Here is a 72089-nt window from a genome sequence, read left to right as displayed (position 1 = left end):
AGTACTTGCATAGTTACGCTATTTCTCTACATAGTTGCCACTCCGATTTAGACATTTGTCGTCAACTTTCCAATACCCTCGTCATAGAACCGAGCCGCCTGTGTTTTCAGCCATGTTTCTACGCTGATCTGCAGTTCGATGTCTGTTCCAAAATGTCCTAGCCAGTGTTTCATGTGAGCAAAGAGGTGAAAATCGGATGGAGCCAAGTCCGGGCTGTATGGTGGGTGATCAAACACTTCCCAACGAAAATGCTGCAGGAGCTTCTTTGTTACAGCTGCAGTGTGTGGCCGAGCATTGTCATGGAGAAAGACAATGCCTGATGCCTGATGAGAGTCACGCAGTATGAGGCTGCAGTGATGATCAGCCACGTTCCATGAATTCCACCAAGAGAGCTCCATTACGATCCCAGAACACAGTAGCCATACACTTTTTGTTGGAGAAGGTTCGCTTGAAATTCTTTGGTTTACTGGGAGAATGAGAATGCATCCGCTGTTTGAATTGTTCTTTTGTTTCTAAATGGATCCATGTCTCATCCCCTGTGACAGTTTTGTTCAAAAAATCTTCTTCATTGTGGTAGCGCTGGAGAAACGTTAGAGAGGCGTCCATTCTCATTGTTTTGTGATGGTCGGACAGCATCTTGGGAACCCATCTGGCACACAGTTTGCGGTATTGAAATCTCTCACTCACAATGGTGTAGAAAGCTGACCTTGAAATTTCAGAAAACGAATCGCTCCATTCAGAAATTGTGAATCAACGATTTTCTCGAATTGCCTCATCCACTCGCTCAACGGGATCATCGGTTGACACTCGCTTCCTGCCCTGACCGCCTGCATCATGAACATCTGTACGTCCTGCTTTAAAGTTCCTGCACCATTGTCACACTTTGCTGTCACTCATTGAGGTTTCACCATACACATATTCGTCGATAAATTTCAGCTGCATTACACCCCTCAGCCTGAAGAAATCGCATTACCACACGCATTTCACACTTGGCGGGAGATGCTATTGTTGTAGATATGTTTATGTGCTAGCTGCGTGTTCAGATTTAAACGAAGTGATGCGGCGTGACTGAAGGCCATACTAGAGTATGGCTCAAACTACTTTTTGTCTAGATGTGCATATCTGTTATATTTTTCATGAATATTACATTTAAATATCACTAAAATTACTTGTTAATAAAGATATTATCTTATTCCCATGATGTCTGTTTTATGTGTATGCCTATCGCTTAATAGAGTACAACAAGAAATAACCACCAGCAGGCAGTGAATGTAAATTACACAGAATTTTAATAATTAAAAAATACGAGGGTTATTGGATTAAATGCAGATGTAGTAGAAATTAATGAGGTTCAGTGGGAAGAGGAAAACGACTTTAACCAGATGATGTTAAAATAATTAACTCAGCCTCAAATAAGGGGCAGGCAGGCAGGTGTGTTTGTTTTGTAATGAACAAGAGGTTAGGGAAGAGAGTAGACTATTTCAAAAAGCATAACGATAGAATCACTGTAATCAGGATAAAATCAAAACCCAAGCCGATAATGATTGTTAATAACTATGTGCTTGCAAGTACCCATTATGATGATGAGGTAGAGTGTGTATACAAAGAAATTGACAAAGCATTTAAACACGTAAAAGGTGATGAAAATTTAATAATTGTTGGAGATTGGAATGCAAGAATCTGCAAATGCAAGGAAGGAAATATTGTGGGTGAATATGAGCTGGGCAAAAGAAATTAAAGAGTTTTTGACAAACTGGTTTGTCAAACTCTGATCTGTATTCAGGGTTTTCATCAGAATCTGTGCCAAAATCAGCATTAGCAGTAGAACCATTTAAAAATACATCATCATTCAATATAAACCACAATGATTCGATGCTGATCATGAATATTTTGTGAAAAATGCTAATGCTGATGAAGCAGTATTGAATGTAGTACAAGTATCTCCCACCTCAAGCACCAGAAGGTTGTATGTAACATCGCTTTCATGTTCCCAACCAAGCATGTGACATGAGCAGTCAAGGAATAGCACCAATTATACCCTTAAAATACAATATATATATACAAGAGTTATTACCACTTGATTTTGATAAAATGAATGAAATTTTGTCAACGGTTGATTAGAAAATGTGAACATCATCTTGATTTCCTAAGTAATCTTCTAATTACTGATGAATCCTGTTTTACAAGAAATGTCTGTAAATTTGAAACACACACTTCAACAAAAAAAAATTCCTTTCAGTCTGCTACAAGTCATTTCCAATGCGCTTTTTTTTATCACCAAACTTCAATGGAGATTGGTTGAAACAGAACAATAAAATGGTCACTTGTTCTGATCTCTTGTTACTGGACGTTTTCCTTTGGGGTTGGATGAAGTCATTAGTCTATACTGCTTGTATTGGCATACAAGAATTGAGACATCGTATGATAGCAACTGCAGCTACTACTATTAGGAATAATAATGATGCTATTAGACATTCCTAGCTAGCATGGATTCGCTGAGCTGAAATATGGATTGAACAGAATGTTGGCCACATTGGGCAACTGCTTTGAAGAAATGTTTGAAGATTTATCCAGTACAGTTTTGATATTTAATAATTTTTTTAGAAGAAGTTAAAAAGTATGTAATCTTTTAAATTTAATTTATTACTTTTCCATCTAGTGCTGTAGCGGTAGGAGGGAAAGTATTGTAATTGGTCCAATTTGGGCATATGTGGTTTTCACCGGATAGAAACTTTCCATATTTTCTATCATTCCTAAGCGCATGTGTGTGTTCGGTGTGTCACTCCTCATATCTCCAGAATTACTGGACCAAATTTGATTGTACTTGGTCAGATTACTTCTGTGCATGGGGCATTGATGCCATTAAATTTTCAACTTCATTATCTTGAGATTTTACCTAATTAAGGTCTTATTTTTCTTAGGTGCATTTGTTAACAATTAAAAAATAATATTTGCTAAAACCATTTTTTTCAAAATTTCACCCCTATCCCAAAAAATGCTCTAAATTAGTGTCTTAAGTGGGTACACTAGATCCATAGTACCTCCTGTCACCACAAGGAGCGTTAGTGTAGCACTGATATACAGCTAGCTATATTCGTATACTCTGTAGTTAGAATTATTAAAGTAAATAAACAAAAAAATATTATATTTAAATAAAATTAAAAATATTTTAAATTAAGTTTGTGTGTGTGTATGAATCGTGCATCATAAAAAAGGCATGTGATTTGAAACTCCTACAACTGTGTGTTAGCTTTTTTTATTCATTTTTTTCCTATTGATATGCTTTTTATTTGTTTTCATTTACATTTTGTTGTTCAAACATTGATGAAAATTGTTCTGTTTAAAATCTTATCAATTTTCTGATCCAGTTTGGGCATCTTGTTTTTTTAAAGTTCCAAAATTAATTGTGTTTAATTTTAATAGATGTTATTTATATTAATTTTCTTTCTTAGAAGTAAATTCTCTACAAAGTTAATTAAAATTTTTTATTTGTTTATTTGTAAATTATAAAAATTGTATTCCAAACTAAAAAAGTTTTTAGAGTCATCTGAGAGACTGCTGTGCAATTTGGAATCATATTTATTTACCTCAGTGAGGTTCATTAGTATAACCACCGTTCTTAAGTTTTACCAGTTCTTGTAATTTTCTACTTATTATTGACAATTGATCCATCTTAAAAATGAAATTCAAGCTTTATAATTAATGGAACAAAATGTACAAATTTCAACGGTAACGATTTTAATTACAGCGCTTGTCACGCTAAATCACAATGTTTACTTAATGTTAAAACAAAATGTAAATATAACAGCATTCATTGTTTCATAGGTATATAAAAAGCTCCATTCATCATCTCATCACTGCTGCTAACATGAAATTTCTGGAAAGCTAAGATTCATACAGCTAACTGAGACTGTGATTAAACATTCGAATATAAAAAGAATTCTGTTGTGAGCTCCATGAGCTTCACTAGGCATTCTTGTAAGGATATGCATATGAGCCATATGTAGTTCACTTGGCCTCTGATTCAAAGAATTTGTGTGCTTAAGGGCCATGTCACATGGGCTCATAGACAAAATATAATGTGAGCCCACACATTGTAGTCTGTATTTTAATGTTCGCCTGCTCTTTTCTTCTTGTCCTTTTCAGTAAGAAAGCTTGCATCAATATCAAATATAACTTCATTCAGATCACCATAAAACATTAAACCCAGAATATTCATCAAGGAATTGCAAGAGACATGTCATTAAATCTTTTTTATATAGTTTTTTTTATTTTATTAAGATTATTATTTTTTTTTTTTTTACAGATAATGAACGGGCCTGCAAATAATTATTTTAACAATGAAGCTCTGCCTCTTAGTAAAAATATTAAATTAGACAATGAACCAGATAATATAGGAGACATGATATGCATTTTTTTACCACATCACAGGACAGGGACCAATACATCATTTGAGCATGTAAGTTTTTAATTTTTTTTTGTATATTTAAAATTTTTTTTATATTTGGCTGTCCGAGGATCATGAAGCAATATGTTGCATTCATTTCTCATATTTCTGTGTTTTCTTTCCTGATTTTCCATCAATTTTTCAGTCTTTTACTTTGTTTTTGCCTTCTCTCTTCTGACCAAATGTTGTTTCTTTCTCCTTCTCTTTGAAATCTATGAAATCTTTTGGTGGTTTTCTGAACGTTCTATATTCCTTGATCTCCTTCAGATATCTTCATTTCATTTAGAAATACAGAAATGCATTTAATATTACTATAAATTGAATATTATTATAAACGATCAATATAGATAACTTAAATAACTAATGTATTCACCAAAGGATAACTTGCTCTCAGAATATATACCTAAGTCTCTAATAGTAGATACTTTTTGTATTTTAGTATTATTCAGTAAATAATTATGTCAACATTTGCAAACCTTCTAAATTGAATATGAAAACAATCTTTTTAAGTTACAAGAAATACCATTAAAGTTGCATCATTTTTGCACAGAGGTAGAGTTAATTTGAAGTAATTGAGTGTAAACTAGATTTGTAATAGATTTAAACAATTTCATATCATTTGCAAATAAAACAAAAATGTGAATACCATACAATTAATTTATAAATACTAGAAAAATTGGAGATACCAAATGTTGTTATGTTGTCATACTTCAGACCTAACGTAAAATGCTTAGAGATAAAATTATCAACAGGGAATTAACACAGGAAATTCAGCTTGGTATGAAGTGCATGCATTCAAGACAACAATTTATTATTAAATCCACACACAGCAAGCTTTCTAATAAGTAATTTTATATTAACTATATCAAATGTACAATAAAAATCTTTATAAATTGCTTCAAGATAATAACCATCATTTAGTGCATCAGCAGTATCTTCCATACATGCACATAAGTTCATTCATGTAATTTACTTTCCAAAAAACAATGTTGTTCAGAACTATAAATTACTGTATGTAAGGTCTAATTTTCATGCAAACTAACTTATCTAAGAGTTTGGCAAAAGATTGCATTTGCTGGTAGGATGATAATTATTGATATCTCAATGTCACAACTAGGAAAAACACCAGTATTTAAATAACGATTAAAGAGCTTAGTTAAAAACTGTATGAAAAAACCAGAGCATTTCTTAAATAAAAGAGGATGTATATTTTCTGGGCCCGTCAAAGAATTATTATCACATTGACAGTTGACCTCTTCACCATCATTCTTAGTTAAAATAATTTAACTGAAGCGATCATTACAGTTGAATGTAATTTCAGTCTAGGAAAAATCATTATTAGTGTAGACAGTCCCAAATGTTTGTGCAAAATGTTCTACAATGTCATCGCTCTCATTGACATACTGTTTTCAGACCGAATATGATATTGATAAGATAAGTAGATCTATATTGTTTTTTAGCTTATAGAGCTTTTCCTTAGTAATTGTGATAATAAGTTCACTAGAGAAACGCTTCAGAAAATTAATTTTTTTCATAAGTACTTTTTGATACATATGTATCAACAGTATTAATATGTAGTTTCAATTCCTCTGCAAAAATGTCTATATCATGATCAATATTAAATCCCAGTCAGCATGGCATTTTTTCATATGCTACAAAATTCAATTTCCATGTTCCACGCAGAAGCTTTTCAAGCTTATAAAAAATGTTGTAAAAGTGAATGGTGATTTGTAAAAAATGAATAATAAATATTATTTAGAATCAAACTCTTATTTAGTAAATGTTGAATCTTACAAAATTAATATTTTTATAATGTAGTATGTATTTATTATATATAAGATTAAGATTCAAAATAGGTAATGTTATTTCTAAAGGTAAATGAGATTTATCACGATAAAAAATGTCACCATAATTAATATTAACACTAATGTCAATAAGATTAGTAAAACCTAAATCAAGAGAATTTCTGCAAAAGTTTAACAGCTTATTTGATTGTAAAATATTGCAATTTGTGAAATATTATGACGTGAATAGGAGTATTTTTAAATTTGGATAACGTTTAGCAAAAGAAATATTTTCTAGGTTTTCCCATACAAAACCTGGCACATTAAAGCACTTAGTAGTATTGAACTATGGCTGCACTGTTAATGTATGTGGTAAGTAAATTAGAAATAACGATTTTCTCTTTGTAATAAAAATTATACAGCGTATTTATTTTGTAGCATTCATTTTCTGTTTTGTGTTACAGCAAAAAGATTTAGTGCAACTGAAAGAGGAACCGCTTGATATTAATGGTGATGTACCAAAAGATCCTTTAGCAATTGAAGAGACCGACTTTTTTAAATCAGAAGATTTAAAAGTTGAAAATGAAGAGGTAAGGATGTGGAAACAATTACAGTGGAAACCAATTATCCAGATGGACCTTTGCAAGGCTAAATCTGGATAATTTAAAAAGGTTTTATCATATATTTTGGACTAATCATTCTAATGTTTAATGGTTAACACACAAAATAAAAACAACAAACTAAAGAGAAAAAAATATGTATTTCAATCAAATTAAAAAGTAATTTGGAACATGCATACAATACAGAATCAAACTAGAAATTTGCTTTTATAATTGGTTTAATTCAGACGTGTGTTTTTGTTAAATTAATTGCCAAAAAGTCAGTTAAAAAACTCAGTAAAATAAAGATTGCTAAAAAGTTCCTGTTGAATTAAAGATTTATTTGGAAAGTATTTCAATTTTTTCTAATAATGTATTGTTTTTTTTTTTTAATTCCTTTGCATTTAAGTAATCCAGATAGTAGTAGGAAATCTGGAAAATTTGCATTATTGTGCATGTTAATATGTAAATTTTGTATTACAAACAGTTCATTTCTTAACTCATACAGAGTGCATGATGAAGTTCTCATGCAATTTTCATAACCTATTCTACTCATGAAAATAATTGAAAAAAAATCATATAAACATATGTCCTAAAATGCTTCATTTGCGAAATACGGCTAGTGAAATATTTCACTCAGATTTCAGCTACCATGGTGAAATGAGGTCATACTGAAATTTTAGAACATTAATTAAGGGATAGAATTAGTGATTTCTTTTGAAATCATCTGAAAAATCAAATAAAATCGGTTCTAGAATTGTATCTTCAGTAGCTTTTGAGAAATCTACAGTGAAAATCAATAAATTCTGGTAAAAAAAAACTTTTTTTTTATGTTTGACATACAATAACTTTGTTAAATAGTTAGTTAACACAAAAAACTTTGAAACAAAACTTGTAGAGAATTTAATTCTAAAAAACATGATGTAAGATAACTTATATATGCTTCCCACAGGCAGGAAATGTCAGGAAATATAAAATTAGTCAGGAATACTCAAGAATTTTTAGAAAAATATCAGGAAAAAATTTCAGAGAATTGGATTTTTGTTACCAAATTAAGATTGTGTTAATTATCTATTGATAATTAACACAATCTTAATTTTATTTAAATTTTAATTTAATTTTTAGTTATGTCAAAATATATTTGATATACTTTCCTGGCATTGGGAAGTGGTGATCCCATCGCCCAGCACATTGCAACTACATGCTTCAAGCAACCATTAACATGTTCTGTTCTCTTACTTTCATACCCCAATTATCCTTTATATTAAAGGTGGAATATTCCAAATTGCAGTTAATTTTTTCACCAGTGAAATTTTAACAAAAAGTTATTGAAAAATTTATATGTTGTTTTCTTGAATTTCTCCCAAACCACCCTGAAATTTGTTTGTGTTTTGGTTATTAATTGCTTATAAATTTTATCTTAAAAGACTATTTAATCAACAGTGGTTAGATATAAACTTACACCTAGAATTCAGTCGGTTGAGAAGAGGTAGACATATGTATCATGCTTTCTGCAATGTGTGTAAAAAACATCTTCGGACTGGGCAATATGGGCCAAAAGGCATTGTCTTCGCACAATAAAGAAAAGCAGCATAATGAAATAATTAAGATAAGGAATTCCAGCCTTCACTGAAAACATTTTTATCTCCCAGTGGTACTTCAACCCGGTGGACTAAAACTTTGATCAACTGTTGTGAGAACAGTGGTCGTGATACATCTGTGTGTCCTGTGTCTGGATCTTCTGATCAGAGTTACAGCATTTCAGCAGCAAATTATATATTTGAATCTTAGATTTCATATACACAAAATGACAACAAAGTTACTTTTTTTTCTTAAAAAGACTATGTTTCTAAGGCCTAGATTATGTGGGTTCTCAATGTTGTACAAAATAAGTTATCCTTAAATTCGTGTGAAAGATATTTGTATTTCCTGATATTTGTACAGCATCAAAATTTTAGCTTGGAGCTACTAAATACTCTTATGTCATTAATTGGCACCAAACTGTGATTGCATTCTGCAAATAGGTACACATTCGTGCATCGATCTGTCGTGTTCAGCATTCTTACTGTCGTAAACGGCATGTTTCCAAAAACATTTTTGGAAGCGATCACAGACTGGTTGTTATCTTGGTTGATAGTAAGGATTTGCCTCAGATGGGTGGTTGGGTAAGCAGACTGGATCGGATACAAAGATACAATTAGCAATTTCAGTTGAAGTGGTGATGCGATCCACCAACTTTCCAATTTTGCACACCTGATATTTGACAGTGCAAGTGAATATAATAGCAGGTGCCTTGACTTTCCAGATGGTAGAAGAACAGAAATTGGTGGAACAAAGAATGCAGAAGTGCATTAAAGGATCGTTGCAGGGCTTTATGTAATTTCAATCGTGGCCTATGATAGAAGTGCTTTGCGCCTACCACAGTGTGAAAGCTGTGCGCTATCGAATGTTGCAGTGTGCTAAATAGAAATCATGGCTAAATTATGTCAATACCATTTTTCGGACAACTCAATCATTGTTGTTTGGAGAAAAGTATAGGCCATGTGTGGGTCAGGACAGTCACCACTGTTGAACTGAAAAGCAATGGCATCCTCGTTATAGCATCAATTGATGTGGTGACATTTTTAATTACTCTTTTAGGTCAGTTTCACTTAACATCATCATACTGTCCTGAGTTTATGAGGTATAAGTTGCAGGTAAAAAGTGTGCCTTTTATTATCGGAGAATCGCATAATGAGTTAAATGTCCTTTTTCTTTTCAATACCTGAGGTATGCCTTGAATAATTTTCATGATACTTCCACTGCAAATGGTAATATCTTGTTTAGTATAACTTATCTAACCTCCTGTTTACTATTTGTCTATTTACAATAAAATATTCCCTGACCAGGTGTTTCCCACTTCTTGATCAGAAGCATTGGTGATTCCTGTACTAAAACCTGGTAAAGATAAATTTTGTTTTTCAGGTTGCCATCTTATATCCTTGACCAGTACCCTGTGCAAGTTGATGAACAATAAACCAACATCTAGTCTGGTACCTTGAGATAAACACCCTAATTGCCCTTGAACAATGTAGTTTCCGGCAAGGTAGCTATCGATCATTTAGTTGCCCAGGAATCTGTTATTCAAAACATCTTTCTACTTTGCCATCACCTGGTTGCTGTATTTTTTGATGTCCAAAAGAAGTATGACATGGCTTGGAGGAGAGGAATCCTAAATACATTGTGTGAATGAAGTATACAAGGAAATCTTGAATTTAACAGTGGTTTCATCAGTAGTCAGCCCTTTTGAGTTGAAATATGATATCCGAAAGTTTCACACTAGAAAACTGAATACTACAGGGAAGTGTCCGAAGTGTTACTTTTATTTGCCGTAGCTATAAATATTAAAACAAAAAGTATGAAAACTAGTCATGTGTTCTTTATTTGTTGATGATTTTTCAGTTTACATAGCATCTAGAACTTTTTATCTATTAGCGAGAGACTTTCTTTTCCTCTTTAGCCTCTGGGAATTACTGTACAGGTATTACTTCAGAGGATATGTATGAGGGTAAATGAAGTGGGTAGTCTCAGTTTGACCATTCCTGAGTTGTGCGGTTAATTGAAACCCAACCACCAAAGAACACTGGCATCCATGATCTAGTATTCAAATCTGTATAAAAGTAACTGCCTTTACTAGGGCTTGAATGCTGGAGCTGTCCCAAATCAGCTGAATTTGGAAGACATGATCATCACTAGACCAACACAATGGGTACTAGTGAGAGACTGCTCTTAAAATAAAATAACCCATTTAGAATCGTGGCGTAAAATGACTGGATTTGCGTTTTCTCTGGAGAAGATGAAATACATCTGCTTTTCATTTTGAGGAAAAATACTGACTCTCAACTGTTTGCATGGTGAACCAGTTGAAATATGTACAGAGGTTAGATTTTTAGGAATGTGGTTTGACCAATGACTAATGCGTGTAATATATTTAAAGGAGCTTTAAAAAAATGATAGACATGCAGAGAGAGTTTTATTTAATAGTCAATGGGGAGTTGATTGAGTATGCATGTTGCGCTTCTACTGTGTTCTAGTCCATTCCTGCTTGGAGTACGGCAGTGTTGCTTATTCATACACTTGATCCACCGCTGTTAGAATGCTAGATGTAGTTTATCATTCATTCATCTGTCTTGCTACAGGTGCATTTTATTCAAACCCTGTGGAAAATGGTGAGATGCCTTTGGAAGACAAACCAAATGATCTGCACTTACGTAGCAATGAAGTCATCTAACTTTTGATGCAGTGTTCTCTAACACACACATCTGAATCAATACGAGGAACAGTCGAGATCTACTGCTGGTTTTATTTTACTTTTGGGTTTTTAATATTTATTTACATACTATATGAATTTCCTAACAGGGAATGAAAATTACACTTTGTTGTTTGCCCTTATATCAGCTGAATTACCAACAGAATCAGACAAATTCATATTTCTATCATAACTTTCCTCTGAATCACTCTAATTTTTTGTCCTTTCATTTATATCTGGTTTGTCAAATTTTGATCCGTATTCAGAGTTTTCATCAGAATCGGTGCCAAATTAGTATTATCACTAAAATCATTTAAAAATAAATCACTTAATACGCAAGGTGATTACAAATTGCACAGCAATCTCTTGGAAGATGATTATATCGCCAAAAATATGAAAAAAGTTCATAAAAACATAGGAGGTCACAAAACTGTTCATTTGTGAGATTTGCCTCACAAACATTTTGTTGTACTTTCTGCTTGCTTTGTGAAATTAAACTGTACAAAAATTTTTGTGCTTCCTTATGGTGTTTGATGTAAGAAATTAGGTAATAGTAATACCTCTCTTTCACTTAGTTTTTAAAAAGAATGCGGTAAAACATGAAACATTTTTATGAGAAAGTACACTTGTTTTAGGTTTGGAATAAAATAACTTTGTTAATTTACCAATAAATAAAGAAAGATTTCTAGTTAACTTTGCAGAGAATTTGCGTCTGAGAAAATTTATGTAAATAATGTCTATTAAATTTAAATACAAATCTGAAAAGTTCAACTTTAATTAGAAACAAAACACACAGTCTTGATTGGGAAAGTGATTTGATGTTAAATAGAACAATTTTCAGCAATGTTTGGACAACATAATGTAAATGAAAACAAATCGAAAACTTATCAATAACAGAAAAAAGAATAAAAAATAGATTTCAAAAAATAAAAACCACATATTTTTTGGTTTTTTTTCTAAAAATTATTGAAAATGGTTACTTGCTAAATTTGCCAACGTTTCTTCAAAGCAGTTGTTTAATGTGACCGCCATTCTGTTCAACGCATAGTTCAGCTCAACAAATCCATACTAGTCGGGCATGTTTAATATCATCATCATTATTACTCCCAATAGTAGCTCCTGCTTCTATCTCTATACACAGAGCTCAAGTCGATTTGAAGTAACTGAATATCAGCTAGATTTGTAATAGGCTTAAACAATTTCATATCATCCGCAAATAATAAAAAAATTGCAAATAGCTTATAATTAAATTTGTTAAATATTTTTCTTATGTGTGTGGTGTGGTGGGCGTTCTCCCACTCCCTTGTTTATGTGTGTTGCTCGCTCAGTGTAGTTGAGTTGGATTCATGTAGTGGACATAACATCATTGGTTATAATCACAGTTTCTTTTGTGTAATGGTGTACAATAGTGTCAGTCTATACAATCAAAATGTCAATCGGTGTCAGTTTCATTCAAAATGTGTATTTTATTATACAGTCCACTTAACCGACTTATAACCAGCATCCAAGACTAAACTCATTTATAAATAGTAGGAAATTTGTTGAACCCAAATGCATGCCTTGTCTTACTCCAGATCTAACATAAATAGGCTTAGAAATAAAATTATCAATTTTAACTCAGAGAATTCTGTTTGTACAAAATGAATGTATCTAAGACAATAATTTATTATTAAATCCACACGCTGCAAGTTTTCTAATTAATTTTATATTAACTATATCAAACGCATAATGAAAATCTTTATAGATTGCATGAATATAAGATCATTTAGCGCATCAACAATATCTTCCATATGTGCACATAAATTCTATTTGCGTAGATTTACTTTGTAAAAAACCATTTCTTTTAGAACTATAAATTTCTGTACGCAAGATCTAATTTTCATACAAACTTAACTTATCTAAGAGTTTGGCAAAAACATTGCATTTGCTGATAGGACAATAATTATTGATATCTGAATGTCACCACCAATAAATAACTATTATTTGGAATCAAACTTTCTTTTAGTAAATCCTGAATCTTACAAAATTAATATTTTTATTGTCTGGCATGTATTTATCCGATGTAAGAGTAGAATTCAAAATCTTAGGTAATGTTATCTCTAAAGGAAAATGATATTTATCATGATAAAAAATTTCATCATAAGTAATATTAACACTAATGTCAGTAAGATTAAATCAAGAGAATTACCGCGACAGTTTAACAGCTTATTTGATTGTAAAAGATAACAATTTGTAGAAAAATTTGAGGTGAATAGCAGTATTTTTAAATTTGGATAACATTAAGCAAAAGAAACATTTTCTAGGTTTTCCTATACAAAACCTGACACATTAGTCACCTAATAATAGTAATAATTTAACTATGGCTGCACTGTTAATATATGTGGTAAGTGAATTGGAAATACAATTTATCTTTATAACATAAATTATCCAAAAATCATAAACATAATTACTTTGTAGCATTCATTTTTTGTTTTTGTGTTGCAGCAAAAAGATTTAGTACAACTTAAAGAGGAACCGCTTGATGTTATTAACGATGATATTCCAAAAGATCCTTTAGCAATTGAAGAGACCAATTTAGTTAAATCAGAAAATTTAAAAGTTGAAAATGACGAGGTAAGGGTTTAGATTTTTCATACAGTGGAACCCAATTATCCAGATGGACCTTTGCAAGGCAAAATCTGGATAATTTAGAAAGGTTTTATCATATATATTGGACTAATCATTCTATTTTTTAAAGGGTAACATTCTAAGTAAAAAAAAAAATAAAATATTTCAGTAAATTTAAAAAGAAACGTACATATTACAAATATACACATTACATAATTAAAAAGAACATACATACATAAATAAATGTAGAATCAAACTAGAATAGAATAGGTTTTGAAAGTTCCAGCAGAATCGTGTGTGTGCGCAATTGCATGCATGTTTCTATTATTAATTTATTTTGTGATGTGTGATTTTTATATAATGGTATTATTAAGTTTATCAGAATAAAAAAAAAAAAATTATTAACTGTATATAATTTTCACATTTTTCAAGGAATCTGAGATCTCATTGAATAATGAAGTTTCAACACCGTTTAATTTTAATATGAAAACGAATGAACTTCAAATAAATGATAAGCATTTACACACGGTGAACACAGAAGAACAGATCAGATTTGATCCAGGTCATGTAAGTGTTTAAGAAATTTTTTTTTTTAATTCTATTTAGTTCTGTTTAATTAATTCATACTTAACTAAGGTGTGTGAATAATAAATGGTCAATGTGTGAGAGCAAAAGTGTTGTTTTGAAACTTCAGTGATAACTAAAATGTGTGCATTTTTATCTTGTTCATCGAATTAACATTTTAATAAGCTTTGGGTGATTTGTTGTTAATTGCATTTGGTTATTGTATTTGAATATTTATTAAAAATTTGTTAAGCAATTTAAAACAGACCCCGATACATACTAAACATCTTCAGTTAGTGACAGAGACTTAGAGTCTCTGTCACTAACTGAAATGTTTGGATGATTTCCAATTTGTGAAACCAAGCTTCAGTCTCCATTAACACGTCCGTTCAGTGCTAATGGGGTATCAAGAGACCGATCAATGTGGCTCTTCTTTTTTTGTGAATTTAAAAAATGCTTTCAATGCTGAAAGAACCTTTCAGTATTGAAAGGTTCTTTCAGACCATTATCTATGCTAATATTGGTTTTTTTAAATTTAGTAATGATTTTTTGGCCAGAAAATGACGAAATATTTAAGACACCGTAGTGAAGTTGCCCGCCACAGAATACAGACCTAACATCATCCTTTCTTCTGTTATATAGTCTGCTATTATTTGTAAATAATATTTATTGCATTGAAATAATTTATATTCTTTATCAAAATAATAAGCCTGTTTATTAAATATAAATTATTGTTATATTTTCATTTGTTTTATTCATACTGCACAATCTACAGTAATAAAAGCATATTAGATATGAATTTTATAGACAAAACTGAGTGTAAATTGTTATACTGGGTGAGATGTAAATTAAAAACACAAATATCAGAATTGATTGTTATTAATTTTATTATAATCAAACAGTATTAATATTTTATCAAATGCAATTATAATACAGTACAGTACTGAAAAAACAGTCCAAAGGAATAACATAAACAGTAGTAAATATAATACAATACTAAAATGGAAATAATAACAATAAGAAATTTTAATTAAATGTAAACTAGCCAATTAGGCTAGTTTACATATAGTAGATTTCAAATAAGGAGATTTCAAAACAAAAAAGCTAATTGCGAAGGACACAACGAACAATAACATTGGGATTCTCTGTGGTTTTCTATCAGATTCATTCTTTTTTATTTTCTGTGGAATATGAATTTGGGTCTTGCCAATCCCTCTAAAACTGCTGTTTCTGGCTTTATTTTCTGTGGTTAATGTAAATTAATTTTTCATTAAAACGTCCCAAAATTTTAACAATGTCATTTTCTTGTTAGGCCTATATGTTTTATACAGTAGATATGCGTTATTCATAATCATATGAATAGCAACTTTTGCATACCATCACAAAGTTTTTCTTTCCAGGGACTAGTAAGCCACGAGTTGATCTGCTTGATCAATTCTCTCCATACTTTGTTATATTTTGCGATAGCCTTGGGCTTAGCTTTTTGTTTTCCAGATCTGATTTTGACTGTTGTTGTTTGTGTACTGTGTTGAAAAGAAATCATTATTATCTGGCATTGTCAAACCACTTAAATACACAGATAGCTTTTTTGGTGTAACCTTGCTCAGTTTCTCTCCTTGAAATTTTTTTATTAATATGAACTGGATTTCCTTAAGGTTTGGTTTCAGGGTCCCCGTTATTTAAAGTTTTCTTCTCAACAATTCATCAGAGGTACACTATTATAAAAATTATTCGTTTATACACTGTGCCCTACATCTAAATAATCCTGAAGCAGGTGTTTTACTCTACCTTTTCTACATGGCCCTTATCACCTGTTATCTTTGATACCTGAATTCATTAGGAAATTAAACACTTCTTCTGATTACAAGATTTTTTCTTGTGCGGTAATGGACAGGTTTCTTTTATTTATTCCTGAAGGGCCTGGGAGCTCAGAATCGTCATCATATTTCTAAAAAAAGAAGTTGAAATAATCAGGAATGTTAACAAGGAAATAATCTTATATATTTTTATAAGAAATGATTACAAAAAATGATTTTATAAAAAAAAGCATTTTATGAATTCAAAGAAAAATATGTAAAAGTGATAAATCAATTAACATAAAGGAATATTTTCAAAGAAATTGAAATCATGTGCATGCTTATGTGATATAAAAATAAGAACTATTCTCATTATGTGACAGATTTTTTTAAATTTAATTTTTTATTAGTTTCAAAACAGTGTATATGTGATTATGTGGAGTTATGTATTAAAATTGTTTAGTATTAATACTAAAATAAACATTGAAAAAATACAATCAGGAGATGAACTTACCCTTTTTGATGTTATTGCTGGGGTGATTTTCAATGAAGAGCTTATTATACTCAATATTCCTATGCTCTACTTATATTAAATTCTAATAGAAAAAATTTAAAAAAGTAAAATAAAGTAAAAACTATAACAAAAATGGTTAGAAAATTTAAAGATTTGTAAAAAACCTTATTTAAGAAAGGAATTGTAAACTAAGCCGTGAATACGCAAGTCAAACCTTCCTTGAGGTAATAATGAATTAATTGTTGCTGATAAGTATTGGTGTTTGTTCAGCCCTGTAGCTGAACCCATGATGATGTCAGTGAGAACGTCTCGCTGACGTTCCAAGGTTAAAAGGACTGATTCCAAGGAACACGGATAACATATCTGTGTTCCTTGGAATATGAATAATCTTGGATGTAGGAGACTGCGTCAAGGCGTTGAACATGCGTAACCAAGTGAAACGCCACTGACCAAAACACATACTAAACTTTTTATTAAGGGGTCCACATCTTAACTGATTATAATTGGATTGGAGTCAGCATGTCTGCACATGCATATTCAGCTGAAAGAGAATACTGAACAAATCTTGGAGATATCCTGTAATTTGAGCCTACATTTAAGAAATTACAATGACTAAATATAAACCATTAGTTTTGGATACCTTTAGACCAGAAAATGTACATGTACATATGTATGGAAAATGTACATATTTAAAAATATGTGGGTTTGTAAATCTGATCAACATGGATATAGAAGTAATAAATATATTTATGTGCTGTTATAATTTGCTAAATAGTTTTGCTAGTTTTCTTTAAATAAGGATATGATAATAATTTCAGCCAAGTGTATAAACATACTACAAGAGATGTAAAGTTCCTTATTTTAATGATGATTAATATTCAAAACCATGTTGATTATGAATATAGTATATTTAGTTGCTTATAGTTTATTAGTGGCTTTTTACAAGATATAACACTTACTGTTGTAATTGATATATTACATTAATTCATAATTATCTTTTAATTGTTAGTTATTTTTAATTTTTACAGGTTACTATTGATGAAGAAATCATCAAGGGAAGTACCAAGAAATTAAATTTTGAAATTAAATGACTTTTGACAAAAGTTACAAATATTTGTAACTTTAATATTAATATTTGTAACTTTTGTCAAAAGTCATTTAATTTCAAAAGCGGTTTAAAGAGACATCTTATTATTCATTCAAAAGAGAAAAATTATGTTTGTAACATTTGTCTGAAGTCATTTAATCTAAGTTCTGCATTAAAAGTACATTTAAATATTCATACTAAGGAGAAAAATTATGTTTGTAACTTCTGTCAAAAGATTTTTAACTGTTATTCTAATCTAAAGGTGCATATTAATTTACACACCAAGGAGAAAAATTATATTTGTAACATTTGTCAGAAGTCTTATTTTCAAAAATCTGCTTTAAAGTTACATTTAATTACTCATACTAAGGAGAAAAATTATAATTGTAATTTTTGTCATAAGTCATTTTATCAAAGTTCTGCTTTAAAATCACATTTAAATATTCATACAAAAGAGAAAGATTATGTTTGTAATTTCTGCCAAAAGGTTTTTAACTGTTATTCTAATTTAAAGGTTCATATTAATTTACACACCAAAGAGAAAAATCATGTTTGTTGTAACCTCTGTCAAAAGTCATATAATCGTAAATATGATTTAGAAAGACATTTTAAGACTCATAAAAACGAGAAAAATTATGTTTGTAACTTTTGTCAGAAATCTTTTAATGAAAATTATACTTTAAAAGTACATTTAAATATTCATACTAAGGAGGATAATTTTATTTGTAACTTTTGTCAAAAATCATTTAATTGTAAAAACCATTTAAAGAGACATCTTAATATCCATTCAAAAGAAAAAAGTTACATTTGTAACTTTTGTCAGAAGTCCTTTAATCAAAGTTCTACTTTGAAATCACATTTGAATATTCATACAAAAGAAACAGAATATGTTTGTAATTTCTGCCAAAAGGTTTTTAATCATCGTTCAAGTTTAAGGTTGCATATTAATTTACACATCAAAGAGAGAAATTATGTATGTAAATTTTGTCAAAAGTCTTTTAGTCGCATCTATGATTTAAAAAAACACATTAATATCCACACTAAAGAAAAAAATTAATGTTTGTAATCTTTTTAAAAAATCTTTTAACGAGAGTTACATCGTAAAAAGACATCTTAATGATATCATATTAGAAAATCGTGACCTTTAAAAAAGTGTAAAATATGCATAAACTAAAACAAGTATAATCAAATTTATATAATGTTTTTAATTTAACGTTATCTCATTTTTGTATATATTACAACTTGGCAAGGAGGTTTGTACGCCTTGTACGCCTCGAAGACAATTTAAAAAAAAAATATATTAAAAAAGTAATAAAAATGTGCAATTAATTTTATATGTAATTGATATATATATTTATTGAGTAAAAATAATACTATTAAGTTTTTTGACCAACACAAAAAGTTAAGGAAAACTGATCAGTCAAGGTATCGCTAAACGTGATAATGGTTTATTTTTCTAAGTTAATGACATCTGTTCATTGCTAATTTTTCAATATTACAGCATATGACAGTAATGTAATAGTTTTCCAGTCATACTATGTTTGTTGATGTTTTGTTTTTCTAAGTATATAGTTGAAAATAAGGTGTTTTATGTTCTCTTGTTTTCAGGCTTTGTTACATTGTGTATTTAAAAAATGTATATTCATGTATTTTTGCATTTAACATCATTGTTCATATGTTGATTCAGCTGATATTTTAAGTATCATTAAGTTATGGTAATTTCATAATTTCTCTTTATGTTTTAAGGTTATGATTTTAACATAAGTTCATTTGTTTTATTTCCAATTAAAGTCCAATTTCTTTTGGCAAATACTAGCTGTGTGTTTTTTGTTAACTTTACCCAACACAAATTCTTTTTTTTTACTGATGAATTAATTCACCACAGAAGCTTACAAAGAAGGTTGTGCATGGGAATATGAAAGTGGAAATTTGTAATGTATGAAATGTAATAAAGGCAAAACAATCTACTCCTTGTAACTTAAATTTATTGTTTCTACCACATTTAATAGTCTTGTTACCTTGTTTTTTTTGTTTTTTTTTTATTTTAATGGCTCTAATAATTCCAAATAAATTTAATTTTAGAAAAGGCATTGGAAATTGATTGTTCAGTTAAAACATTTATTCTCATTTCTACCCGCAGAATCATTTGAATTTGCAAGAATTGCATAATTCTTGCATTTCACCATTCTATCTCAGATAATTAATTCTACACAAACTATTTGTTCCGCACAAGATCTTCCCTTTCTAAACCACCCTGATATATAAGTTACTAAAAGAAAAGAAATTTCTCTGTATTTATTTAAATAATATTTTCTCCTTTTTTGGGTAGAGGATGAATTAGGAGGACAGACTGCCATTTTTGTGTGACTTTTTTTCTGTCTTGTAAATGTTTTCAAATAATTTTTCTAATAGATCATACTTTATAAGCTGCACAGTTATTGAATCCTCACCTGAAGCTGTTTATATGTGCCAGTGAAAGGAAAAGTGATGAAAGTCATGCTTACATGGTTTTGAGATATACAGTCCTTTATAAGAAATGATACTATAAATAAAAAAATTATTTTGGAATATTGTTATTTATTTTAAATATTTCCAAACTAATGGTTTTATCTTGTTAATTTTTTTAAATTTGAATTTTCTTTAATGTAAAACTAAGTTGCACCACATGTACTTGTGGTGCAACACATGTACGTGTAACAACACTGCAGGAAAAATAACTTACATATTAAATTTTAGAATAATGTACTATAATCAAATAAAGTTAACGTAAACAAATATAAAATACTTCTAATCAGTAATTAAACATAAAAGGGGACCTTCTGCTGTATCCCAGCCCTAATCTGCCATGAACTGGTGGTATGAAATGTAAACTTTTTTTTTTGCTTGCTGATGGGACGATGTTAAGTTCTAAGTTAGTGCTATCTTTAATGTTTCAGTTTTAATGGCAACAATCGCTAAACATGATTGTAAATGTTTAACGATGCAGGAACCTATTTTCTTGAGACCCTCTTGAGGCTACTTGTTCATCTCAGACATACGAGGTGTGATCAAAAAATACGGTGAATAAATTTTTATAGCGGCAACTGCCGACGCTACATCCATATGTTGTAATTTGTCCAATAGCTTGATCAACTGAGACAGGCAGGGACAAGTTGTAACATTCGAGCTTGCCAGTCAGCTGCCAGAGCCGCTAGAGTGAGGTTGTGTTTATCGTGTCAGTCACGCAACATGGATTTTGAACAACGCATTAACATTAAGTTTTGTTTTAAGTTGCAAAAGAGTGCCAAAGAAGCTTACGAAATGTTAAGAGTCAGTGTACAGCGATAATGTGGTAACTTTGAAAACTGTGTACAAGTGGTATGACCGATTTAAAAACGGAAATGAGTCTGTTGAAGACGAGCAGCGTGCAGGACGTCCAGTAACCTCAAAAACAGTTGAAAATGTGCAAAAAGTGGAAACAATGGTTCGTTCAAACAGGCAAATGACTATTCGAGAGCTATCAGAAGACCTTAACATCTCGTACAGATCCGTTCAAAGCATTTTAACTAATGAATTGCAAATGAGACAAGCGAGTGCAAAATTTGTTCCCAGACTTCTGAGTGATGAACAGAAGGAAACTCATGTGTCAATTTGCACGGAGTTGAAGGGTCATCTTCATGCAGATCTGGACTTCATGGCCAAAATTGTAACTGGAGATGAAAGTTGGGTCTATGGCTACGACCCTGAGACCAAAATGCAGAGTTCCCAGTGGAAAACCAGTTCATCTCCTTGCCCTAAAAATGCACATCAGTCAAAATTCAACATCAAGGTCATGCTCGTTGTTTTTTCGATGGTGAGGGCATAGTGCGATCAGAGTTCGTTCCAAGGGGAACAACTGTAAACTCTGAATTTTATAAGGGTGTACTGCAACGTTTACGAAACGACATACGAAGAAAGCGACCAGAAAAATGGACCAATGGCTTCCTTCTTCACCACGACAACGTGCCGTGTCACTCAGTGGCGTATAAGCCACTGAGCATATTACAAGTGTAATATGTTCTTTGTGTACATAATGCATCAACTGAATTTTCAGTGTCTGGCTGGAATTGTCTATTTGAATTATGAGCTCTCGTATAGTGTGATGGAAAACAAGGAAAAAAAGAAGCATTGTGACCAGCCATCAGATATTTGAAATGCTTCTAAAAAATGTTTTTTACAAAAATTTATATTGTCATGGAGATTCCGTTTAGTACCTCTACTACCATCTCTTAGACAATGCATTTTTGGCACAGTTTGACGACAAATTTCAGTAATGTAAGCAGTTTGAGCTTGAAAATTTCTCATTTTGTAAAATGCATTGAACATGGAATTTCTCTGCACTTCAGTAATTTTCTCACCATACTTTAATTTATGCAGGCATGGTGAATTAAAAAATATTTTATCACAATAATTTTCCTTTAAGTAAAATACTCTTTATCAGAATTACATTTTCGCTTACGCTGTTATTTGACATTTATATCGCTTTGCTGCTTTTGGATCTTCACATTCAGATAATCTACATTATCTGTAACAAAAATTGTTAACATAAAGGCTGTTAGAATTTTTATTTAAATAAATAAATTTTAGTAAAATTAAAATACAGTAGTTTGGGTATAAAGGTTAATTTATAAGATTGACACATTAGCACTTGATTTATTCCATAATAAAGACAGTACACAGATGCTCAAAATATTTTAAAGCTGTTACTAGCTCAAAATACTGGTGTAATAAAAAAATATTTTAAAATTAATAGTTTTAGCATGTTATTGAAACTTTTTTCTTTTAAACTCTTATCATATCTTCATTGACACAAACGGGTGGGGCCAATTTGTCCTAGTCTACAGAAATATAGCCTACTTTTATGGTTATAATAATATTACTGTAAAACTATTATCTTTATTAATATACTGTTCATTATGAGAATCTGTTTTGCAGTTTATTTTGCTATTTGAAGTGCAGTTGCGTAGTAATTTAACCTATTTTGTTTGACATTAGCCAGGAAAATCTTTGAGGTCGACTGCATTAACGCATTCACAAGTTAAATAATTATTTTAGAGCTACAAACTTTTTACTCACATTGTAAAACAAAACATATTGGATTGTAAAGCAAAGTGCTTACAGTTTGTGAATAAGTTAGTGTCAAAATATTTTATTAAAAACTTACCTGAATTGTTATTTTCTGATTATTTATATTCTGAGCCAGAATCTTGAAGAATAGAAGGTTCAGACTCGCTACTGTCCATAAGATCTAATACTATATGTTTATCAGTTTAGGCAGGATGGGCGAGTGGGGTTTGTTGTACTATCTGACTAGATGACATCATCCGATTACTATCACACATCTGTATATAAAATGCAAACACAACAGACAGTACAGAACAGTGACTAGTAGTCACTACTAGTTACAGTAGTTTGTGAGGAAAAAACTTTCAGCTCATGTGTTAATAAAATACCAATTATATGTTCAGATTTTATAATCTGTACAATTTAATACATCAAAATAATAAATAAAAAATGGGGATTAGATATTTTATCTCTTACAAGTTGTGTAATACATACTTTGTTCAGCTAAAGTGCTTACTGTTATAGGTCTTCCTTGTTATTGTTATGAATAGCTGCTCATCTATAGTACTCAAATACATTATGTTGCTATTTAGTTTATTTTACAGTAGAATAATGACGTGCACAAAACAGTTTGATTGAAAACAAACAATTTCACGTATAATTGAAATATTAATTATATAATAGTATATTTATTCATTCTAAAATGCTTGTGCTTATCATATTTCTCTATAATCACTCTTATTTTCTACATTTTCAATTTTGGTGGTATTTTTCTTTACCATGTCTCTTTTCATGAGTTATCTTTAAAGTTTTATTGTACAGGTGATTCAAACAAACGGGAAATTTACAAATTAAATGTTAATGAAAATTTTTTTTTAGAAAATGAATTTTATTTCATGTAATTGTACAAATGTTGCCATTTTAGGATACATACATTTTAGTTTATTTTTTTAAGATGACATCTTCCAGGTGACCTCCTCTTCTACGTAAACACTCACGAAGTCTCTTCGTTAAATTGTTCGTGGTTTGACGTAACATCTGAACTGGAATTTGCCTTCAGTTCTTCTGTTGTAGCAGATCTACTGTGGAACACTTTGCTTTTAAGGTGACCCCACAAAAAGTAATCGCAAGCTGAGAGATCAGGCGATCTGGGAGGCCATCTAATGTCACCGTTTCGTGAAGTGACACGTCCAAACAATCGGCGTACAGCTGCCATCGATATTCATGCAGTATGTGATGTTGCTCCGTCTTGTTGAAACAAGGCTGTGTTAAGAATCGGTAGAAGTCTCTTTTGTTGTTCCACAACAAAGGTTTCAAGCATGGCTATGTAACGAGCCGACGTCACTGTAATCGCAAGACCGTTGTCATCCTCAAAAAAATAAGGGCCTATAACACTGTAAGATGACATAGCACACCACACGGTCGCTTTCTGGCTGTGCAACGGACGCTGGTGTAGCTGCGTAGGATTTTCTTGTGCCCGGTATCTGAAATTTTGCTTGTTAACAAATCCACTGAGGTGGAAATGCGCTTCGTCTGACATCCACAGTTCATGAACAAACTCTTGGTTATCATTTATTTTCTGAAGCATTACATTACAGAATTGTGCTCGCACAACTGCATCGTTCGGTTTCAGTTCCTGAATGATCTGCAACTTGTATGAATGTAATTGCAAGTCCTTCACTAACATTCTTCGAACACTTGAACTGTGCAATTGTAAAGATGCTGAGAGACGACGGATTCACCGACTTCGTGTGACAGCATCTTGCAAAGCTTGAACATTCTGTGGTGAACGGACGGTTTACTCACGGCCTGGAGGTTTCTTTTTCATTGCCGAACCGGTTTCCTCAAAATTAGATATCCATGTTTTTATTGCATGTGCTGATGGAACACGGTCGTGCCATCCCAGATTAAAATGGCGGTGAAATTCTCTACGCGCTCCCTCCACACTATCATTGTTTTTGTAAAACGCTTTGATAGCAAATGCACATTGCGCACCACTCCAAGGATCCATGACAACTAAATGGCAGGTTAGGTTAGAGAGGCTGGCGCCACTTATCAAGTGGTACCAATTGCCCACGGCTACCAATACAACTTTCAAAATTCCCGTTTCTTTGAATCACCTGTATATATAAACGTTTGAGCTGACGGTGGTTCTGGGGTCTCGGGTATGTGAAATGCAAAGATATGTCGAAAGTTTCCTGAAATCGAATTATGGTACCCATTACAATAGGTAACTTTCTTATGAAATCTACCTTAAAAATAATTCTGTTACTTCATTATATTTCTGTTGCCATGGTGACAGAAATGTAATGAATTAAAAGTACCAATTTTTTTCTTAAATTATTATCTTTAATTCACAACTTCATGCCCAAGGGTGCTAGAGCCTCGATCTATGGTTAACTGATACTTAGGGAAGATCATGAACAGCTTCACTTTTAATGTGTTTGTCTGTTATCATATCTCCCCTTTTATCTAAGGATGGTGTGCTTGACATTGATTCTATATTCTTTTTTAAATATAACAAAGAATATATTCTTTGTTTTCACCCTTTCTCTTTTGTTTTCTAAGCCAGGAATACTCTTAATGTTTTAAAAAATTTCCTGCAGTTTTTTTTAATTTTCCTACAAGGTGAATCTACTTTAATAATAATCATAGATTTTCTACTTTACTACACCCTTACATCAACCAGTTTTACTTTGCTGTTATTTTCATTTTATTAATTATATTTCTAAAGAGCTGATATAGTTTCCTACCTCCATTTTTATACCTTTTATAGCATGCTGTATCTTTTATTAGCCAAGGTTTTTGACAAAATGTTACATTTCTACCTAAAAGTTTCTCTTTTAATTTCGTTTTAAACTGATCAATTAATTTTTAGTTGAATCAACATTTGTATTTAGTTCTGTATACATGATTTGATTGTATTTTCACTTCTTGTTATTCTATTTTAGTCTTTTTGTATTCTATTTCTTAGTCACTTTTTTTTATCTTCTAAAAACTGGTAGTCTACAGTTTCTTATAATTAAATTATGGTCAGAATCAATATCTGCTCTTGGGTACACTTTACAATCTTAGGGATTTAGTTTCAAAATCCCTGCATAACCCTTGCTACATCTCTTGATTCAAAAATGTTTTTCTTTTATGATTTTTAAAAATGCTACTCAAAAACATTAGTTTATTTTAATACAAAATTCTGAAGACTTAAATCCTCATTTATTTCTCTGATCTAGCCCATACTCCCCAAGCATTTTCTCTTGTACTTTTTCTGCTATAACATTCTAATCTAGTAATATTAAATTACCATCCAATGAAGTGCCTTATACATATTTAATTAGCTCATCTACCTTTTACTGGATCCTTTAAGCATAATTCCTGGTGCTCATTTGGTTCAGGAGCAAGGAAATAAAGCTTACTCTTGGGGTGTTGTGTACAGAGTCCTTGGACATGAATGAGCATAGGAAGGAAGTCCTTTTATCATCAGCTTTTTTGGCTCAGAATAGTGTTGTGATGGATAACCCACACCGGGTTGGTATAGTGGTGAACGCGTCTTCCCAAATCAGCTGATTTGGAAGACGAGAGTTCCAGCGTTCGTCCTAGTAAAGCCAGTTATTTTTACACGGATTTGAATACTAGATCGTGGATACCGATGTTCTTTGGTGGTTGGGTTTCAATTAACCACACATCTCAGGAATGGTCAAACTGAGAATGTACAAGACTAGACTTCATTACACTCATACATATCATCCTCTGAAGAATTATCTAAACGGTAGTTACCGGAGGTTAAACAGGAAAAAAGAGTGTTGTGATGGACAAAGGTCATGTCCTCCACATTTTGTTAAATGATAAGCTTCCTGATGATACTTAGGCTGGTAAGACTTTGTATCACCAACATGTCTAGCGAGAAATCGCTGAGTTCCATACTGAAGTACAGTCTCTTGAGATTACTGTGGCGGAGGTTTGTAAGGTGTTCTGTGGCGTTCTGTTGTGCAGGATCAGAGAAAAAAGGTTCCCTGGGTTGTCGGATTTTGGGTTTGCTCCCTCGACCTGGCAAGGGGCACTGACTGACATGACAGAAATATTGCGCACTCAGTTGAATGATTTACTGCTAGATGATGATGTGGAGGTGAGTGTCAGTACTATCTGCGTGAGGTCGCTTCTTTTCATTTGGGTGTAGCTTCTTTGAATATTACTGAGCCTTTGGTGAGGCAGGTTGTTTGCAATTTTGCAAGTCATAAGGCTACTGGTTATGCCAGGATCACTGTGGAACTCCTTGTTCCACAGTGGGTGTAAGTGTAGATGTAATGATGAAGGTTCTGAATAGAATGTTTTTTGCTGGTTATTTTCCGGTTTGTTGGTTGTATAAGAGGTGTTATTAAGCTTCACTTTAAAGGTGGTGACAAGGATCCTATTGTGAGTTTGTCGTACAGACCTCTTACGCTTCTTCCAGTGCTTGGTAAGGTGTTTGAGTAGGTGCTGTATGTGGAAGGTTGGTTTCGCGAAATCTCTTGATGGAAGACCAGTATGGCTTTCGACCGGGGAAAGATACAGAGAATGCAGTTTTAAAAGCGATTGACATCATTACCAACTCCGATTCTCCGTATGTCCTGGATATATTCGGGGCATTTAACAACTTGTGGTGGCCTTGTATAAATCATAACGGTGGGCGTGTTCACGTGACGAGATCGGGGTGCTACAAAACTACTTTTGTAACTGATATGTATTGCTTTGTGATTGTGACACTGAGGCAAGTAAGATGCTGTCAACAGGATGTCCCCAAGGAAGTATGCTGGACCCTCTGCTTTGGGTTGAGGAGTTTGACTCTCTCATGCGGTTGAGGTTGCCCAGTGGATGTCGTGTCATTAACGCTTATGCCGATGATGGTCTTCTACTGATTAAAGGAGACTCACGGAACGGGATCGAATTCCGGACAACTCAAGCATGTAGAGTTCTAGAGGTATGGAGCAATCAACACAAAATTGTATTTAGCCCAGAGAAGATTACCATGATGCTGCTGAAGGGCCGTTTGGTTCATTTGGGAGGCCGTAAAAGTTCATGTACTGTGATGCATGTATACAGAATTATAAGATTCCCCCTGTCACTACCAATGCTGTATATTATATATAATGTATATTGGATCTGAAAGGATTAAGACAAGACATGTCGATTTTTGATAATTTTATTAATGGTGCTACATATCTTGTTTAGAAACTCACATTTCCTGCCCTACAGAAGACCATAAAACATCGTCTAATGTGATGCATACATATAGAATATCAAGATTTCCACTGTTCCTACTTGTCCACCAGATGGCAAAAAAAATATTTTTATCAATTTTCAAACCAATTTTTTGGGTCTAAAAAGTTTTTCCATCATCTTAGTACAATCGCAAAAAGCAGCTGTGTTGATTGCAACAAGATTTATTTGAATCAGATTAAAAGGAAGAAAGTTACACGTGAACAAACACAAAAAAAATATAGAGGTCAAATACATAACCTTCTTTTTTGAAATCTGTTAATAATGAATAATATATGAAAAATGTTAAAATGATTCAAAAACTTATATTTTAATCAATAATTTAAAAATAAATCTTTTAAAAATTATTCAAAGAAATTTCGGTTTTTAAGGAAGGAAAAAATTTTTAAATGGCATATTTACTTCCTTGTACAAAGTAAAGGAAGTATTGCGATGGCAAAAAATTGTGGTTTTCAGATTTTCACAGAAATATCCATCCCTGAATCCATATTGAGTAGTTTTGACATGACGTCTGTACGTACATATGTATGTATCTCGCATAACTCAAAAACAATTAGCCATAGGATGTTGAAATTTTGGATTTAGGACTATTGTAGCATCTAGTTATGCACCTCCCATTTTGATTGCAATCATGGTGTATTTTTCTTAACTGCAATAATAAGCCCTCATGAAAGTTTTTCAATGATATATCATAAGTAGTTTATATTTTCATTGGTTCCAGAGTTATAGCCAAATAAAATTTTAATTAATAAAATATTCGGATCTTACAAGGGCAAGGCACATCAGTTTGAATTCGACTTCATCTCCTTTTTTTTTAAATTTAAATATATTGATTTATTAATAATTATTAACCTCCAGTTGTAAAAAAATTGTTACAATAAATAATTATTCAATAATAAAAAAAATAAAAAAATATCAGAAGTTATTAATGAAATGAAACTTCATGTACTTTTCATTCTTTTTAAGCGTGTATATGTAATTTAATAGGCATACTAGGAAGTCATGTGCTGTCCTCATCAGATATTTTTTAAATAAGCATATAGGCATGTACTGACTTTAATAAAAAGTTGAGTTGTAGTTGAAAATTTTGAGAACATAGACCCTGAAGAAACTATCTTCCCCACCCACTGCAGATACTGACCCAAACTTAGCCCAAGACTTACCCCATTATCACTTGTCTGATGTGCCAAATTTCATCAAAACCTGTTTAACCAATCAAACGTTATTAAGCTTCAAACATGTAAACATATGTGAATACTTGAAGCAACTGCTTTTGTTCAGTGCTGCTTGGGGACTCCTAGGGTCAAGGGACCCACATGGCTGCATAGCTCACTTTGCTCCCCATTCCCAATTTTCCAGGGGAACTGGCATCCTGGACACCCACAGCTTGCTTCAGTCACCATTCCCTTCTACCCAGACAACTCTGCCCCGTTATTTTATTGCCATGGTGGCGGAAGTATAATAATGAAGTAAAAGGATTAATCTAATTTTCCTTAATGAATATCTTTAATTCACAACTTCATATTCCTTGAGGGCGAAGAAATAATGAAAATTTTAAATATATTAACCTCTATGGGTGCTAGGACCTTGGCTTAAAACCTTCCTGGAATAACACAAATGTGTTCTGCAAATCTGAAAGTAGTCGGTTGGTGGTTCTCATGTGATGCAACAAAAACACAAACACACAAATTTTATATGTATGTACACACACACATACATTTGCAAATAACTGTGATGTGTTAGATCGAGAATATATCTGATGTATACATAAGTTATCCTTCAAACTACTAACAAATACCGATTAAAATTTTGAAAATCAGATGATTGTTTGCAGAGATATGAGAGCACCCATTGCATCTCCTAAATCCGTGCCCCAGAGACACCTGATTGTTACCAGTTGATAGTGATGATTGGGCTACCCACCCACAAGGTGGGTGGCTGGCATACTTCATCGCTAGCCTCATACCCAGTCCCCATGGGAAACCCATTATTTTTAAACAATTTTTTTTAATTTATTTAATGTAAATTTTATTTTTATTATTTTTATAATATTATCCGATTCATTAAAGTTTGTGCTTTAACCAGCAAATCTTCACTGCTATATATTTTTTTCAAGATGAAATATATCTAAAACCTTCTCAGGTATTCCAAGAAACATGGCTAAAAATTTGGTTGAAATTAATCAAGTAGTTTTTTTTGTTTAACCCGAACAAACTAAAACCTTCATCCTCTTTACACAATAGTGTAGATAAAATCTTAATTATTTTATTTACTTTATTTATTTTCATAGCTTTTTCAACACTTAGCATTGAAACTGCTACGGAAAGAGTTGATCATCTTTACATATATATATATATATATATATATAAATCGTTAGAATTTTCCTGAATTGCTACAATTGTTTGATTTTTACATACCTGGTCATTTAAGAGGTAATAATTATTATTTTTACTTGCCCAGGGTTGTAATTTGCCGTTCAAATACTAGTTTTCAATCATACTTTTCTAATCAACAAAGCGTATGATTTGATATTTATAATTAATTTATATTTTGTTGATTTAAAATCGACAAATGTTTTGGGGTGTGAAGATTTACTTTATACTGTTACTTAACATTATTTATTTTATTGTTATAGTTTAATTTTTTCAATGGGTTTTTTCCCACACATTAAGAAAAAATTGATTTTAATAATGTTTCATAATGAACAGTATTTAGATTTAAATAATACGCAACATAAATTTACATTAAAAATATTCAATTTAATTTTTCAGATTCAATAATCTCTAGTAAAAGTCAAATCAGAATTAAAGAAGTTTCTAAAGATGATTCCAAGTCCTTCAAAACATAACATTAAGGTGTGTTACAATAATATTGTTGAAGTAATTGTTGATGATGATGTTGAAATATTGGAAAGGAATACGAATGAAATCAAAAGGATAATGACAAATTTTAAATTATATTATTTATTTTATAAGAGAAAAAGTAAAGAAATGTTGATAATATTATTGGATTATTTTGATGTTAAAAATATATTTGATATTTCCAATAATTTACCATAGATTATTACTGCTGCTATAAGGGTTGATATGGATATCAAAATGATACAACGATTGATTGACAGAGGTGGAAATATTAATCATACAGATGTAAAACATGTTTCACCATTATTGCAATCTATAAAAAGTAAAAGAAATGTAAATTTCATAAAAGAAATATTAGAAATGGGTGCATATGTTAATGAAATATGTGATCATGCAGGAAACTCAATATTACAAATAGCAGTAAGTAATTTTTGTTACGGTGATGATATCAAAGTTATTAAATTGTTGACAGATTCAGGTGCAGATGTCAATGCTGAGAATTTTTGTCGTGAACTACCTTTATTGAAATTGCCATTTGATGCATGTGAAGATTTGTGGTTAGAACTTATAAAGGGAAGACTACATATCTATCAATACACAATAGATTATTCGTTACGCGACGCGTTTTTAACTAACGTAGTATCAAAAACAAGTAAAATTGAACAATTTTTAGATATACTTTATGATAATCGATTCCCTATAGATACAGTGAATAAAATATGTAATCGTCTTCTATATTTGGCACTGCATAATAATTGTTGTACCGATTGTTTTATAGAAATCATTAATAATGGTGCAGATGTTAATGAAATGAAATACCATGATGAAATGTTAAACTTTTCGGCAGATGAAAATCATTGTACTAAACCATTATTAATAGCTTTACAGCTCAATAGAGATAAGGAAATTATATCAGCACTTCTTGATAATGGTGCAGATGTTAATGCGATTGATGGACACAGATTAACACCATTAGTATATGCAATAAATAACAATTATAAAGTAGAAATAATCAATAAATTGATAAATTTAGTTGCAGATGTCAATAAATGTGATTTTAATGGAGTTACTCCTTTACTGTGTGCTATTAAGAAATGATTAGTAATGAGATTATCGGTAGATTAATTAATACAGGAGCCGATGTAAATGCAATGGATATTTATGGCAGAACAAGTTTATGTTATGCTGTTATGTATTGTAATGATGAAGATGTAATTAATGTACTTATTAATAAAGGAGCTGATTTTAGTAAAATAAGTGATAGTTATGATCAGTTATGGTTCAATATAGAAGTTGTGAAGAAAAGCGATGATAGATTTATAGCTGAACTTATTACTAATAGATGCGGGGATATAAAAACAGGTGTATTTGGTCAAACATTTTTAATGTACGCAATAGAATTAAATATGAATAAAAATATTATTTTTAATATCATATGTAATGGGGCCGACATTAATGCAACAGATAACAAAGGATATTCAGCTCTAATTTACTCTATAAAGTATGAATGTGATATCGATGTAGTTATTAAGCTAATAGAACATGGAGCTGATGTTAATGTAATCGATAAAAATGGATTAACACCTTTAAAGCATGCTGTACATTCTCATATGTTTAAAGAAATAATACAAATACTTATTGATAATGGTGTGAATATAAACACTCATAATGAAAATGATAATACACTTTTATTGTATATATTGGAACATGTTAAATATAATAAAGAACATGTGAGTTTTGTGATTCAGAAAGGTGCTGATGTAAATATTTGTGACAATAATGGTTTAACACCAATAATGTATGCCATATTATTTGGTGAAAAAACTATTAAAATACAGATTATATCTACATTAATTGAAAATGGTGCCTATACAGATGCTATTGATGAAGATGGTCTTACAGCTTTACACCATGCATTTTTTCAAAGGGACTATCATAATGAGGAGATTCTGGTTTTACTATTACATAATGGAGCAAATGTTCTTAAATATTTGGCAAATCTTTGTGAAGGTGAAATACCTTTAATTTACGCTCTAGATTATAGTGTTAAAATTGTAATTGAACTTTTATTTGGTAAAGAAGATATTAATGAGAATGATGTTGAAGATCATACATCATTTTTGTGTAAATTATTTTCTTCTTCTGTTGAACTTGCCTTTTTGCTTGTCTGTGATCATAAGGATTTAGTAAAGAAAGATAAGCCACTGATTCTCAATATTTTTAGAAAAGCTCCGGAAATTTACGTTAAAAAATTATTTTATAGCGACTTGGATATTAATGATTTGGATGAATTCCATCGAAGAGAATTTATGTATATGGTAAATTACGAAGGAATTGTTAAATTGTACAGAGCAGTTTTAGAGAAAAATGGTTATGGCGAATTGACAGATTTTGATTTGAATACACCACTTCATTTAGGTTCTTCACAAGATGAAATCAATACGTTAATTATATGCTAATGTTGATGTTACTGCAAGAAATAAGTATGGAGTAATAACGTGTGACCATGTGTTATAATCCAATTACGGCATGTATCGAAATGCACAAGTACCATTTATAAAATATTTACTTATAGTTCTTCCTGAAGAATTGGATAGATACACTGAAGTAAAAGTAGATTATACTGATTTTATTAGTGATTGTAATGCTGAATTAAATAAGATGCAATCAGTGAATATAGTGGATAATTTATCTTTTTTTAAATTTTGTTGTAAATTGTCTGATAATGAGATGAATCTAATAGCAAAATCTGATAATTTTGTGTTTATAATGATGAGAAAATTAAACAACTATTTCCAATTTATTATGATATAATTATTATGAAAATGAAGAAATGTTTGATCGATTTAAGGAAAAGACATTTAATAAATGCTTTAGTGGGATTAATTATATCAAATAGAATTATTAAATCGTATGACCCTAAAAAATATGAAGCTGAATTGGATAATTGTAGCGTTGAACATTCTGATCAATTATGTGAATGTGTTTTTCTTAATTATGACGTATTATATTGTGTTTCTAAATATTTATATGTTAGACATGTTGTTAATTTATTGCTTCCTTCATTATAGTTTTGATATGAAATAGTTATTCTATTGTAAGGAGTATAATTCAAGTAACGACTGATATTGTAGATTTGTTTTTTTGGTTTTGATTTCTGAGGACTGGACAGTAAGATACCACTATTTCTATGTAGCTAAATTTTAATGAATCTCATACAATTAATGGTTTGTTTTGTTTAACTTTCTGCAACATTATTAAATTATTTGTTAAATATCATCTTATTTTCTTTGACCACATTGTATATGACTTATTATTTGTAATGGATGTACATTTTATTATTATTATACATTACATTTTTCTACTTGTTTACTGGTAGACATTAAATATTCTTTCCTAAATAAAAAAAATTAAAAAACATTGTTTAATGATTATATTTTTCCTGCGTTACATTTTAATTGACTATCATTATTTCAGATTTATGAATTACTACATTGAGTGTTTTCCTTTATAAAGATTTTCAATTACCTTTAAACAAGTACATTTTGTGTTGTAATTTCACCAAAGTAACAAATATATTTTTCATCAAGTTACAATGTACCTTGGATCATTTTAGCTTCATCAAACTATATTCGGTGAAATTTTCATAATTATCAAAATTATAGTAAGAAATATCTACTTTAGTGGCCAATTAAAAGTAAATATCCTTTACTAGATAATAAGGCAATTGGACCAAGCAGCATAAGTTGCATTTAAAATCATTTGATAGTTGTAAAATTACCTCAAGAGATTAAAGATATCAGTGTGATTTGGTACTTCTAGTTATTAATAAAATATATTTTTATATTCACTTGTAACAAAAATTATTTTTACAACTACAAGTTTGTTAGACTCATTAATTAATAAAAACTATTATATTTTTAATAAAATGTTGCGTTTATTGCGCAACTTTATTTTGATCTATTTTTCGTATCGATAACACTGTGGAACAATGATTTTGCTTCCTGCAAAACTCTACAATTGAAATACTTAAAACATAACGGCAAAATGCCTAAAATCCTTAAATTTTATTCCCATCACCCTCAGTTTTCATGAAATACATTTTTATAGATGTTTTTTGTAACTCATACCTTGATGCACAATGATGCTTCACAAAATGTTGTAGATAAATAATAAAAAGCAATACTGGTTATACATAAGCTTCATTATTGGTAATTTTCATAATATTTTGGAGTGATAGATAAAAATAACAACTTCATCAGGAGTGAATATATTACAGTTGAATGCCCCAGTATTTCAACATGTCATCTCAAAAGTGTGTGAGTAATAGCAATGTTTTTTGTTATATTTGTAGACAATTTACATTGAAATCTCAGGAGGACAATATTTTCATTAATTTAGAAAGCTTATAAACTTAAATTAGGTAGTCCAGTTAGAGAGTAAGATAAACTATAGCTCCACATATGTATTGTTTACCTTTTGCAACTGACCTTGGAGCTGGAAAAAGAAGTTTAATGCCTTTTGCTGTGCCTGTGAATTGGAGGGAACACTATGATCGATTTTCAGACTGTTACTTTTGTCTCACACAGGTTGCTGATCATGCGAGGTGTGTGAGAAAAGTAATGAGACTGACTTTTTACTTACCAAAGTTTTAATTTTTTTTCAAACAACAATATTATCCCCTTCAAAGTAGTTCCTTTGGGCAGCTATACACCGGCGGAGTTGTTGTTCCCACTCCTGGTAGCAGCGCTGGAATTGGAGGAACACTATGATCAATTTTCAGACTGTTACTTTTGTCTCACAAAGTTTTTATTTTTTTTGAAACAACAATATTATCCCCTTCAAAGTAGTTCCCTTGGGCAGCTATACACCGGCGGAGTCGTTGTTCCCACTCCTGGTAGCAGCGCTGGAATTGGAGGGAACACTATGATCAATTTTCAGACTGTTACTTTTGTCTCACACAGGTTGCTGATCATGCGAGGTGTGTGAGAAAAGTAATGAGACTGACTTTTTACTTACCAAAGTTTTTATTTTTTTTCAAACAACAATATTATCCCCTTCAAAGTAGTTCCCTTGGGCAGCTATACACCGGCGGAGTCGTTGTTTCCACTCCTGGTAGCAGCGCTGGAAGGCTTCAACTGGTAGGGCTTTTAATCGGTCACTGTCTTTTGAATGTTCTCCAGAGTTCCAAAATGACTTCATTTTAAGACATGTTTCAATTTCGGGGAAAAGTCACAAGGACTTAAATCAGGTGAATATTGGGGGTTGAGGAACCGTAGGAATGCATTTTGAAATCAAAAACTCAGTGATCGAAATGGCCGTGTGACACGGGGCATTTTCATGATGAAGCATCCACTTGTCTGGTCTCAAGTGAATCACTCTTTCCTGAATCTTTCAGACATCTTTGTAAAGCACTTGGTTGACAGTTTGTCCTGGAGGAAAAAAATTCTTTATGCATGATACCCCTACTGTAAAAAAAGAAAATCTGCATGGTTTTGATCTTTGATTTGCTCATATGACTTTTTTCAGTCGAGGAGATGATGGAGTGTGCCACTCTTCGCTTTGCCACTTTGTTTGAGGATCGTACTCAAATATCCGGGATTCATCACCTGTAATCACACGAATGAAGAATTCTTGGTCATTGTCAATCCTCTCAAGAAGATCAATGCACACGTTTCTTCGATTGTCCTTCTGTTCCGTTGTGTGGTTTTTTCGGCACCAATTTCGCACAAACCTTTCGCGTGTCCAAATCGTCTGTCATAATTTGATGTATGGTGAAAGTGTTTAAATTTAACTCTTCACTCATCATCTTTATTGTTAAACAACGGTCTGATCTCACAAGAACCCTCACACGCTCAAAGTTTTCGTCAGATTTTGAAGTTGAAGATCACCCTGAGCGACGTTGATCTTCAACTTGTCCCCTTCCAAAAATGATTTGTGCCAGCGGAAAACTTGTGCTCTTGATAAGCAATGTTCCCCATAGGTCTGTTTCAACTTTTCAATGTTCATATTCGCGGATTCCCCAAGTTTAACACAAAACTTGATTACACAACATCGCTCTAAATTCTGATGCTCCATTTTCGTAACACAACTTAACTGATGGCGCTGTCAAAAATAATGTGTTGGCTGAACGGAGTTGAAACTAATACTGAGCATTTGGAAGGAATGAACAAACCGGTCTAGCACAGACCAATAGATACAGCATTGCCAGATCACTTGCAGTGTTACCAATTATATTACTTTTCTCACACACCTCGTATATCTAAAAACAAAAAACCACATACCCAAGAATTCCATCAGCTTTGAGACCTGTATCACATGATGAAAAGGCCAACAGAAGATAATCTTAAAAGTAAAGGATCAGAAAATTTACAAACAGATCAAGTTGCTGAAAATGCTGAGGACTATTTGCCACCCACCTAATTTTTCAAATGGACTGAAAGAAAACAGAGCTTCTAGCTTCCAGACTATAGTAATGGCATCTACTGCCGGAAAATGTCAAAACATCTGTTTGCCACAATCAAAAAAAACATTTACTAACATTTGTTTCTTAAAAGGATAAAATGATCCTTTTCCACAGATATTGATAAATCTGATATCAGATATTATGAAATATCTGAGATGTGAACATAAACCAGAACAATGGCAACTGTTTATAGATGCTTCCAAGGCAGTTTTGAAAGGAATTCTATTACTAGAAATTTGTTTAAGACGATTCACAGACTGCTTCACATCAGAAAACTCTCTTGTCCACCACGGATTAATTCTCTCCCGCCCAGAACTTCGTGATGTGCAAGCTGAATTGGATAATTGTAGTGTTGAACATTCTGATCAGTTATGTGAATATGTTTTGGTTAATTACAACTATCTTGATTTAGCTAAATTTTAGTGAGTGATACCATTAAAGGTTTGTTTTGTCTAGCTTTGTGCAAAATTATCAAATTATTTTTTATTTTATACATCAAATGCTACTTTTTTATAAATTGGAGATATGAATAAAATGAAATATTATTACATTAAACATGAATTATGTGATAATTAATTTTCTTTAATTCTCCTTGTATATGACTTATTATTTGTAATGGGTGAAACATTTCAACAAGTTTTTATTACTTTTTAATATTAGAAATTAAATTTTTGCTGTTTTTTGAAAGATATTAAATATACTGTAGCAAATAAAAAAAAAAAATTCATTAAAAATTACATCTTTTCTGAAAAACACATACCTACATTAAGGCACTGTAGAAAGCAATATTCATCACCTTCAATATGACATCCTCCGTGCTCATGCCGAGCCAGAAGCCATATTGGCTGTCCATCAATAATTGATCAGTAGTTAACCTACTATGGAGATACAAAACTTTTTCAAAGACCTTTCCAATTACAGGCAAGAGTGTCAAAGGCCAATAAGAAGAACTAATAGGGTCCTTGTTGCCACCTTTAATAAACAATATCAAATCTTCATGCTTCCAAGATGCTGGGACATATCCAGCAGAAACCATCCTATTAAAAACCCAATCACGGGACCAAGAATCATGGGCAACAAGCAAACATGGAGTTCCACCATGATACAATCACACCTGGGGGCTTTATATTTTGCCATATTACAGACCACCTTACAAACCTCCGCCACAGTAATCTCAAGAGACTGTACTTCAGTATGGAACTCAGCGATTTCTCGCTAGACATGTTGGTGATACAAAGTCTTACCAGCCTAAGTATCATCAGGAAGCTTATCATTTAACAAAATGTGGAGGACATGACCTTTGTCCATCACAACACTCTTTTTTCCTGTTTAACCTCCGGTAACTACCGTTTAGATAATTCTTCAGAGGATGATATGTATGAGTGTAATGAAGTCTAGTCTTGTACATTCTCAGTTTGACCATTCCTGAGATGTGTGGTTAATTGAAACCCAACCACCAAAGAACATCGGTATCCACGATCTAGTATTCAAATCCGTGTAAAAATAACTGGCTTTACTAGGACGAACGCTGGAACTCTCGTCTTCCAAATCAGCTGATTTGGGAAGACGCGTTCACCACTATACCAACCCGGTGTGGGTTATCCATCACAACACTATTCTGAGCCAAAAAAGCTGATGATAAAAGGACTTCCTTCCTATGCTCATTCATGTCCAAGGACTCTGTACACAACACCCCAAGAGTAAGCTTTATTTCCTTGCTCCTGAACCAAATGAGCACCAGGAATTATGCTTAAAGGATCCAGTAAAAGGTAGATGAGCTAATTAAATATGTATAAGGCACTTCATTGGATGGTAATTTAATATTACTAGATTAGAATGTTATAGCAGAAAAAGTACAAGAGAAAATGCTTGGGGAGTATGGGCTAGATCAGAGAAATAAATGAGGATTTAAGTCTTCAGAATTTTGTATTAAAATAAACTAATGTTTTTGAGTAGCATTTTTAAAAATCATAAAAGAAAAACATTTTTGAATCAAGAGATGTAGCAAGGGTTATGCAGGGATTTTGAAACTAAATCCCTAAGATTGTAAAGTGTACCCAAGAGCAGATATTGATTCTGACCATAATTTAATTATAAGAAACTGTAGACTACCAGTTTTTAGAAGATAAAAAAAAGTGACTAAGAAATAGAATACAAAAAGACTAAAATAGAATAACAAGAAGTGAAAATACAATCAAATCATGTATACAGAACTAAATACAAATGTTGATTCAACTAAAAATTAATTGATCAGTTTAAAACGAAATTAAAAGAGAAACTTTTAGGTAGAAATGTAACATTTTGTCAAAAACCTTGGCTAATAAAAGATACAGCATGCTATAAAAAGTATAAAAATGGAGGTAGGAAACTATATCAGCTCTTTAGAAATATAATTAATAAAATGAAAATAACAGCAAAGTAAAACTGGTTGATGTAAGGGTGTAGTAAAGTAGAAAATCTATGATTATTATTAAAGTAGATTCACCTTGTAGGAAAATTAAAAAAAACTGCAGGAAATTTTTTAAAACATTAAGAGTATTCCTGGCTTAGAAAACAAAAGAGAAAGGGTGAAAACAAAGAATATATTCTTTGTTATATTTAAAAAAGAATATAGAATCAATGTCAAGCACACCATCCTTAGATAAAAGGGGAGATATGATAACAGACAAACACATTAAAAGTGAAGCTGTTCATGATCTTCCCTAAGTATCAGTTAACCATAGATCGAGGCTCTAGCACCCTTGGGCATGAAGTTGTGAATTAAAGATAATAATTTAAGAAAAAAATTGGTACTTTTAATTCATTACATTTCTGTCACCATGGCAACAGAAATATAATGAAGTAACAGAATTATTTTTAAGGTAGATTTCATAAGAAAGTTACCTATTGTAATGGGTACCATAATTCGATTTCAGGAAACTTTCGACATATCTTTGCATTTCACATACCCGAGACCCCAGAACCACCGTCAGCTCAAACGTTTATATATACAGGTGATTCAAAGAAACGGGAATTTTGAAAGTTGTATTGGTAGCCGTGGGCAATTGGTACCACTTGATAAGTGGCGCCAGCCTCTCTAACCTAACCTGCCATTTAGTTGTCATGGATCCTTGGAGTGGTGCGCAATGTGCATTTGCTATCAAAGCGTTTTACAAAAACAATGATAGTGTGGAGGGAGCGCGTAGAGAATTTCACCGCCATTTTAATCTGGGATGGCACGACCGTGTTCCATCAGCACATGCAATAAAAACATGGATATCTAATTTTGAGGAAACCGGTTCGGCAATGAAAAAGAAACCTCCAGGCCGTGAGTAAACCGTCCGTTCACCACAGAATGTTCAAGCTTTGCAAGATGCTGTCACACGAAGTCGGTGAATCCGTCGTCTCTCAGCATCTTTACAATTGCACAGTTCAAGTGTTCGAAGAATGTTAGTGAAGGACTTGCAATTACATTCATACAAGTTGCAGATCATTCAGGAACTGAAACCGAACGATGCAGTTGTGCGAGCACAATTCTGTAATGTAATGCTTCAGAAAATAAATGATAACCAAGAGTTTGTTCATGAACTGTGGATGTCAGACGAAGCGCATTTCCACCTCAGTGGATTTGTTAACAAGCAAAATTTCAGATACCGGGCACAAGAAAATCCTACGCAGCTACACCAGCGTCCGTTGCACAGCCAGAAAGCGACCGTGTGGTGTGCTATGTCATCTTACAGTGTTATAGGCCCTTATTTTTTTGAGGATGACAACGGTCTTGCGATTACAGTGACGTCGGCTCGTTACATAGCCATGCTTGAAACCTTTGTTGTGGAACAACAAAAGAGACTTCTACCGATTCTTAACACAGCCTTGTTTCAACAAGACGGAGCAACATCACATACTGCATGAATATCGATGGCAGCTGTACGCCGATTGTTTGGACGTGTCACTTCACGAAACGGTGACATTAGATGGCCTCCCAGATCGCCTGATCTCTCAGCTTGCGATTACTTTTTGTGGGGTCACCTTAAAAGCAAAGTGTTCCACAGTAGATCTGCTACAACAGAAGAACTGAAGGCAAATTCCAGTTCAGATGTTACGTCAAACCACGAACAATTTAACGAAGAGACTTCGTGAGTGTTTACGTAGAAGAGGAGGTCACCTGGAAGATGTCATCTTAAAAAAATAAACTAAAATGTATGTATCCTAAAATGGCAACATTTGTACAATTACATGAAATAAAATTCATTTTCTAAAAAAAAATTTTCATTAACATTTAATTTGTAAATTTCCCGTTTGTTTGAATCACCTGTACAATAAAACTTTAAAGATAACTCATGAAAAGAGACATGGTAAAGAAAAATACCACCAAAATTGAAAATGTAGAAAATAAGAGTGATTATAGAGAAATATGATAAGCACAAGCATTTTAGAATGAATAAATATACTATTATATAATTAATATTTCAATTATACGTGAAATTGTTTGTTTTCAATCAAACTGTTTTGTGCACGTCATTATTCTACTGTAAAATAAACTAAATAGCAACATAATGTATTTGAGTACTATAGATGAGCAGCTATTCATAACAATAACAAGGAAGACCTATAACAGTAAGCACTTTAGCTGAACAAAGTATGTATTACACAACTTGTAAGAGATAAAATATCTAATCCCCATTTTTTATTTATTATTTTGATGTATTAAATTGTACAGATTATAAAATCTGAACATATAATTGGTATTTTATTAACACATGAGCTGAAAGTTTTTTCCTCACAAACTACTGTAACTAGTAGTGACTACTAGTCACTGTTCTGTACTGTCTGTTGTGTTTGCATTTTATATACAGATGTGTGATAGTAATCGGATGATGTCATCTAGTCAGATAGTACAACAAACCCCACTCGCCCATCCTGCCTAAACTGATAAACATATAGTATTAGATCTTATGGACAGTAGCGAGTCTGAACCTTCTATTCTTCAAGATTCTGGCTCAGAATATAAATAATCAGAAAATAACAATTCAGGTAAGTTTTTAATAAAATATTTTGACACTAACTTATTCACAAACTGTAAGCACTTTGCTTTACAATCCAATATGTTTTGTTTTACAATGTGAGTAAAAAGTTTGTAGCTCTAAAATAATTATTTAACTTGTGAATGCGTTAATGCAGTCGACCTCAAAGATTTTCCTGGCTAATGTCAAACAAAATAGGTTAAATTACTACGCAACTGCACTTCAAATAGCAAAATAAACTGCAAAACAGATTCTCATAATGAACAGTATATTAATAAAGATAATAGTTTTACAGTAATATTATTATAACCATAAAAGTAGGCTATATTTCTGTAGACTAGGACAAATTGGCCCCACCCGTTTGTGTCAATGAAGATATGATAAGAGTTTAAAAGAAAAAAGTTTCAATAACATGCTAAAACTATTAATTTTAAAATATTTTTTTATTACACCAGTATTTTGAGCTAGTAACAGCTTTAAAATATTTTGAGCATCTGTGTACTGTCTTTATTATGGAATAAATCAAGTGCTAATGTGTCAATCTTATAAATTAACCTTTATACCCAAACTACTGTATTTTAATTTTACTAAAATTTATTTATTTAAATAAAAATTCTAACAGCCTTTATGTTAACAATTTTTGTTACAGATAATGTAGATTATCTGAATGTGAAGATCCAAAAGCAGCAAAGCGATATAAATGTCAAATAACAGCGTAAGCGAAAATGTAATTCTGATAAAGAGTATTTTACTTAAAGGAAAATTATTGTGATAAAATATTTTTTAATTCACCATGCCTGCATAAATTAAAGTATGGTGAGAAAATTACTGAAGTGCAGAGAAATTCCATGTTCAATGCATTTTACAAAATGAGAAATTTTCAAGCTCAAACTGCTTACATTACTGAAATTTGTCGTCAAACTGTGCCAAAAATGCATTGTCTAAGAGATGGTAGTAGAGGTACTAAACGGAATCTCCATGACAATATAAATTTTTGTAAAAAACATTTTTTAGAAGCATTTCAAATATCTGATGGCTGGTCACAATGCTTCTTTTTTTCCTTGTTTTCCATCACACTATACGAGAGCTCATAATTCAAATAGACAATTCCAGCCAGACACTGAAAATTCAGTTGATGCATTATGTACACAAAGAACATATTACACTTGTAATATGCTCAGTGGCTTATACGCCACTGAGTGACACGGCACGTTGTCGTGGTGAAGAAGGAAGCCATTGGTCCATTTTTCTGGTCGCTTTCTTCGTATGTCGTTTCGTAAACGTTGCAGTACACCCTTATAAAATTCAGAGTTTACAGTTGTTCCCCTTGGAACGAACTCTGATCGCACTATGCCCTCACCATCGAAAAAACAACGAGCATGACCTTGATGTTGAATTTTGACTGATGTGCATTTTTAGGGCAAGGAGATGAACTGGTTTTCCACTGGGAACTCTGCATTTTGGTCTCAGGGTCGTAGCCATAGACCCAACTTTCATCTCCAGTTACAATTTTGGCCATGAAGTCCAGATCTGCATGAAGATGACCCTTCAACTCCGTGCAAATTGACACATGAGTTTCCTTCTGTTCATCACTCAGAAGTCTGGGAACAAATTTTGCACTCGCTTGTCTCATTTGCAATTCATTAGTTAAAATGCTTTGAACGGATCTGTACGAGATGTTAAGGTCTTCTGATAGCTCTCGAATAGTCATTTGCCTGTTTGAACGAACCATTGTTTCCACTTTTTGCACATTTTCAACTGTTTTTGAGGTTACTGGACGTCCTGCACGCTGCTCGTCTTCAACAGACTCATTTCCGTTTTTAAATCGGTCATACCACTTGTACACAGTTTTCAAAGTTACCACATTATCGCTGTACACTGACTCTTAACATTTCGTAAGCTTCTTTGGCACTCTTTTGCAACTTAAAACAAAACTTAATGTTAATGCGTTGTTCAAAATCCATGTTGCGTGACTGACACGATAAACACAACCTCACTCTAGCGGCTCTGGCAGCTGACTGGCAAGCTCGAATGTTACAACTTGTCCCTGCCTGTCTCAGTTGATCAAGCTATTGGACAAATTACAACATATGGATGTAGCGTCGGCAGTTGCCGCTATAAAAATTTATTCACCGTATTTTTTGATCACACCTCGTATGTCTGAGATGAACAAGTAGCCTCAAGAGGGTCTCAAGAAAATAGGTTCCTGCATCGTTAAACATTTACAATCATGTTTAGCGATTGTTGCCATTAAAACTGAAACATTAAAGATAGCACTAACTTAGAACTTAACATCGTCCCATCAGCAAGCAAAAAAAAAAGTTTACATTTCATACCACCAGTTCATGGCAGATTAGGGCTGGGATACAGCAGAAGGTCCCCTTTTATGTTTAATTACTGATTAGAAGTATTTTATATTTGTTTACGTTAACTTTATTTGATTATAGTACATTATTCTAAAATTTAATATGTAAGTTATTTTTCCTGCAGTGTTGTTACACGTACATGTGTTGCACCACAAGTACATGTGGTGCAACTTAGTTTTACATTAAAGAAAATTCAAATTTAAAAAAATTAACAAGATAAAACCATTAGTTTGGAAATATTTAAAATAAATAACAATATTCCAAAATAATTTTTTTATTTATAGTATCATTTCTTATAAAGGACTGTATATCTCAAAACCATGTAAGCATGACTTTCATCACTTTTCCTTTCACTGGCACATATAAACAGCTTCAGGTGAGGATTCAATAACTGTGCAGCTTATAAAGTATGATCTATTAGAAAAATTATTTGAAAACATTTACAAGACAGAAAAAAAGTCACACAAAAATGGCAGTCTGTCCTCCTAATTCATCCTCTACCCAAAAAAGGAGAAAATATTATTTAAATAAATACAGAGAAATTTCTTTTCTTTTAGTAACTTATATATCAGGGTGGTTTAGAAAGGGAAGATCTTGTGCGGAACAAATAGTTTGTGTAGAATTAATTATCTGAGATAGAATGGTGAAATGCAAGAATTATGCAATTCTTGCAAATTCAAATGATTCTGCGGGTAGAAATGAGAATAAATGTTTTAACTGAACAATCAATTTCCAATGCCTTTTCTAAAATTAAATTTATTTGGAATTATTAGAGCCATTAAAATAAAAAAAAAACAAAAAAAACAAGGTAACAAGACTATTAAATGTGGTAGAAACAATAAATTTAAGTTACAAGGAGTAGATTGTTTTGCCTTTATTACATTTCATACATTACAAATTTCCACTTTCATATTCCCATGCACAACCTTCTTTGTAAGCTTCTGTGGTGAATTAATTCATCAGTAAAAAAAAAGAATTTGTGTTGGGTAAAGTTAACAAAAAACACACAGCTAGTATTTGCCAAAAGAAATTGGACTTTAATTGGAAATAAAACAAATGAACTTATGTTAAAATCATAACCTTAAAACATAAAGAGAAATTATGAAATTACCATAACTTAATGATACTTAAAATATCAGCTGAATCAACATATGAACAATGATGTTAAATGCAAAAATACATGAATATACATTTTTTAAATACACAATGTAACAAAGCCTGAAAACAAGAGAACATAAAACACCTTATTTTCAACTATATACTTAGAAAAACAAAACATCAACAAACATAGTATGACTGGAAAACTATTACATTACTGTCATATGCTGTAATATTGAAAAATTAGCAATGAACAGATGTCATTAACTTAGAAAAATAAACCATTATCACGTTTAGCGATACCTTGACTGATCAGTTTTCCTTAACTTTTTGTGTTGGTCAAAAAACTTAATAGTATTATTTTTACTCAATAAATATATATATCAATTACATATAAAATTAATTGCACATTTTTATTACTTTTTTAATATATTTTTTTTTTAAATTGTCTTCGAGGCGTACAAGGCGTACAAACCTCCTTGCCAAGTTGTAATATATACAAAAATGAGATAACGTTAAATTAAAAACATTATATAAATTTGATTATACTTGTTTTAGTTTATGCATATTTTACACTTTTTTAAAGGTCACGATTTTCTAATATGATATCATTAAGATGTCTTTTTACGATGTAACTCTCGTTAAAAGATTTTTTAAAAAGATTACAAACATTAATTTTTTTCTTTAGTGTGGATATTAATGTGTTTTTTTAAATCATAGATGCGACTAAAAGACTTTTGACAAAATTTACATACATAATTTCTCTCTTTGATGTGTAAATTAATATGCAACCTTAAACTTGAACGATGATTAAAAACCTTTTGGCAGAAATTACAAACATATTCTGTTTCTTTTGTATGAATATTCAAATGTGATTTCAAAGTAGAACTTTGATTAAAGGACTTCTGACAAAAGTTACAAATGTAACTTTTTTCTTTTGAATGGATATTAAGATGTCTCTTTAAATGGTTTTTACAATTAAATGATTTTTGACAAAAGTTACAAATAAAATTATCCTCCTTAGTATGAATATTTAAATGTACTTTTAAAGTATAATTTTCATTAAAAGATTTCTGACAAAAGTTACAAACATAATTTTTCTCGTTTTTATGAGTCTTAAAATGTCTTTCTAAATCATATTTACGATTATATGACTTTTGACAGAGGTTACAACAAACATGATTTTTCTCTTTGGTGTGTAAATTAATATGAACCTTTAAATTAGAATAACAGTTAAAAACCTTTTGGCAGAAATTACAAACATAATCTTTCTCTTTTGTATGAATATTTAAATGTGATTTTAAAGCAGAACTTTGATAAAATGACTTATGACAAAAATTACAATTATAATTTTTCTCCTTAGTATGAGTAATTAAATGTAACTTTAAAGCAGATTTTTGAAAATAAGACTTCTGACAAATGTTACAAATATAATTTTTCTCCTTGGTGTGTAAATTAATATGCACCTTTAGATTAGAATAACAGTTAAAAATCTTTTGACAGAAGTTACAAACATAATTTTTCTCCTTAGTATGAATATTTAAATGTACTTTTAATGCAGAACTTAGATTAAATGACTTCAGACAAATGTTACAAACATAATTTTTCTCTTTTGAATGAATAATAAGATGTCTCTTTAAACCGCTTTTGAAATTAAATGACTTTTGACAAAAGTCACAAATATAATTTTTCTCCTTAGTATGAATATTTAAATGTACTTTTAATGCAGAACTTAGATTAAATGACTTCAGACAAATGTTACAAACATAATTTTTCTCTTTTGAATGAATAATAAGATGTCTCTTTAAACCGCTTTTGAAATTAAATTTTGACCTATTTTGACCTAATCCAAGTTACAAATATATATTTGTAACTTTTGTCAAAAGTCATTTAATTTCAAAATTTAATTTCTTGGTACTTCCCTTGATGATTTCTTCATCAATAGTAACCTGTAAAAATTAAAAATAACTAATAATTAAAAGATAATTATGAATTAATGTAATATATCAATTACAACATTAAGTGTTATATCTTGTAAAAAGCCACTAATAAACTATAAGCAACTAAATATACTATATTCATAATCAACATGGTTTTGAATATTAATCATCATTAAAATAAGGAACTTTACATCTCTTGTAGTATGTTTATACACTTGGCTGAAATTATTATCATATCCTTATTTTAAGAAAACCAGCAAAACTATTTTATTTAGCAAATTATAACAGCACATAAATATATTTATTACTTCTATATCCATGTTGATCAGATTTACAAACCCACATATTTTTAAATATGTACATTTTCCATACATATGTACATGTACATTTTCTGGTCTAAAGGTATCCAAAACTAATGGTTTATATTTAGTCATTGTAATTTCTTAAATGTAGGCTCAAATTACAGGATATCTCCAAGATTTGTTCAGTATTCTCTTTCAGCTGAATATGCATGTGCAGACATGCTGACTCCAATCCAATTATAATCAGTTAAGATGTGGACCCCTTAATAAAAAGTTTAGTATGTGTTTTGGTCAGTGGCGTTTCACTTGGTTACGCATGTTCAACGCCTTGACGCAGTCTCCTACATCCAAGATTATTCATATTCCAAGGAACACAGATATGTTATCCGTGTTCCTTGGAATCAGTCCTTTTAACCTTGGAACGTCAGCGAGACGTTCTCACTGACATCATCATGGGTTCAGCTACAGGGCTGAACAAACACCAATACTTATCAGCAACAATTAATTCATTATTACCTCAAGGAAGGTTTGACTTGCGTATTCACGGCTTAGTTTACAATTCCTTTCTTAAATAAGGTTTTTTACAAATCTTTAAATTTTCTAACCATTTTTGTTATAGTTTTTACTTTATTTTACTTTTTTAAATTTTTTCTATTAGAATTTAATATAAGTAGAGCATAGGAATATTGAATATAATAAGCTCATCATTGAAACTCACCCCAGCAATAACATCAAAAAGGGTAAGTTCATCTCCTGATTGTATTTTTTCAATGTTTATTTTAGTATTAATACTAAACAATTTTAATACATAACTCCACATAATCACATATACACTGTTTTGAAACTAATAAAAAATTAAATTTAAAAAAATCTGTCACATAATGAGAATAGTTCTTATTTTTATATCACATAAGCATGCACATGATTTCAATTTCTTTGAAAATATTCCTTTATGTTAATTGATTTATCACTTTTACATATTGACTGTTTTTTCAGTACTGTACTGTATTATAATTGCATTTGATAAAATATTAATACTGTTTGATTATAATAAAATTAATAACAATCAATTCTGATATTTGTGTTTTTAATTTACATCTCACCCAGTATAACAATTTACACTCAGTTTTGTCTATAAAATTCATATCTAATATGCTTTTATTACTGTAGTTTGTGCAGTATGAATAAAACAAATGAAAATATAACAATAATTTATATTTAATAAACAGGCCTATTATTTTGATAAAGAATATAAATTATTTCAATGCAATAAATATTATTTACAAATAATAGCAGACTATATAACAGAAGAAAGGATGATGTTAGGTCTGTATTCTGTGGCGGGCAACTTAACTGCCTTTCAATGCTGACCTTTTTTTCAACTGCCAACCTTTTAATGCTGAAAGGTTCTTTCAGCATTGAAAGCATTTTTTAAATTCACAAAAAAAGAAGAGCCACATTGATCGGTTTCTTGATACCCCATTAGCACTGAACGGACGTGTTAATGGAGACTGAAGCTTGGTTTCACAAATTGGAAATCATCCAAACATTTCAGTTAGTGACAGAGACTCTAAGTCTCTGTCACTAACTGAAGATGTTTAGTATGTATCGGGGTCTGTTTTAAATTGCTTAACAAATTTTTAATAAATATTCAAATACAATAACCAAATGCAATTAACAACAAATCACCCAAAGCTTATTAAAATGTTAATTCGATGAACAAGATAAAAATGCACACATTTTAGTTATCACTGAAGTTTCAAAACAACACTTTTGCTCTCACACATTGACCATTTATTATTCACACACCTTAGTTAAGTATGAATTAATTAAACAGAACTAAATAGAATTAAAAAAAAAAATTTCTTAAACACTTACATGACCTGGATCAAATCTGATCTGTTCTTCTGTGTTCACCGTGTGTAAATGCTTATCATTTATTTGAAGTTCATTCGTTTTCATATTAAAATTAAACGGTGTTGAAACTTCATTATTCAATGAGATCTCAGATTCCTTGAAAAATGTGAAAATTATATACAGTTAATAATTTTTTTTTTTTTATTCTGATAAACTTAATAATACCATTATATAAAAATCACACATCACAAAATAAATTAATAATAGAAACATGCATGCAATTGCGCACACACACGATTCTGCTGGAACTTTCAAAACCTATTCTATTCTAGTTTGATTCTACATTTATTTATGTATGTATGTTCTTTTTAATTATGTAATGTGTATATTTGTAATATGTACGTTTCTTTTTAAATTTACTGAAATATTTTATTTTTTTTTTTACTTAGAATGTTACCCTTTAAAAAATAGAATGATTAGTCCAATATATATGATAAAACCTTTCTAAATTATCCAGATTTTGCCTTGCAAAGGTCCATCTGGATAATTGGGTTCCACTGTATGAAAAATCTAAACCCTTACCTCGTCATTTTCAACTTTTAAATTTTCTGATTTAACTAAATTGGTCTCTTCAATTGCTAAAGGATCTTTTGGAATATCATCGTTAATAACATCAAGCGGTTCCTCTTTAAGTTGTACTAAATCTTTTTGCTGCAACACAAAAACAAAAAATGAATGCTACAAAGTAATTATGTTTATGATTTTTGGATAATTTATGTTACAAAGATAAATTGTATTTCCAATTCACTTACCACATATATTAACAGTGCAGCCATAGTTAAATTATTACTATTATTAGGTGACTAATGTGTCAGGTTTTGTATAGGAAAACCTAGAAAATGTTTCTTTTGCTTAATGTTATCCAAATTTAAAAATACTGCTATTCACCTCAAATTTTTCTACAAATTGTTATCTTTTACAATCAAATAAGCTGTTAAACTGTCGCGGTAATTCTCTTGATTTAATCTTACTGACATTAGTGTTAATATTACTTATGATGAAATTTTTTATCATGATAAATATCATTTTCCTTTAGAGATAACATTACCTAAGATTTTGAATTCTACTCTTACATCGGATAAATACATGCCAGACAATAAAAATATTAATTTTGTAAGATTCAGGATTTACTAAAAGAAAGTTTGATTCCAAATAATAGTTATTTATTGGTGGTGACATTCAGATATCAATAATTATTGTCCTATCAGCAAATGCAATGTTTTTGCCAAACTCTTAGATAAGTTAAGTTTGTATGAAAATTAGATCTTGCGTACAGAAATTTATAGTTCTAAAAGAAATGGTTTTTTACAAAGTAAATCTACGCAAATAGAATTTATGTGCACATATGGAAGATATTGTTGATGCGCTAAATGATCTTATATTCATGCAATCTATAAAGATTTTCATTATGCGTTTGATATAGTTAATATAAAATTAATTAGAAAACTTGCAGCGTGTGGATTTAATAATAAATTATTGTCTTAGATACATTCATTTTGTACAAACAGAATTCTCTGAGTTAAAATTGATAATTTTATTTCTAAGCCTATTTATGTTAGATCTGGAGTAAGACAAGGCATGCATTTGGGTTCAACAAATTTCCTACTATTTATAAATGAGTTTAGTCTTGGATGCTGGTTATAAGTCGGTTAAGTGGACTGTATAATAAAATACACATTTTGAATGAAACTGACACTGATTGACATTTTGATTGTATAGACTGACACTATTGTACACCATTACACAAAAGAAACTGTGATTATAACCAATGATGTTATGTCCACTACATGAATCCAACTCAACTACACTGAGCGAGCAACACACATAAACAAGGGAGTGGGAGAACGCCCACCACACCACACACATAAGAAAAATATTTAACAAATTTAATTATAAGCTATTTGCAATTTTTTTATTATTTGCGGATGATATGAAATTGTTTAAGCCTATTACAAATCTAGCTGATATTCAGTTACTTCAAATCGACTTGAGCTCTGTGTATAGAGATAGAAGCAGGAGCTACTATTGGGAGTAATAATGATGATGATATTAAACATGCCCGACTAGTATGGATTTGTTGAGCTGAACTATGCGTTGAACAGAATGGCGGTCACATTAAACAACTGCTTTGAAGAAACGTTGGCAAATTTAGCAAGTAACCATTTTCAATAATTTTTAGAAAAAAAACCAAAAAATATGTGGTTTTTATTTTTTGAAATCTATTTTTTATTCTTTTTTCTGTTATTGATAAGTTTTCGATTTGTTTTCATTTACATTATGTTGTCCAAACATTGCTGAAAATTGTTCTATTTAACATCAAATCACTTTCCCAATCAAGACTGTGTGTTTTGTTTCTAATTAAAGTTGAACTTTTCAGATTTGTATTTAAATTTAATAGACATTATTTACATAAATTTTCTCAGACGCAAATTCTCTGCAAAGTTAACTAGAAATCTTTCTTTATTTATTGGTAAATTAACAAAGTTATTTTATTCCAAACCTAAAACAAGTGTACTTTCTCATAAAAATGTTTCATGTTTTACCGCATTCTTTTTAAAAACTAAGTGAAAGAGAGGTATTACTATTACCTAATTTCTTACATCAAACACCATAAGGAAGCACAAAAATTTTTGTACAGTTTAATTTCACAAAGCAAGCAGAAAGTACAACAAAATGTTTGTGAGGCAAATCTCACAAATGAACAGTTTTGTGACCTCCTATGTTTTTATGAACTTTTTTCATATTTTTGGCGATATAATCATCTTCCAAGAGATTGCTGTGCAATTTGTAATCACCTTGCGTATTAAGTGATTTATTTTTAAATGATTTTAGTGATAATACTAATTTGGCACCGATTCTGATGAAAACTCTGAATACGGATCAAAATTTGACAAACCAGATATAAATGAAAGGACAAAAAATTAGAGTGATTCAGAGGAAAGTTATGATAGAAATATGAATTTGTCTGATTCTGTTGGTAATTCAGCTGATATAAGGGCAAACAACAAAGTGTAATTTTCATTCCCTGTTAGGAAATTCATATAGTATGTAAATAAATATTAAAAACCCAAAAGTAAAATAAAACCAGCAGTATATCTCGACTGTTCCTCGTATTGATTCAGATGTGTGTGTTAGAGAACACTGCATCAAAAGTTAGATGACTTCATTGCTACGTAAGTGCAGATCATTTGGTTTGTCTTCCAAAGGCATCTCACCATTTTCCACAGGGTTTGAATAAAATGCACCTGTAGCAAGACAGATGAATGAATGATAAACTACATCTAGCATTCTAACAGCGGTGGATCAAGTGTATGAATAAGCAACACTGCCGTACTCCAAGCAGGAATGGACTAGAACACAGTAGAAGCGCAACATGCATACTCAATCAACTCCCCATTGACTATTAAATAAAACTCTCTCTGCATGTCTATCATTTTTTTAAAGCTCCTTTAAATATATTACACGCATTAGTCATTGGTCAAACCACATTCCTAAAAATCTAACCTCTGTACATATTTCAACTGGTTCACCATGCAAACAGTTGAGAGTCAGTATTTTTCCTCAAAATGAAAAGCAGATGTATTTCATCTTCTCCAGAGAAAACGCAAATCCAGTCATTTTACGCCACGATTCTAAATGGGTTATTTTATTTTAAGAGCAGTCTCTCACTAGTACCCATTGTGTTGGTCTAGTGATGATCATGTCTTCCAAATTCAGCTGATTTGGGACAGCTCCAGCATTCAAGCCCTAGTAAAGGCAGTTACTTTTATACAGATTTGAATACTAGATCATGGATGCCAGTGTTCTTTGGTGGTTGGGTTTCAATTAACCGCACAACTCAGGAATGGTCAAACTGAGACTACCCACTTCATTTACCCTCATACATATCCTCTGAAGTAATACCTGTACAGTAATTCCCAGAGGCTAAAGAGGAAAAGAAAGTCTCTCGCTAATAGATAAAAAGTTCTAGATGCTATGTAAACTGAAAAATCATCAACAAATAAAGAACACATGACTAGTTTTCATACTTTTTGTTTTAATATTTATAGCTACGGCAAATAAAAGTAACACTTCGGACACTTCCCTGTAGTATTCAGTTTTCTAGTGTGAAACTTTCGGATATCATATTTCAACTCAAAAGGGCTGACTACTGATGAAACCACTGTTAAATTCAAGATTTCCTTGTATACTTCATTCACACAATGTATTTAGGATTCCTCTCCTCCAAGCCATGTCATACTTCTTTTGGACATCAAAAAATACAGCAACCAGGTGATGGCAAAGTAGAAAGATGTTTTGAATAACAGATTCCTGGGCAACTAAATGATCGATAGCTACCTTGCCGGAAACTACATTGTTCAGGGGCAATTAGGGTGTTTATCTCAAGGTACCAGACTAGATGTTGGTTTATTGTTCATCAACTTGCACAGGGTACTGGTCAAGGATATAAGATGGCAACCTGAAAAACAAAATTTATCTTTACCAGGTTTTAGTACAGGAATCACCAATGCTTCTGATCAAGAAGTGGGAAACACCTGGTCAGGGAATATTTTATTGTAAATAGACAAATAGTAAACAGGAGGTTAGATAAGTTATACTAAACAAGATATTACCATTTGCAGTGGAAGTATCATGAAAATTATTCAAGGCATACCTCATGTATTGAAAAGAAAAAGGACATTTAACTCATTATGCGATTCTCCGATAATAAAAGGCACACTTTTTACCTGCAACTTATACCTCATAAACTCAGGACAGTATGATGATGTTAAGTGAAACTGACCTAAAAGAGTAATTAAAAATGTCACCACATCAATTGATGCTATAACGAGGATGCCATTGCTTTTCAGTTCAACAGTGGTGACTGTCCTGACCCACACATGGCCTATACTTTTCTCCAAACAACAATGATTGAGTTGTCCGAAAAATGGTATTGACATAATTTAGCCATGATTTCTATTTAGCACACTGAAGCTACACATGAAAGTCTACGCATGAAGCTACGCTGAAGTCTGTAGCTACACATGGAATCTCATGATAAATGCTGGAAAAGAAGCAATTTCAGGCAAAGGGAATGCAGAAAATTATGTGTTGAAGCTTGCTAGACCATTACTTGAGCTGGAGGAACAATTTATCATTAACAATTTTTACATAAGTGTATTGTTGGCTTCTCAGGTACTTGACTGATGTACACATGTTGGTACCTTAAGGGTCAATGAAAATGCTAAATCCAAAACAAGTAACAGACCAAACTGAAAAAAGGTAAAGTAGTTACAGTCCAATGTTCAATAGCAAGCCGGCCTCTGTGGAGCGAGTGGTAGCATCTCGGCCTTTCATCCAGAGGTCCTGGGTTCAAATCCCGTCAAGCATGGTATTTTCATACACAATACAAATCATTCATCACATACTCTGAAGTAATGCCTAACAGTAGACCCGGAGGTTAAAAAAGAAAAAAAATATATATATATAGTTTTGAAAAGGAAAAGATGATCATTGTGGTTTTCTTTGGGCTGAAAATCATCTTACGTTGGAGACTCCACAGTTTGAGAGTTTCACAAGCACGAGCAAGCCGGAACTTTACCTCGTTACTCGAATCCCCTTCAATCAGTAACAGCGCGGCATCAGCATAAGCGACCGCACGACAACCACATAGCAACCTTAAACGAACATCGAATCAAATTCTATGATCCAAAGAAAGGGACTCAGAACACTGCCCTGAGGGCATCCTTTAGTTAAGGTCTTAGAAACCTCTGAGCCGCATTCCCGCAGGGAGACGGTCCGATGTCTGAAATAACTTGAGAGCACTTCTAGTTCATTCTGTGTACACTTACGCTTCTGCATCTGAAACAGGGCAGAGGGCCACCATAAGTTGTTAAATGCCCCGGATATGTCCAGAAAAATCCCTAATACATTTTTACATGGACTAGAGGAAGCTATATTCATCACCTTTAGTATGGCATTCTCAGCGCTCTTGCCCGGTCGGAAACCATATTAGTTGTCCATTAGCAAATGATCAGTGGCCAATCTAACATTAATATGCAAATATAAGACCTTCTCAAAACTCACATTCTACGAGTCAACGTGGCGAGAGCTGCATTGTCAAACCGTGTGGGAGTACTTTGATGCGGTTGCTTTGTTCAACCGACATCAGTAGTTTTCTTAAGAGAAAAGACTCCTACCGTGCTACTGTAGGAAGCTAACAGAGAGACATGGCTGGCTACCGGCCAGATTAAGCCTCCAAGCGTTTTAATGGTGGACAGGTAGTTGCTGGCATTCAGCGGCCTAGGTGTGGCAGCAAATTGCTGTCATTACAAGATAAATTTAATTATTGATAGTCATATATGTTTTAGTAGTTGACGGGGTGCGCCTACCCATTTTTGTGATATATGACAATTGGGCGGTGAGATACACGAGTGTTGTATGCGCTTTTAGGTTAGCTCTAGGAGCTAGTTAGGATAAATGCTAAACTTTTTCAAGGGTCAATAAATGTTTGTGGCACAGACATTCGGTCTTATGCTTTAGGGCGACCAAATGGGGCGGTGGTGGTAGTAATGCTAAGCAAACCAAATATATTAAACAAGTTGCGTAATAGTAATAATAGTAATGGTAGTCATAATAAAGGTAAGAAAACAAGAAAAAAAAGAAAATTGCTCAGTCTAGTTTCAACAACCTAAATGCATTATCATGTATAACATTGTTCTTAAACTCAAAGTGTGAATATCTGAAATCTATATAATTGTGTTATCTGGGTAATTTTAAATGATAAATCTATTGTTTAAAGTTCAATGCATCAAGTAATCTGTGTAAAGTCTTGATTTCAATGTATGTAGTAAAGTTCAGTATATCACATAAAAAAAATCATGTTTAATGTTACAGGAAAAATGAAACTGCTTCTTTTACTTGTTATAAGATTATTATCATTAAATAAACATTAAAATATAAACATAAGAATAGGATAAAAATGTAGAAAGAATATATATATTACCACAAGCAAAAGAATTATAAACATCAGTATAGATTTAAAGCTCAAGCCTACAACATTTGTGTGAAATTTACATACAGACCTCTTCAACAGAAGATGAAAATATTCATCAAAAAATAAAGGATTAAAAAAATTATATATAACATGTATAAAATTAAACAACAAGGGTCTGGAAATTGTAGCAGTAAAAGAAGAAAAAGGGAAAATAATTAGAGAATAAAACTCAAAAATTAAAAAGAGCTAGGTAACAAAATTTTATGCAACAATAAACTAGCAACACCCAAAAATCCTTATTTAAAGATCATAAAAGAAGATGATATAGATGGGCGAGTCAGAAAATACATAAAAACATCCACTGGTCTATGTAATGCTTAGACAGAAATTTCAAGATCAAATTAGATTGTAAAATCTTATCTAGTGCACATTTATTCTGATACAGTTTTTATTTGTTATTTAAGAGCAGGCATTAACAGCTGTGGTCATTAGCTCATTGGAAATTGGTAGCGTATGAAAAGATGCCATGCCTGACTGGAATTTGAACCCAGGACCTCAACATGAAATGCCAAAATGCTATCTACTTGGCCACAGAGGTCGGCCTGATAACAAACGGTTCAAAGGGCTATGAAATACAGTCATATTAAAAGAGAATTATACGAACTAAAAACATTTTAACAAAATTTACATTCAGAAAGTTTTCAAACTGTGCAATAATAAGCAAGATATTATGTTAAATAAGAAAAGAATTTAGGGGAAATGAAGCAAGCCATAATATAATAATATCAGAGGTAGTGATGAAGGAATGATGTTTGGGAAGAATAAAAAAAAAGAAGAAAAAGAGAATTAACTGGTGACCGATTGAGTAGAAGAACAATAATATTCGACAAAATGCTGAAGGAGGATAAAAAAATTAATGATGACTTCGGAGAAGATTCAATGAATTTCAGAGATGAGTCAGAGAATCCAATTTAAATTCAACAAATGCTTAAACAAAAGTAAATCGGTAAGAATTAATGATTTACCACCTGAAATATTGTGTGCCTGGTAGAAGTAGAACTGAATAAGTTGTACACATTATTATGCAATATTTATTAGCCTGACTTGCTCAATAAAAACATTATTTAAACATAAATAATCTTCCAAATAAGCTTCCAAATTGCTGGAATAGTTTATAGAAGAGTAGAACAAGAGGTTTGAAGCTGTAAATTAGGTGAAGTCAAATTTGTTTGAAAAGAACTACACGAATACAAGAAACAATTTTATCACTTGGATTAATTTTACAAGGCAGGCTTAGAAAAACTAGACTATTCAGATATCTTGAAGAAGTGTTTCATAATTTTTAATTCAAAATGCTTTTAATGATAAAAAAAGAAGATTAAAAAATAGAAAAAGAAAAAATATTTTTGATTTTTATGAAAATCCAGTAGTTGTAATAAAGTAAAGAAAATGAAGAAGCCGTTAAAAATAACCTAAAGAAAAATTGAGGGCATAAAAACAATAAAATATTTAAGATACACAGATGACATTATTTTAGCTAAAACTGGGAATCAGAAGAAATGATGAATTATGGACAGATTATAGGACAGCAATTCAATTTTGAAATTAAACAGAATAAGAATGGTAACAAAATAGAGGATTACACAATGAGGCAAGGGAACATAGCATAGTAGTAATATGAAATGGAAAGGTTTTGAGAAAAATTGTCGAAGCGAGAAGTTTACGGAAGAATTTTGTAAAAAGTACTAGACTGGTGGGGCACATATTAGGATATTCACAATCAGATAAATAGAAGCAAGGATTTTTAATTTATGAAAAACATAATGTCATGTTTTAGGAAACAGAAAAAGAAGTGTTTGGACTAATAGATAGACACATAACAGAAACTAATAGAGAACTGTAGTAAACCGATCAAAGGACTAGGAAAATTCACTTATCTGCAACATTTTTTATGGAATATGTTAGATAATATGACGTCATTAATACTACTCATATGTGGATGTAATAGAAGATGAAGAAAGGTGAGCTCTAATTCAGATAAAAGTCTACTTTGTTCTCTATTACATTTTTACTTCTACATAAAACTGCCATAAGAACTGATAAAAAAATTTTAAAATACATTGAAGGAGAAAGAATAAATAAGTTAAGCGTCATTGGTAATATTGTTCTTTTGTCAAAGACCAAAAGGGATTCAAAAGAAGTACTGAAAGGGATGGAATGGATTAACAGCTTGGATGAAAATTCATTTTGAAAGTAAAAAGAAAAAACAGAGATTTAAATATCCACAAGTGGAACACAACATACCGCAAATTTGTATTGTTTAAGTCATAAATTTACAATGGATAGACAAAATAAGGTAGTAGATGACTATACAAATAGGAGAGTTTTCATGCAGAAAAAGAAATCGTGTTATATCAACTGTGGATCTAATAATTTTTGAAACTATTTATGTTGATAGTAAGGATTAATGACAGCAAGACAATAATAATAAAAAAAACACAAAAAAGAATAAAGGCTTTAGAAACATGGTACTACAGAGAAATAGATGCTGGAAATTTGTGTCGGCCTCTTTTAGAAAAACTAACTAGGTTGGTGGGTCATACGGTAAGACAACTGGTTTTAATCAATTTGATGATGGAGAGAAGTGTATAAAGTAAAAACTGCAGATGAAGGTAAAGAATTATATAAAACAGAAATCTGAGAATGTAGGATATAGTAAATAAATCAAGATTAAAAGATTCGCACAGAACAGAAAGGAATTGAGAATTGCATTAAACCAGCCAAGGAATGGGCAAATACTCATATTTACATCATACTGCAATAATACTTTATGTAAGTATAGACATTCATACAGAATTATAAGTATTTATTCTTAAAATAACAAAATACATTTAACTTGTAAAAGTATGTAATTAAGGTCAATGATTAACTATGTGTTTCCATGAGAGAGGTTATTAGATTGATGTCTTGCTGAAATAGTTGCGTTTTAATATTGTTCATTCTCAGCCTTCTCTTAATTATTATTTGATGTAGATTTCTATATCATCATGATAAATCCAGGTAATAACACAGCTTCCTTCACTCAGGTGTGGAAGAATGAATTATTGTCATTGCCTCAAAGATTTGCCACTTCTGCTTACTTTGCTAACCATCTATTTTTTTACCTATTGCAATGTTTTTGTCAGTTGTTTATATTTCCATGTGAAAGTGACATACTTATTGTATTTACTGAATATCAAGGTACAGTCATTGTTTTACATAATTTCAGTAAAATCTTGTCAAAGTTTGTTCCAAGACATTACATTTATCATCCTATAGATTACTTAAAATTTTCCAATTTCTTTTTCATATCAAAAACATCCCTCTGGATAGATGGCATTGCAAGTAATGAAGTGACTTGCCTGTTACAACACAAATTGATTTGCTATTTTTTCTTATCTTAACTGAATATTTTTTACCTTAAAAGCCATCCGTGTTTTATTCTAATTTGCAGACCAGTTCAGATTGAAAACATTATTCTTTTCTTTTTTAGTGTGAAAACAATTCATAAATTATTTTCATTCTTCTGAAGTGTAACGTAGATGATTTCATCAAAATTCTTATTATCGCTCAATCTAGTAATTAAACCTCAGTATTCTTTTGACCTTCAGAAAACACCATTCAATGGCTAGCCAACATAAAAGCTTTCACAGCAGCTTATTGAAAAAAAAATTTTCATTAAGATGTCAGTCATTCTTATAGTTTGAGAATTGAAATTTATATATTAGACATATCAACTGTTATTGTTTGTATTTGTGATAAGGTGTTCCTTTTATCTCATATGTCAGGTTTTTATAGACTTCAGTCTAACATGTTAATAAGGGCAAACATTGTTTTTCAATTTTTAGTCGTGAATAAGATGGAAAACCACCAAATAAAACCTGGTGGTCAAACAACGTTTAAAATGTCTTGGAGAATACCAACCTGGAAATTGAAGGGTTTGAAGTAAGGCAAAATTTAAATACCATTAGCCGTATAAAATAAACTGGTTCCAATAGTTCATCAAAGTTAACATTTATTTTTAAAAAAATCATCTAATCTGTTTAATACAATGATTTTAAAATATTACAGAACTATTAAATTGAATTTTTAAGTAGTATGAAATTGTATCATAGTTATTTGAATTGGACAAAAAATGTGTAAAATCTACTTCTGTAATGCAACACAGTAATTATTTTCACATTTCACTCTGATGGGAGAAACTGATAATTTTTTTGGGGAGAAAACCAATAATCTTTTTTTATTGGGAAAAGGAAAAAAACTATTTGAATCATTAAAAGCGATTTTCTTCTGATATTTTTGGGCTAGTATGTCCAGTATGGGTTTATTTTAAGGCTGATGAAATACTTTTCATATGACATGCATTTTACTTTTTTCAATATTTACCATAATAATTTCCAATGATTGGTTTTTACAGTATCCAAATCTTCAATCTGTATTAAATTCTATATTTATTACATTAAAACACATAATTTTAATAATTTGAAAGGTCATAACTACAAATCTGAGGTGATGAGAAAAACTGATTTCATTTTTTAAGATTCAAAAAATACATTCTAATTGATACCTACTTTTATCTCAGTTCCAATTTTTTTTTTTTTTTTTGTTCTGTCATGTTAAATGATTTATAAAATATTAAGTTATTCTGTTTTAATTTGAAAAACTGATAAATGGTCATTTTTTTATGATAAGGGGGAAATATGAAAAAAATTCATTTGTTTTGTCTAAAGAGTAAAGAAACTTATTCAAAACTTCTTAAACATCAGAAACATGTTGAACATAAATCTATCACAAACACACTGACAAAATATTAAAAAAGAGAAGTTAAAACAGAACCACTTGTTTAAAAAACATTACATTTAACATTAAGATCAAACTTTGTAAATCACCTATTACAGGTTCAAAACTAATGAACAAAGTTATTAACCATAACAGGATACTGAACATATAGCATGTTATTGTTAATTGCAAATATGAAGGAACAAAATGGAATTTAAAAATGCACTAAATCTGACAAATGCAACATATTATACAAACTGACATAACGCACTAAATAAACTAATTTACTACAAATTAAAGCATTTCCAGACCACTTCTAAGATAGGTAACATCATAACAGTGGTGACTTTTAACTTTCTAGACTTTTATTTTTATTATTTAAATTCATTTTATCACCTTCTATGATGTCAAAGATTTATTTTTTATTTCAAGTTCACTAAAATAGGTTTTTTTAAGTGTAGCTAAAAACACATATAATGTTTTTTAAACAAGTGGTTCTGTTTTAACTTCTCCTGTTAATATTTTGTCAGTGTGCTTGTGATAGATTTATGTTCAACATGTTTCTGAAATGGAATTTGTTTGATTTGAACTGTCCCTTAATAAATTACAAGCCGAGTTACAAAACTGAGTTACTCTTTTGATAATTACTCTTAATCATCCAGTCTTGTATTTATCAATGCAGGAGTTCTAAATTGAATGAGATTAATTTATATCAGTAAAGTGATATTAATATTTGATTGAGATAAATTTTCTTTTTATTAATGGATTTTAATTAGATTTTTCTTATTTTTCTTTAGTGATCCTTAGTTCTAATCTTGCCAAGACTTCTTTTATCTGTCATTTAAATCCATTTTATCTTTCTTGTTGGGTGCAGTATGTCAGGCTATCATAGTACAGTATTTTATAAATGTTTCATCTTAAAATTAAATTTTTTTTTTACAGGATTTAAAGATGTACGATATTGAAGTAACAATTAAAATTCAACAATTTTATTTTTTAAAAGCTTATTATGTATAAATAATATACAGTGAATGTAACGCCAGTAATTTTTTTTTTAATATGTTATTTTTATTAATTTTTAGTTATTTTTCATATGTCTGTATATTACTTCAGCTCTAACAATCGAATATGAATACATTTTTGATAAAATATTAAAAAAGGCTTATATAATATGAAGAAAATTATAATGACTGTAATTGATATATGAATTAACAAAATAAAAGTTCTGAAAGTACTTTGAGAAATGAACTCAAACGTAGAAATTTACAATTATGTAATCTATTCTGATCGGTTCGAGATAAAAATCTAAACAGTATTCTGGTCCTGTGTACTGATATTTGCCATATATAAAAAAACACAAATCAGTTATTTTTCCATTATAAATAACTTAAAAAATTATTGTGCTTTAATGAGCAAAGATCGTTACTATGCTTAATTTACAAAATGTATAAACAAAATTGCACCTTTCCTACGAGTGATGTAAACAAATAAATCTATTTCAACTTTTGATGAGGGAGATAACATTTAATGATCTCCTGTCTTAACTACTGATCATATACTAACTTACTAACTGTTAACCATTAACAATTAATTTGGGTAGTTTATAAAAATCTGTGTCTTAACTGCTAATCGTATACTAACTATTAACCATTAACAATTAATTTGGGTAGTTTATAAGCAAACTAACTGGTGGTGGATTTTCATGTATATTATATATGTTGCCATAATATATTTAACTTAGATCATTAAGTTTATTTGTCGATCGACAAAGTATTCAAAGAATTAACTAAAATCTGATTGTTTGAGGTTAAGATAATTAGTTATTAATTATATGAGAAACAGTTTGAGGAGCGTTTTCTTTTTTCCCTTATTTGGATCATATTTTTTTTTTTAAGTTTCTCACAGTAGAATCCTTTAATAAAAATAAAATGTAAGAACATCATCTTGTTCTTAACCGACTGACTTCTTTATATAAACCGTTAACTTGGTTTAACGGTTTATATAAAGTTGAAGCTATTGTTGAAGCTCAAAAGTTTTACCTTTTATTCTTTTTTAACAGTGATTTAATGTACTTATGTTCTGGAATCGATCGATTCCAAATCTTTAGGAACATATTTTTCAAAAATGTTTATCCTGTTTACATCACGTTGATTTGTTTATTATTCTGAGTGTAAATTCAGTAAAATTTTATAATTTTTTTTTATGCCACTTTATTACTATATTATCATTTTACTGTTCCCTCTTATCACAGATTGTATGGGTTTTATGTTTTTTCTAGATATTTAAATAATAACATAGAGTTACAACCGTTCTAACCCAGTAAACTAACCATCTGTGAAACATTATATTGCCCTTTATCTTTGCTCGCCTAGTAATTTTCAGAAGAGAATATTCTTCCATTCTTAAAGTATTTGTTTTCTTATTCTAGATTATATAGATCAATTATATTCCAATAAAAGTTCATTTGTTCTTACAACATATTGTAGAGATTGTTATTTGAGGACAAGGTTGAAACATAAAATCATAAATTTATTTTTGATTAGGAACTCTCGATATTAGGTAAGATAATTTCATACTTAAGCTATTTAATTCATAAATCAGGTTTTCTTTAAATTTGCGTTACTAAATACCCTGCCCACCGATTTAATTTTGGTTTGGAGATTTGAAATCGTGCAAAAAGTAGTATTCACTTTATTAAATGCATACAATTGGAATAACATTTTTTTTTTTAAATGGTGGGAATCGGCAAGTTGTTGACGGTTATTTGTTTGTGATTTGTGCCGACTTCAAAAGGTTAAAATATTTCTTTAAATTTAACAGTATTATGTTTTTTAAAAATTTTATTTAATCTTTTTATTTTATATTTTATATAACCACTACAAGAGGGGTATATGTGTTTAAATGATTTATAAAAGTAAATTTCATATAAAATCAAGTCTGTAACACCTTTATTGAATGCTAGGATAAAAATTGTTTGAATCGCACAAAAAACACATAGTATTAAAATCATTTTTTTGTGGTGTAATTCATGGTAATATTTTTTACTCTACATAATGGTGAAGAAAGCAATTTTTTTTTTGATCAGGAAGGTAAATATAAAATGCTCTGTTTATTTAAACCAAAAATGTGATGTTTTTTTTTGTAATGATTATTTGACTTTGTCAGGTAAGATGATTGATATTATTATTTTTCCCAATATTAAGATAAAATTTATTCTGATAAAAAATAATTTTTGTTGCTCTTATGCTAAGGAGTTTAATATACTTCTTTCTTATTTACAGCCCTGTTTGCCATGATTTCAGCATTTCTTGTTCATTAACTTTAGAGAAAGGAATCTGAAACAATCAGCAAGAAATTTTCACCAGATTACAGTTAAATTATTTAATGTTGTACAAGTTTTTGTACGAGATAAGTGTATCTTTCTGCAATCATAAGTAAGTACATATTATTTAAATTTAGTAGAAAAAAAGTTTTATTTTTCAGTAAAATTTTTTAATAGTATTGCAAAAGAAAAAGCTTCTATTTGAAACCCTTGTCGATCTCGGTCATTGGTTAAAAATAAGTACTCTCCATGTTTGTGTAGAATAGCTGTACACTAGAAACATTATGCTTATTAGGGCAAATCTTTTTTTCTGCCCAGAATTATGAAATGATGACCAAGATTGCCAACAGTGTAACAGAAATTCTTGTTAGAAATACAGTCCTTTTTCATCTTTATTTTAATTGAAATCTTACAGCTATGCAAGACCAAATGTTTATATAATAATTATGAATGTGTAATTTTCAGAATTCCTAAAGATACTCTTCAAACTTCAACAACAATAAATACGCACAAAAGAATAAATATAATGAATTATATTACAAATTTAGTATTTATTTTCCTGGTTTGTAAAATATAACTTTTCAAATAAAAGATTCTTTGTTATAATGACATACTATAATTTATTTTCACCTGTCTGATGGCGTGGCTTAGAACCGGTCTAAATTAATCAAGTTTCTTTTGCAGTACTACTTTAATAGAATAAAAAATCATATATTAAAATGATTTTTCATAATTCAGACAAAAAATCAAAGAAATACAGTATTTATATTTTTAATTAGAAGTCATTATTAGTTGTAAGAAACGCGTAAACTCAATTGTGTTTATTATATTTTTTCCTCAGGGTAATAATCACTTAAGTTAGAATTTTTTCTGAATCCTTTTCAAATTTTAGTTCTTTAGTTCCATATTTTATACTACCACTCTCCTTCTTTCTTTGCAACATTAGAGTTTCACGTCCAGTTTTATAAACTAGGACTAAGAAACCTAAAAATTCTAGTTTTTTTTTTTTTTTTTTTTACTAATGAATCACTTCTGAATAATAATTATGTATTTTTTATGTTTGTAAACAGATGTTATGATTTTTAAATTCAAGAATTAACATTATCTTTTATTATAGCATTGATTAATTTCAATAATTTTATTTATAGTTATTATTTTTATAGAAGCCCTTTCATTATGAATTCAACTATAATTTGTTAATAAATGTAATCCATTCAACCTAATAGATAAATTTAAAAAATAAAACATAACGCTTTTAAAAAAAGACATTCACATTTAATTAAAAACAAAAAATTATATATAACTAAACATTAAAATTTCAAACAAATCGGGACATAGATAATTTCAATTCTTAATAATGTTATAAAATAACATTATAATAGAACACTAAAATAAATTATGGAAAAACAATAAATACAAAAGTCATTTATACATTTTTATTATGGGTAGAAGAAAGTTACAGCTTGAACAATATAAATTAATAAATTAGAAATACCTTACAGCAGGCAACAGCAGAATATTTTTTGATGGCCAGAATCATAATTAATAGACTATTAACAAAATATTCATTTTTAACAAATGAAAAGTTATTTGAAATATCCAGAAATTTTTTGATGCATTAATTTACATTTTATTACTGCAAGATTTTAACTTTTTTATATCACTAGTAGCCGTACAAGATCTTTAATAAGATTTGTAATGAGTCTTTAAGACTCAATGTTGATGTCATCTTCGTCAGAATCATTTTCACTAGCATAAATTTATTTTGCGGATTTTCCAATAACATCATTTTTTTCATTTTGATTATCATTACATCTCAACCAAGAATTAAATGACTGAGATTCATTCATCTCTTTTAACACTTTATAGGGCACAACTCTGGGGCCTAAAAAAAAATTATTTTTTTTTTTTACTTGGCTGGTGGACTTAGGCATTAATATCAAAATTGGACATCCATTACCAAATCTGTGGCAGTTAGGCCCTGTTATATACATATATGTACCACTTACCATGTGGGCAGTGGTACATATCATACAAAATTTTTTGTCAAACATTCTTTTTTTATTTTAAAAGTAAAATAAGAACAAGAAAATTGCTAATACAAAATGACTCTTACCCATAAAAATATTATTAATTTATTTAGGTTAACCTTTTTATATAGTCCATTTTTTCTTTCTCTATATGTACAATATAATATTCTTTCAGCCTCCGTGAAACACAGAATTAGAGAAACATTCTTACCTTTAATCTTTTATACCATCTAAGCGCTTTCGGGCCTAAGCCCATCCTCAGAGATGTTTTTTTTTTATAATTTTTAAAACTGTTTACAATCACAAAATAAAATTTTTAGCTTTTTACATTTTGTAAAAAAATTGTTTGTTTAAAAATAAAATAAGAATTCATGTTTACAACTGTATATATATATATATATATATATATATATATATATATATAAAAATATATAGATATATATAAAATTGTATGTGTATAATATATATATTCAATTTTTTTTAAATTTCCAATTTTTTATTACTATTTTCATCTTCAATATTTATTTTTCCAACTATTTCCAAATTATCTTCTAAATTAGTCATATCATGATTATTATTTATCAAATGGTCAGCAACATTTGAGAAACCCATTTTTTTGGAAATTGGATATTTAGATAAATTGTATATATATATATATATATATATATATATGTGTGTGTGTATACATATGTAAATTTAGACATATAAATCTGCAAACAGAATTTGATGGGAACATTCTTATTAAAATCATTTGAGTTGGTATACAAGATAAGATATGATAAATTAATAATTATTGTAATAATTTTTCATTCTTGACTGAACAAAAAGGTAAGAGTATTTCTCTAATTCTGTGCTTTGCAGAGGCTGAAAGAATATTATATTGTATATATAAAAATATTATGTATTTCAAAAACATTACATAAATAAAATATAAAACCCCTAACTTATGATGCATGAAATGAAATGAACCATTCTATACATAACCCTACTTTGCAGCTGACACACATTATACGCTTCTGTTCCTTTGATGTGCTGCAATATGCGCATCTTCTTCTTGTTCCAGTCACTGGTAAGTGTTTACCAACATTAGCCAACCTTTTAACATTTGCAAGTATGACCCACCCATCAGGATGATTTCTCTTTCTCCCTCTTCCAGTTTGAGTTGTTGGTCCTGGTTTCTTCCACACAGAAACCTCCAATCAACTCATCTGCCGATGAGACTGAAATTTCAAATGTGTGAGGTGTTTGCTCTTTGGTTGAGTAGCTTTTGCCATATTCTTATACAATAAAAATTAATTTACAATTGATGTAACAGTAAAGTAATAAAATAACTTCATCCACCATCAACGAGATTTACAACCTATATTATACGCAGAGTGAAGCTGAACAAACTGATCAACACCACCTACATATCTGCTGACTCGTACTCCCCGTTTGTTTATACATAACACTTGATTTTGCTCATAGGCATTGTGCAAACAACACATACAAATTTTCTTCCTCCGTCTTTCCATTTTGAAACCACAATGTCCCCACATAGCAAAGTCCATCTCACCCATTTTCATTTTTCTACCAACTTTTACAAGATTTTTAGGGAATAGCTTTCTAGTCTGTCTAATTGTAGCGCAGATAAATATATTTTTTGTAATCATTGTTTAATCATTTCAATATTTGAAAAGAAATTGTCAAAGAGGCAGTAACCCATCCCCTCAAATATGTTTGCAATCAACTGTAATTTGGTAATAAATGTATACAAAAATGGTAAATGGGAATAAATTTAAAAAAATAATATGTGAACGCTTTCAAAAAAAGAAGACATTCACATTTAATTAAAAACAAAAAATTATATATAATTAAACATTACAAATTCAAACAAATCGGGACGTAGATAATTTCAATTCTTAATACATTCAAATTTTTGAAATTACAGTATATTATTATGAAATGACATAATAGTTAATACTGGTTGTGCCACAAGCTATAACCCACATCTTGAACCCCCTTTTTATCAGCTTCATTGGCATGTATTGTTACAAGAAGCTTCTCCCCTTACACTTCACCATTCATTAAGAAATAAGTAGTATATTTGTGATTTCATATTTTACAAAATTATATTTTGAATTTTTGTATATTAAAATAAAATAAAATAGCTTTTTATTAGCATATACAGTTGCTAGTACTATTTCACTTACAATAAGAACAAAATAGAGGTATAATTTTTTGAAGGCCTATAAGCATCATGTAATGATTTAATTTATGGATATAATTTAATATGATAAATTTTTAAACCCGAATCAGATCAAATTAAAAAAGAATATTACAATATAGGTTCCACTTTATTAAGTTTCTATAAATTCTTTCAATAATCGCAAAACGCAGAAGCACTGATTTTATTGACCGTCATAAAAGAAGTAACATAATCTAAATTTTGTGCAGATTCATGATTTAAGTTTTATAACATCTTCTTAACAAAAAACTCCATATATTTCCTAATATAACTTCAAACTAGAATATCCAAGGATTCTTTTGAACTAATTTACAACACTCAAATTGTTAGTACTTTCTGTAAATTGCATTTCAAACGCATGTAAGCAGTACCTTATTTATAGGTTATCTGATGATGCTGTATTTATTCATCCGTAATTAAAATAATGTCTTTAATCCTTAAAAAGTAATACACAATAATTAAAATATATTATTTTTCTTATTATCTAGTAACTTACCTTGTTAAAATAGAAGATATTGTAGACGTACAATCAAATATAAAACCGTTCCACAAAACGGACATAATTCTCCCTCCAACAAACCGATGCTGCAGTAGTGGCAAACCGCTTTTAAGTCAACAGCGATCTGTAACCATAGAAGCGGGAAAATTAAAATGTGGTATGTGACTGTTCCAAAGAGCGTTTATACAATCTAAATGAACAATAATAATTAATTTATATATAATTTTGTATACAATATGACCTCTCTAATGTCTGGTGGTACAAATAGGTACGAAGGACCTATAAAGGGTTGAATAAACATAATCAATATATTTAATCTTGTAACTCAATGATGTTTTGGCTTAAGAGGAGGGACTATTGTGTTTTCTTTGCTATTTTTAATAGATTACCTAACATTTACAAATATCCTTTTTAACAATTTATTTAAAATACAATTAAAATTTTTTTTAAATTAAAAATACAATTATAAATTAAACAATATAACTGTAGATTTCTAAACAATACTAATAAAAAAATTAAAAAACAACCCTGGGTTTTTTTATCTCAATGATATATAAATATATGTAATCAAATAATTTTTGAATTGTAATTTATTTTGTATAAATATATATATATATGTATATATATTTTTTTATCATAATAATATATATATTTTTGTATATATATATGTTTAATTACGTAAATTTTTTATTTTATAAAAATATGATTTTGTGATGGATTGAATGTATGGGAATCAGTCGATTCATTCAACTATAGCCAACAATGTAGATTTTTTGCTGAGGTAAATCCTGCCATCGGCTAAATTCATACTTGTGACTATAACTGTGTACCTGACTTCTTTTAACTTCATTTTTTTGTACCAATTATAAGGCCAAATTTGGTATTTTAAATCGATGCGAGAGTAGTCTATGTATATTTGACTAGGGACTAATAGCCCTATGTACCCTATTATTTATTTTATACCTAAATATAAGTTTTAAATATTTAGCTTTAACAGTAAAATGACTGCTAACTAAGATTGCAATCAGCAAGAGTTCCAAAGACCAGACTGGGGTCTACATGACGTCATTAAATAGCCTAAGAGGGTAACAGAGAAGAAATATTAGTTAAAAAACTATTGATTCATTAAATGTTATCTCCCTCATCAAAAGTTGAAATCGATTTATTTGTTTACATCACTCGTAGGAAAGGTGCAATTTTGTTTATACATTTTGTAAATTAAGCATAGTAACGATCTTTGCTCATTGAAGCACAAAAATTTTTTAAGTTATTTATAATGGAAAAATAACTGATTTGTGTTTTTTTATATATGGCAAATATCAGTACACAGGATCAGAATACTGTTTAGATTTTTATCTCGAACCGATCAGAATAGATTACATAATTGTAAATTTCTACGTTTGAGTTCATTTTTCAAAGTACTTTCAGAACTTTAATTTTGTTAATTCATATATCAATTACAGTCATTATAATTTTCTTCATATTATATAAGCCTTTTTTAATATTTTATCAAAAATGTATTCATATTCGATTGTTAGAGCTGAAGTAATATACAGACATATGAAAAATAACTAAAAATTAATAAAAATAACATATTAACATAATAAAAATAACATATTAAAAAAAAATTACTGGCGTTACATTCACTGTATATTATTTATACATTTAATTAGCTTTTAAAAAATAAAATTGTTGAATTTTAATCGTTACTTCAATATCGTACATCGTTTAAATCCTGTAAAAAAAAAATTAATTTTAAGATGAAACATTTATAAAATACTGTACTATGATAGCCTGACATACTGCACCCAACAAGAAAGATAAAATGGATTTAAATGACAGATAAAAGAAGTCTTGGCAAGATTAGAACTAAGGATCACTAAAGAAAAATAAGAAAAATCTAATTAAAATCCATTAATAAAAAGAAAATTTATCTCAATCAAATATTAATATCACTTTACTGATATAAATTAATCTCATTCAATTTAGAACTCCTGCATTGATAAATACAAGACTGGATGATTAAGAGTAATTATCAAAAGAGTAACTCAGTTTTGTAACTCGGCTTGTAATTTATTAAGGGACAGTTCAAATCAAACAAATTCCATTTCAGAAACATGTTGAACATAAATCTATCACAAGCACACTGACAAAATATTAACAGGAGAAGTTAAAACAGAACCACTTGTTTAAAAAACATTATACGTGTTTTTAGCTACACTTAAAAAAACCTATTTTAGTGA

At 30.5% G+C, this 72089-nt stretch overlaps 2 protein-coding genes and 1 long non-coding RNA gene across 4 annotated transcripts in view; 1 reads left to right on the top strand and 2 right to left on the bottom strand.

The window, feature by feature from the left end:
- LOC142319829 (uncharacterized) overlaps nucleotides 1–17690 on the top strand; it is a 25239-nt gene extending 7549 nt beyond the window's left edge. The window contains exons 3-7 of the mRNA XM_075357502.1: nucleotides 4307–4459; nucleotides 6696–6821; nucleotides 13603–13731; nucleotides 14158–14292; nucleotides 17628–17690. Of these exons, the coding sequence (XP_075213617.1) occupies nucleotides 4307–4459; nucleotides 6696–6821; nucleotides 13603–13731; nucleotides 14158–14292; nucleotides 17628–17690 (606 nt within the window). The remainder of the gene's footprint in view (nucleotides 1–4306; nucleotides 4460–6695; nucleotides 6822–13602; nucleotides 13732–14157; nucleotides 14293–17627) is intronic.
- A 27892-nt stretch (nucleotides 17691–45582) lies between these two features.
- Nucleotides 45583–47668, bottom strand: LOC142319828 (uncharacterized; the record flags this gene model as incomplete). Its single annotated transcript, XM_075357501.1, has 1 exon — nucleotides 45583–47668. A coding segment is annotated over one exon (1182 nt), but the record flags the coding sequence as incomplete, so codon positions are not given.
- Nucleotides 47669–47684: 16 nt separating this feature from the next.
- LOC142320109 (uncharacterized) lies at nucleotides 47685–69936 on the bottom strand. Of its 2 annotated transcripts, none has more exons than XR_012755288.1 (3): nucleotides 69844–69936; nucleotides 50497–50625; nucleotides 47685–47764 (listed from the first exon to the last, which is right to left on the bottom strand). It is a non-coding gene; the product is annotated as an uncharacterized LOC142320109 (long non-coding RNA). The 2 variants fall into 2 exon arrangements; XR_012755289.1 differs by lacking the exon at nucleotides 47685–47764 and adding an exon at nucleotides 50050–50070.
- Nucleotides 69937–72089: the final 2153 nt, after the last annotated feature.

The sequence above is a fragment of the Lycorma delicatula genome, chromosome 2, assembly GCF_047948215.1.
Source record: "Lycorma delicatula isolate Av1 chromosome 2, ASM4794821v1, whole genome shotgun sequence".
In the NCBI taxonomy this organism is placed as follows: Eukaryota; Metazoa; Arthropoda; class Insecta; order Hemiptera; family Fulgoridae; genus Lycorma; species Lycorma delicatula.
This window is presented reverse-complemented; position numbering and strand designations above follow the sequence as displayed.